This window comes from Triticum dicoccoides, chromosome 6A (genome assembly GCF_002162155.2).
Source record: "Triticum dicoccoides isolate Atlit2015 ecotype Zavitan chromosome 6A, WEW_v2.0, whole genome shotgun sequence".
NCBI classification, from domain to species: domain Eukaryota; kingdom Viridiplantae; phylum Streptophyta; class Magnoliopsida; order Poales; family Poaceae; genus Triticum; species Triticum dicoccoides.
This window is the reverse complement of record NC_041390.1, coordinates 509,104,169-509,176,257: the sequence shown is the minus strand read 5'-3', so window position 1 is coordinate 509,176,257 and position 72,089 is coordinate 509,104,169. Positions and strand designations below refer to the sequence as shown.

General features: G+C 46.5%; 1 protein-coding gene and 1 long non-coding RNA gene across 2 annotated transcripts; one reads left to right on the top strand and one right to left on the bottom strand.

Annotated features, from left to right (window-relative positions):
• Window positions 1-39,808: 39,808 nt before the first annotated feature.
• LOC119317551 lies at window positions 39,809-47,991 on the bottom strand. Its single transcript, XR_005153668.1, has 2 exons — window positions 47,211-47,991; window positions 39,809-40,032 (listed from the first exon to the last, which is right to left on the bottom strand). It is a non-coding gene; the product is annotated as an uncharacterized LOC119317551 (long non-coding RNA).
• A 1,383-nt stretch (window positions 47,992-49,374) lies between these two features.
• On the top strand, window positions 49,375-50,929 carry LOC119314980 (putative receptor-like protein kinase At4g00960). Its single transcript, XM_037589658.1, has 4 exons — window positions 49,375-49,522; window positions 49,695-49,956; window positions 50,371-50,587; window positions 50,678-50,929. Exons 1-4 carry the CDS (start codon window positions 49,382-49,384, stop codon window positions 50,877-50,879), a joined length of 822 nt encoding a protein of 273 aa, XP_037445555.1. The 5' UTR covers window positions 49,375-49,381; the 3' UTR covers window positions 50,880-50,929.
• Window positions 50,930-72,089: the final 21,160 nt, after the last annotated feature.

Below are 72,089 nucleotides of genomic sequence, written 5' to 3'. Positions count from 1 at the left end.
GCTCGTTTATCGGAATCAGGCGATTCAAGCGCCTAGAGTTTCGTCTCGAAACCCTTTATTCGTTTAACCAACTTAAACAAGTTTTTGTTACTGTAAAATTTTCCCTAGATCCAGATTACTAGAACGAAGTTGTTTTCTTTCGCAGTTTGTTTTTCGTTGCTTCGTTCGATTTGATTCTTTTTGCCAACCGGAGTTCTTAAGTTGAACCTTCTGGTTAGATCTCTTATTTGAGTTTTATCTATGCATTAGATGAGTACTTATTGTATGCTTGTTTGTTTGTTTGCGATAGAATACCCGGAGTGCGCCGCCTGTTACTTCGAATCGTTAGGTTTCGCGGATCATCAGCAAGGCAAGTAACACTTTGATCATACCTTTTCTACTACCCAGTTTTATTGCATTAGATCAATCCTCACACATTGCACGATTAGGATCTAATTAAATTGTGGGATGGGAAGTAGATGAGGTAGTACCTATTACCTGTTTATTTTCAAACCTTTGGGAGTTACTTCTACGTTTGCTTATTATGCCATGCTATGCTAGTAGACGTGGATTGGGTGAGTGAAATCCATGACAGATGTGAGATTGTTAATTAATGGTTTATCTAAGGTGGCAACTTAAACACACATCTGGGTGGATTGAGGCACCTGGGTATTCCAGGACTTGCCTGTTTTCTTTTGGACCGCCACCCAGGCTCAAAGGATCATGAGACTATTCATACTAGAAACTTCCGTGTGCAGCCACAAGCTATTATGGGCTCTAGCATAGTTGACTAAGTTGTGCGAACTCTTACAGTGGTAGACTAGCAGATGTAGGGGATGTAGGTGGTACAGTCTACCCGATCGTAAGGTGCTAGCGCTTCTGAAAGACTATGTCTCGGTCATCCGTCTTCTCAAACACCATGTAGTGCGAGAAACCAAACAGAGGCGATCGAGTCTTGTGGGGAAAAGTGCGCAAACCTCTACAGAGTGTAATAAACTAATCATGGTTAGCCGTGTCCCCGGTTATGGACATCTTGAGTATCTAGTACCTGGATTTTCATGTGAATCTCAACATGTTACCCTAAATTAATTTTGTGGGCTTTGTTTAATGATGATGCTTAATTGGGATTGAGAATGCTGTCAACCATTCTCAATGTTTAACAACCACCATGATAGTAATTAAATTTTATTCCTTTGAAGTAGGGAAAAATTGGCTTTACGCAAAACTGTAACCATAGAGCTTTCCACCAGCCAAATATGCATATAGTATAGCTATTTCATTCCATTACTCTCTATGTGTTACATTGCCAGCATATTCCATGTGCTGACCCGTTTCGGGCTGCAACGTTAATGTTGCAGACTTTTCAGACAATGATTAAGGAGTTTTAGGTCATGGTTCTATACTCAGTGATGCCGTTGGAGTTGATGGACTCACCTATCTTCCAAGCCTTCCGCTGTTATCATTATTAGATGGCCTTAAGCCATATTTATTGTAATAAGTTCTCTTTTGAGACACTCGATGTAATAAGTGTGTGATTGCTACTTTGCTATAAATCCTCCGAGTACTGTGTGGTGTCAGCATTACTGATCCAGGGATGACACCGGAGCACAGATATCAGACTGTTTGAGGTCTGGTCGCTACAGAGATGGTATGAGAGCACACGCTGACTGTAGGCACGACCACTAAGCTAAAGACCTAGATCACTATTCACTCTCTTCTCTTCTGACCTCTCATCTTTTCTATTCTTTAGGATGGCGGATGCAAGGAACAAGTTCACACAACCGGATGAAGATACACCCTTTAGACGCCACTTGAAGGAAGTCACTAGATACCTGAATATAGGAGTACCAAGCTTCACGGGAACCTACAACGCCACTTTACCTGAAGAAGAGCGCTGGATGATTCAAGTTCAAGTTCCAGGAAGGACGTTCATACCAGTCACTGAGCCCATAGAGTTTTCTTTTGATGCACCAACTTGGAGTCTAGGAAAGAGCATGGCAGCTCACATCGCCATGGGACGCATTGGAGAAGTCTACCACAAGGATCTCAAGGATACTATCTACCAGATTTGTGGGCGCCGAGATGAACACTGGGAGATGATCAGCACCAGGAAGGATAGATCAATCACAGCTTTTATCCAGGAGTTAAACCAGCACATTCGACGACAGGAGAACCAGATGTGTGCCGACATGATAGATCTGAAGAAGGCTAAGACTAGAATCAAGGAACTGGAGGAAGAACTCAAGGCTACACGTGAAGATTATGAAGAAGAAATTGAAGTATTGGTGGAGAAGAATGACGACCTGATCAAGAAGATTGGAATATTTATGGGAGACCCTACGCTAGTAGATGAAGACGAAGAACCTCAAGAGATTAGCCTGAAAGACTACATCATCATCGACGGCACCGACTCGGAAGCAGATAGTAGTGATGATGACTATGTTGATGAAGCTGGAGCAGATATCATGGAGTCAACGACCGTAGAATATTTCTAGTAGACCACCTCATCAGTAGTAGTAGTCCGAGCACTTTTGTGATAGATAGATCGATTGTATGCCCTTGTTTGATTGAATGAAGTGAATTGTTTGTTTTTGCCTCATGTGCATATGGGTAGTGTTTTCTCTTTAGACCCCCTCTATTCTTATATCTCATCTTTTCTAAACCCTCAGATGCCTCCGAGACGTGACCCCGGATTTGCCTTTCCACCGGAGCTCACCCAGTTGATCCAGCAGCAGAACACATTGATGTAGTTGCTAGTCCAGAATCAGAATCAGGGGAACAATAACAACAACCCACCACCACCACCACCTGTTGACCACTTAGCCCGTTTTCTTAGGCTGAATCTGCCGGTGTTTTCCAGTAGCACCGAGCCGATAGTAGCAGATGATTGGCTCCGCAAGACAGCTAGGGAGTTGACCACAGCAGGATGCATAGATGCGGAGAAGGTGAAGTTTGCTGCACATCAGCTAGAAGGACCAGCAGCATCATGGTGGGAGAATTTCACAGCCACTTTCCCTATAGACATTGTCACATGGGACCAGTTTCAGCAGGCTTTTCATACTGCACACGTTTCAGCAGGAGCTATGGCCATGAAGAAGCGTGAGTTTCGCAACTTGCGCCAAGGAGGACGGACAGTTGGCCAGTATGTGGAGGAATTTAGTAAGCTAGCACGTTATGCCCCAGATGACGTCGCTACGGATGTAGCTAAGCAGGAGAAGTTTCTGGAAGGACTGAATGATGAGTTGAGCATGCAGTTGATGGTAGCAACCTTCAACAACTACCAGGAGTTGGTAGATCGTGCTCTTATGATTGAAGGGAAGCAGCAGCAAATTGAGAATTGCAAGAGGAAGTATGGACAAGGAAAGTACAATTCAGGAGCTCAGCAGAAGCCATGTTTTACCCCTAGACCGGGAGGACATTTTCAGCATACCCATGGAGGAGGTAGCTCGCACAACTACAATGGCACCAAGAATGGTAATGGCAATGGAGGAAGCAACAGCCAGAACCGCATCAACCCCTCAATCCCAGCCAAGAAGGACTTGAGCCAAGTCACTTTCTTTAAGTGTTCGAAGACAAGACATTATGCAAATGAATGTCCTGAATTGCAAAACGGAACTAGCAATGGAAGTTCTGGGAAGAAGCCGAACCCTTTTAACAGGGGATAGGTGAACCACGTTAGCGTGGAGGAGGTTGAAGCTCAGCCCGATGCAGTAATAGGTAAGTTTTTGGTTAAGTCATTCACTGCACTCGTTCTTTTTGATACTGGTGCATTACATTCATATATCTCAAGGGGATTTGTGGATAAGTATAACCTACCAACCCAAGCCCTTAGGTCACCCATGTTAGTAACCTCGCCTGGAGCAGAGTATGTGGCTAGTCTATGGTGTGATCGGTTACCATTAAGGATTGGTAACTATGTTTTTCCTTCAGACCTAATAGTATTGGAATCTCAAGGATTGGATGTGATATTAGGCATGGATTGGTTATCAAAGTATGAAGGGAATATAGAATGTGCTAGTAAGTCAATTTTGCTTACCACCCCAGAAGGGAGAAGGATCAAGTATGTATCCCGACATGTGCGAAAGAGGACTCAAGTAAATTGCCTAACAGGAGTTGTGTAGGAGGAAGTACCAGTGGTAAGGGATTTCCCTGATGTATTTCCAGAGGAGTTGCCAGGCATGCCACCGGATAGAGATATTGAGTTTTTGATTGAGCTATTGCCAGGCACAGGGCCAATATCAAAGAGACCATATAGGATGCGAGCAAAGGATTTGGTGGAAATTAAGAAGCAGATTAAGGAGTTACTGGATAAAGGATATATTCGCCCAAGTTCTTCACCTTGGGGATCGCCAGTACTTCTAGTGGAGAAGAAGGATGGATCATTAAGGATGGTTGTTGATTATCGAGGATTGAATGAAGTAACGATCAAGAACAAGTACCCACTACCTATGATCAACGATCTGTTTGATCGATTGCAAGGAGCTAAGGTATTTTCCAAGATCAATCTGCGATCAGGATACCACCAGTTGAAGATTCGAGAACAGGATATTCCTAAGACAGCTTTTACCACCAGGTATGGGCTGTATGAGTATACCGTTATGTCATTTGGTCTGACTAACGCACCTGCCTATTTTATGAACATGATGAACAAAGTGTTTATGGAGTTTTTGGATAAGTTTGTCGTAGTGTTCATTGATGATATCCTGGTTTATTCGAAGAATGAAGAGGAACATAAGGAGCATTTGCATTTGGTACTTGGAAAGCTCAGAGAACATCAATTATATGCCAAGTTCAGCAAATGTGAGTTTTGGTTGAAGGAAGTAGGATTCCTCGGACACGTTATATCTGGAGAAGGTATAGCAGTAGAACCCGCTAAAGTTGAAACTGTGACCAAGTGGGAAGCCCCAACAACAGTTGGAGAGATCCGGAGTTTTCTTGGACTCGCAGGATATTACCGGAGATTTATTGAGAATTTCTCAAAGATTGCGAAGCCTATGACTGAGTTGTTGAAGAAGGATACCAACTTAGCACTGGTGTAAGTTGTTTGAAGTACATTTTCACCCAGAAGGAGTTAAATCTCAGACAAAGGAGATGGTTGGAGCTTATCAAGGATTATGATATGAAATTGCATTATCACCCCGGAAAGGCTAATGTAGTAGCTGACGCATTAAGTCGCAAGAGCCATGTCAATACATTAATGACGGGAGGAATACCAAGGGAGTTAGCAGAAAATCTTCGTGAACTATGTTTGGAAATAGTTCCGAGAGGCTATGTAGCAGCAATGGAGATTCAGTCAACCTTGATGGATAAAATCGGGGAAGCTCAGAAAGCTGACAAAGAGATTGCCGCTATAAAGGATAAACTGAGCAAAGGAAAAGCTAAAGGATTTCGTGAGGATGAGCACGACACCTTATGGTTTGAATACCGTGTTTACGTGCCCAATGACCCGGAGATCAGGAAGTTGATACTACAAGAGGCACACGACTCACCGTATTCAATTCACCCAGGAAATACCAAGATGTATCTAGATTTGAGGGATATTTTCTGGTGGACCGGAATGAAGAAGGATATAGCGGAGTATGTAGCAGTTTGTGATGTATGTCAGAGAGTAAAGGCAGAGCATCAGAAGCCAGCAGGATTGTTACAACCATTGCCGATACCCGAATGGAAGTGGGATAAGCTAGGCATGGATTTTATCACGGGATTGCCCAGGACTCGTTCAGGCTATGACTCGATTTGGGTTGTAGTTGATCGATTGACGAAAGTAGCTCATTTCATCCCAGTAAAGACCACTTACACCAGTGCTAAGTTGGCAAAGATATACATGACCAGGATAGTATGTCTGCATGGAGTTCCAAGGAGTATCGTATCAGATAGAGGAACCCAGTTTACCTCAAAGTTCTGGAAGCAGTTGCACGAAACTTTGGGTACCAGGCTAGAATTCAGTACAGCTTTTCATCCATAGACAGATGGACAGACCGAGAGAGTAAACCAGATTCTGGAGGATATGCTGAGAGCTTGTGCGCTAGATTATGGATCTAGTTGGGACGATAATTTGCCATATGCAGAGTTTTCTTACAACAAAAGTTACCAAACAAGTTTAAAGATGGCCCCTTTCGAAGCTTTGTACGGAAGGAGGTGCAGGACACCGTTGTTGTGGGACGAAGTTGGAGACCGCCAGTTGTTTGGACCTGACTTGATTAAAGAGTCTGAACAGAAGGTGAAGTTGATTCGCGATAGGCTCAAGGTAGCCCAGTCCAGACAGAAAAGTTATGCAGATTCTAAATGCAAGGAGACAGTTTACGAAGTCGGAGACAGAGCTTATCTTCGAGTATCTCCACTTCGGGGAACAAAGCGTTTTGGAGTTAAAGGGAAGTTAGCGCCACGATTTGTAGGACCATATCGAGTTTTGGAGCGTATGGGAGAAGTGGCCTACAAGTTGGAATTGCCCGAAGGATTGTCAGGAGTTCATGATGTGTTCCACGTTTCCCAGTTAAAGAAATGTCACGCGGAGATGACTGACATACCGTTGAGAGACACAGTGCCTTTGGAAACTATTCAGTTCGATAACGATTTGACCTACGAGGAGAAACCAGTTAAGATCCTCGAGTTTGCCAGCCGAGTTACTCGCAGCAAGGTTATCAAGTTTTGCAAAGTTTAGTGGAGCCACCACACAGAGGATGAAGCCACCTGGGAGCGAGAGAAAGATTTGCTCAAAGACCACCCTCACGTATTTTCTAGCCAACCCGAATCTCGAGGGCAAGATTCATCTTAAGGGGGTAGGTTTGTAACATCCCCAATTTTCAATTTGGAATGTTATACATTAGATCATCATGCATATCATATTTTATTTTGCATTTTGGTTGATCCTAGAAATTCTACGCAACTCAATGACCCACGGAGAGAGTTGGGGATTTCGTTATTTTCATATTTGAGTTTTCTCAAATTTTGAGAATAGCATCGTTTGATTTTATTTATTTTATCATCAATTATTTCTATTACAAAAATATGAGAGAGGGAATAAAATGGCTTTCCCAAAATAAATAAATATTGAGGATTTAATAATAAAATCAAATAAGATTTTACTTTGGAGTTTTTCGGTGTTTTATTTGAACTAGCAAAAATGCCCGTGCGTTGCAACGGGAAAAAAACGCTATATGTTTGTGTGTGTGTGTATGGGGGGGGGAGGGTTATCACTTCTATATGGGTCAAGGATAGTCCTACCATTTTTAAATTGTGGCATGAGTGCTAGAGCTATTATCTCAGACATTTTTATGCCCAGATAAATCAAGTACTAATCATATCACTTAATTGTACCAATAATATACTTATGTTACATCACCCAGGAAAATATTATTGTAAAAAGGAAATGATTTAAAAAAATTTGGTTTGCAATCATATATGCATGCAGGGGATCAATATTTTGCTTCAAAGTTCTATGAAGAGTTTGTGGCTCATGCCTCATTACAATTAGAAGAAGAAAATCTTGTCATCTGTAGGAGCGCGCTAGCACTTTGCAGAAATTATACCTTCGAGATTCATTCTCAAATAAAATTCGGAAGTGCAAAACCAGATCTAACAGTAGTCACAGTACAACTCCAGCCTCCTCGTTTGTTAACTTGCCGTTGTTCTGATGTAGATTCAGCCTCTCTAGCAGAAGGAAAATCCATGTCAATAATAGACTTTTAAACTCAAAGTACAAACTAAATGAAATCCTTCTCAAGTGTGTTTCTGCTTCCACAATAATAATAAAGAATTCTACTTAAATGAGTGTCAAAAGGGATACCTATTGTAGATTACATGAGGAGCCAATAACTGTTTTTACCTAATAGAAAACAACAGGTAGAGAATCTTATGTCAATAAAATCAATCCTTGGTGATTCAGAAATGGACGATGAACTACACGTAGATTAAACTAAACACTAATTCGAATTTTGAACTGACCCTAGACTACCAGTGTGACACTTGATGTTGGTTGTGTTGCCAAAGTTACAACAGACTTGCTGCTACATTGGTACTCCACATAAACAAAGTCAATCATTGCTGCTAAACTGGTAATCCACACGAACAAAGTCAATCAGCCATGTACCAAATGTATCTCTGAATTGTAAGTGCGCGAAGGACACAGAACCTACTACGAAAACATAAGTGCCGAGTCATCTAATTCATACAACTTAGTCTAAGGTGATAAGAGTAATGGTAAGTAGCCATTGCTGGGAGATGTGATTTATTGTTGCATACTGCATTGTACATGAACATTTTACAAATGCTTATAATATATAAACATCAATTTATATATATCTACATGGGAGCATTTCAGAAAACACATGGTGAGCATGAGTGTCGCACAAACCTACAGCTTCCTAGATTTCCATGTCTCATACATGGTGGTGGGCAGAAGCTGCAGCATGTTACTCCTTAGCTTGGGGGCCCTGGTCATGGACGACCCTGCTGGCCAGGGGCAAGGGGGCAACGGCCAGCAACACCCACGTAAACTTGTAGCTTTGCATCAAGGCGGCCTCTCATGCCAACTACAGCAGCAAATTTTACAGAGTTGGAAGCGGGTAATGGAGGCTTACTCACATCAATCGGGAAAAAGGACAGAGGACGTCGGATCTTGATGATGGGTGGCTGGGACCGAGGACGAGCCTGGACGACCTGAGGCAGCAGCACAATAGCTCCGTCATGCTGGCGTCCGGCCGTTGGTCCCTGGCACCACGGTAAGAAGGCAGGAAGGAGAGGGAGCTCCCAAAGGGTGACGACAACCCGAGATCCCTTGCGTCGGCAGGGCCGTCGACCTTCACGAACCAGAAGTGATGGAGAAGCAGCATAGTAGTACAGGTCAATGTTTGAATGGATACTACTGAAATATGCCCCGGGAATCCAAAGAAAATAAGACATTGCCAAATAGCATATACAGGTTGACAGCACATAGGGACGTATTCAGGAAATCAAGCATGTGCTTTTATTAGAGCTAGTAAATTAGTGATGTTATTCTTCGTACCAAAATTCTGATTAGCAAAAGTATTGGGCTAGCTGAGAAAATGGAGATTGTTTAACAAATAGTAGCATTATACATGTAATTTAATAAACATATGTTGCAACATCATTGCTTCTCATAGCATCAGCAGATTGATGCATGCGCTTAGTTAGATAGTGGCGGTGTTTGTCTGCCTTTCAATCAATATACGGAAAATGCTTACAATTAGCATGAAGGGAAATACTCACGTCAAAATCCCATTCACTATAGAGGTCAGGATCATCTACATTCCCCCATATGTATGCATAGGCCATCATTGTATCCGCCGAATCCTGCAAATCCGAAGTACTCAATCCTCTTTCCGTGGAACAGTCTAGTGAAGAATTTCTCTCTTAAGTGCCAAACGAAAAGTGGTCTTTCATGATAGAACAAAACCAATTGATAGCAGTTCTATCTGTGTGCCCCAAAACAGAAGGCTCAATCATGAAAAGGGGTGTCAGGATAACTGATTTGAACTAAACATTTCATTGAATTTTGCAGGTCGTCATGAATCCGGCTACCCTGAGCTGAAGCAGAGACCTAGGCCAGCGAATGGACTTACAGTCAGTGAGATGCCAACAACTTCCCTCACATACTATTCATCTTCAAATGTGTCCAACACATCGAACTCCCCATCAGTGATCCCCTTCCAAACCTAGACACATGAACAGATTGTCACTCGTTCTGCACTTCAACCGTTCCATGCTGACAGTACTCCCTATTGTTCACATCTTAACTTGCAGTGGACAAACTAAGAAATTAACACCAAGTATACGGGATGTGTGTGCGTGGGATTGCACGCACCTTTCCGGGGACTTTGTTGCCGTCGACGGGGAGCATCGCTGGGTAGACGCGGCCCCTGATGTTGAGCCTCCGGCTGCGACAAAAGCAACGTGAGAATAGCGACATGGGGCGCAGAGGGAGAGGGAGAACACATGACGAACACCGGGAGCAGTGGACACTCACCTGGGTGAGAACCGCCGCGAAGGACATCCCCGGCGACAGTGCGAGGTCCTGTACGTCGTCATCGGCGTCCTTACCGTCGCCTTCGCCGCCCTCTCCTCTCCGAGCGAACAACAGTCGCCGGCGCCGCCGCAGGTGAATCCCCTTCCGCGGTTGGGAGCGCCGAGAGGCCGAGTCGGTCGAGGACGCGGAGGAGGAGGCCCTGTCGGCCTCCCAGGAGTCACCGGCGATGTGGGCGGCCCCGTCCATCGAAAGGGGGCCCGCTGGAGTTGAAGCCCTGCCGCTGGACCTCCTCCCGCGCCTTGTAGATCGCCTCCATGTCGTCCCCGGAACATAATCCGGCCCCTACCTCGCCTCCTCGACCGGATCTGGCCAGAGATTGCCGCCGCCGCGCCCAACATCGTCTGCAACGCAGCCCCATCTCGCTCGGAACCGGCGAGGAACACCGCTGCCATGTACTTGGAGTTGAAGCTCCGCCGCTGGACCTCCTCCCGCGCCTCCTAGATCGCCCCGGCCTCGCCTCCTCGACCGGTTCTCGCCGGAGATCGCAGCCCCCGCGCCGGGCATCGTCTGCATCGCGGCCAGCCTCAACCTCCAGCTCGTCTCGCTCGCCAGCAACCGAATAACAAAACGCAGGGTCCTTTTTGTAAGAACGACGTATATCATATATCCACTTAAAAAGGGACTGCGGGTTGAATACCAGAAACAATAGGACTATTTTGCAAAATCGCCGACGACGTACGGGCAGAAGCATTAGCTGCTTTATTAGTAGGTAAAGATTTTAGGAAAAATGTGCGTTTTTCAAAATTGCATTTAGGGCCCAAATAAATGTTCACCTTGTGCGGCTTGATTTTCGAAGCCCGTGAAAATTTATTTCGGAATCTTTGGAGTCCGTTTAGTATTTCTTTTTATTTTTCTTCCGAGCGGAATAATTAAAAAAACGAACCGACTTCGGGCCGTACCCGAGCGGGACACCGACCCGGGGCAGCCTTTAAATAGCGCCGCCCCAAGCCGCCCCAGCCCATCAGCCCCGCCTCGATCCGTGCGCGCCTCCGGAGCCGCCGCCTCCGCCGCCGACGATCCTGCCGCCCGAGGTTCGTTGCTCCTCGATGTCCGTGCTGGAAAAAAAAGAGAAAAAAAATCGGCGTTCGTCGTTTCTCTTTTTCTCGGATTAAATCCGCGATTTTTCTGATCGCGATTCCTAATCCGATTTTCGTTTTAGTTTAACTTTTTGCTCGTTTATCGGAATCAGGCGATTCAAGCGCCTAGAGTTTCGTCTCGAAACCCTTTATCCGTTTAACCAACTTAAACAAGTTTTTGTTACTGTAAAATTTTCCCTAGATCCAGATTACTAGAACGAAGTTGTTTTCTTTCGCTTTGTTTTTCGTTGCTTCGTTCGATTTGATTCTTTTTGCCAACCGGAGTTCTTAAGTTGAACCTTCTGGTTAGATCTCTTATTTGAGTTTTATCTATGCATTAGATGAGTACTTATTGTATGCTTGTTTGTTTGTTTGTGATAGAATACCCGGAGTGCGCCGCCTGTTACTTCGAATCGTTAGGTTTCGCGGATCATCAGCAAGGCAAGTAACACTTTGATCATACCTTTTCTACTACCCAGTTTTATTGCATTAGATCAATCCTCACACATTGCACGATTAGGATCTAATTAAATTGTGGGATGGGAAGTAGATGAGGTAGTACCTATTACCTGTTTATTTTCAAACCTTTGGGAGTTACTTCTACGTTTGCTTATTATGCCATGCTATGCTAGTAGACGTGGATTGGGTGAGTGAAATCCATGATAGATGTGAGATTGTTAATTAATGGTTTATCTAAGGTGGCAACTTAAACACACATCTGGGTGGATTGAGGCACCTGGGTATTCCAGGACTTGGCTGTTTTCTTTTGGACCGCCACCTAGGCTCAAAGGGATAATGAGACTATTCATACTAGAAACTTCCGTGTGCAGCCACAAGCTATTATGGGCTCTAGCATAGTTGACTAAGTTGTGCGAACTCTTACAGTGGTAGACTAGCAGATGTAGGGGATGTAGGTGGTACGGTCTACCCGATCGTAAGGTGCTAGCGCTTCTGAAAGACTATGTCTCGGTCATCCGTCTTCTCAAACACCATGTAGTGCGAGAAACCAAACGGAGGCAATCGAGTCTTGTGGGGAAAAGTGCGCAAACCTCTGCAGAGTGTAATAAACTAATCATGGTTAGCCGTGTCCCCAGTTATGGACATCTTGAGTATCTAGTACCTGGATTTTCATGTGAATCTCAACATGTTACCCTAAATTAATTTTGTGGGCTTTGTTTAATGATGATGCTTAATTGGGATTGAGAATGCTGTCAACCATTCTCAATGTTTAACAACCACCATGATAGTAATTAAATTTTATTCCTTTGAAGTAGGGAAAAATTGGCTTTACGCAAAACTGTAACCATAGAGCTTTCCACCAGCCAAATATGCATACAGTATAGCTATTTCATTCCATTACTCTCTATGTGTTACATTGCCAGCATATTCCATGTGCTGACCCGTTTCGGGCTGCAACGTTAATGTTGCAGACTTTTCAGACGATGATTAAGGAGTTTTTAGGTCGTGGTTCTATACTCAGTGGTGCCGTTGGAGTTGATGGACTCACCTATCTTCCAAGCCTTCCGCTGTTATCGTTATTAGATGGCCTTAAGCCATATTTATTGTAATAAGTTCTCTTTTGAGACACTCGATGTAATAAGTGTGTGATTGCTACTCTGCTATAAATCCTCCAAGTACTGTGTGGTGTCAGCATTACTGATCCAGGGATGACACCGGAGCACAGAGATCAGACTGTTTGAGGTCTGGTCGCTACAATGCACGTGCTTATGCCCGTACAAGGAAATACGCTTTTAAAAACAGGGTCTCTTGTATAGGCCATTCCGTGCCTCACAGAGTAAACGCCCGTGGCTGTGCGTAAGACTTAGGTTAGCGTGACTCTATGTAATACCACCGATCATGCCTTTACGCGCTTCATGCCCGTGCCTGTGATAATTGTGATCCCGCGTAAAACGCAAGCATGCCTCTCTGGGCCTCCATACCGTGCCTCTCCTGGTGTTAGAGTCAATGGAGTCATCTGGAACACAAAGAGACACAAATGTAGACACGAACGTCATCACTAGTATCCGTAGTAAGGATCCTCATAATTCTTCTCTGCCTCTTTTGCACTCTCCAGACCTTCTCTGATGTTTTCAATTCTCTTCCACGACTCGTAGGTTGCGTACGCATCTATCACTGCATACTCAATGAGGTAATTTGGCAGTGGGCTGACCCCCCACAGTTTATGGTGTTCAACTCTATCAATCTTATCCTTCATCTGTTTGTAGAATGGGTGGATCACGCTCCCTGCAACATCAGCCAAAGAGTGGTACCTCTTTCTTCCCTTGAAAGGAACTCTCCATTTGCGCTGGATGTCGATGTACTTGTCGGGGTTGATCTCCAAACCAGAACTTCGCAGCATCTCTTTGTCACCTTCAATACTGAAGCCGGCAAAGGTGTAGAACCTGTCCTCCTTCAGGAACGGGCGCAGGCTCTTGGGCCTGCAGGGGGATGGCACATTTAAGGTGGATTCATTAAGTATCGGTCAAGTACATGCTTATATAGTACGTATAATTCATGCACGAAAACATTTCAGAAACTGCTAAGCAGAGTTCAGAAATAAAATACAAGCATAGCATCTTATTTTTATTTTTGGAATTTACACTTGAACCAATTACCTATCTACTTCTTAGCCACGTTAACACATCAATTCAAGAAACTGAACTACACTAGAACATGAAATATAGAAAATACACTAGAACAGAAAGTACGCTAGAACATCGAGTTCAGAAAATAATCTCGTACATCAAACCCATAAATTAATCTAGTGCATCAAATACATAAACTGATCTGGTGAGTCAAGTTCAAAATCTATTGTGCTGCATCTACTTCAGAAACTTCACTGATACATCAAGTCAATAAACCAATTTAATCAAATTTCCGGGTGAAAAGATAATTAAACAGAAGCATGGAGAGGTTGAAACTGTAGGATGGTTCACCATTTTGTTGCCATGGTGATGTGATATACCAAACAGAGTTCCTCCACGCATAACTGTAGAACCGCTGCCCTCTGCGGAGGTTCGTCCTCCCTGGTATACTCGACATCAACGCCGATGTACTGAGGGTACAAGCCGCAGACCCTCTTCAGGATCCTGCTGATCATCTTGTCGGCTTCCTCAGGATTGCTGGTGCATACGACATCCAGCTTTTCCTTGCCGTGGATGTCAACCTCCTTGAGGTGCACTTTGTAGTCGTGCTTCTGACCGGGGACTTGAACATCGTCGACCTTCATGCTCTGGTCGGACGTCTCACCACGAGGACGCTTGGCAGATGGTTCCTCCGCCATTACGCTCCTCCAACGATGGCCGCCTTGACACAGAGATTGTGAGGAGATGCTAGTTGAGATGGAACATCAATAGTGTTTTTGGAATTGAGCGGCTATAGAAGCGCAGTTACCCTTTTGTGCCAAGGTCTGGGTCATGGAGGAGGCGGTTGGACGCGGCCTCGTCGTGGTAGAGAGGGCAGAATACATGTGCTCGTCGTTGCTGTGCGTCGAGGCAACCGCCGAGTGGCAATGCTCGCGGTTGGCAGGAAAAGGCAACCGTCAAATCATCTGATTAAGCATGTAACAAATGTTATTGCTCGCACCTTTCCCGACGCACGCCGCTACTACCACACGACCAATGCTGCACACACTTCACACATGTGGACCCACAACCGATACTCTCTGAGTACTATTCGCACCGATGCCTCTACTACCAAACTTCCCGACGCATCACTCTCACGTGCCCATGGTGACACACGCTCGTAACTCTAAAGACTTCACAACCGTGACTCTCTGAGTAAGTCTTCAGATGCATGCCCCTGCCACCACATATTTGTGCATCCATAGAGTTGATACCAGTGCCTCTAAAATTCCAACGTCGGTGCCTGTAGAGCCTGGTGTTCCGTGCCTCGCACTTCTATTAAGATGGTATAGCGGACAAAACCAGGCGACACGAATCTTGATACTAAAATCAGACCGTCGAAGATTATAGACGGTTCCATCATTTCCATTTTTCCCACCTCCACTACTCTCTTCCTTCCTCTCTTCCACAAAAAAATCTCGAAACATTCCACACTCACACAGGATCTCCTCAAAGGTTCATTACACGGACCCAAATTTCAAGTAGAGTTCCCCTCGCAAAACAACCGCCACCACGCTTCGCCAACCACCCTCCCACTTTGAGATACACACCGTCAAACGGTGCGCCCAACAACACAAAGTACCCACCCAACAACGACGAAGCAAGTACTTCAACGCCGCCAGCGGAGATCACAACAAAAAAACGAACAGACAAAATCGACCGATGGAAGCGAGAAGCCGAACACAAGCAATCGAATGTAAATAACAATCTATCCCATTACATTCCATTTTCCACGGACAACAATCTTAGCCACCACAAAAAGGCAAGTTTTGCACTATCTAAAATCAACTTGTCTAAAAAACTGAAGTACCGTACACACGACATTTAATAGAAACGCTACTGCTCCCCACTACGGAATTTTCACCACACGAAATGTGCTTAAAAGTACTACACCTGCCACATCACTAACTATAATACCTCAAACGATCCAAATACTTCGAGCATACTGAGAGCTCAAACTTGATAATTACACCAGATTTTCTCTGCCCGTTGTCCCTTGATTGTAACTATTTTCAAGTTAAGTGCCTCGTGTCCGTCACAACAGTGTTTTTACTTCAGTGCCTCCTATACCAGAATCCGTGCCTCTTGTACATTCTAAGCCCTGCCTCATGTGCGTACATCCACGTGCATCGCATGACACTTGCCGTGACTCCTACGAGGCCTATCGTGCCACACCCACGTCACTTCACAACCATGGTTCTCTAACCGATTAGTCGGACCCATGCCTCTGTCGACACACTTTTGTGCATCCATATATTGCACACCCGTGACTTGAGAAAACACACGTACGTGCCTGTTGTGGATTCAACTTTTCTGCCTTCCGTGACTGAACCAACGTGCCTCACGTGTCTAAAGAAACACGCGCCGTGACTCTTACATGGTCCCACCGCCACGCCCGCATCACTCCCGAGACTTCACAGCCATGCCTCTTTAACCGAGCATTCTAACACATGCCTCTCCCAATGAACTCTTATACTACATCCACAGGGTTGATACCCGTGCCTCGAGAAGCAGCATGTCCGTGCCTGTGTTGGCTTCATTTCCGTGCCTCCTATGCTTACATCCACATGCCTGTAGAACCTGCACTTCCGTGCCTCGTGTGACTGCATCCACATGCCTGAAGAGAGGCTCCACTTCAGCACTACCACGTGACTTCGCAAACGTGCTACCTTCATTTCTGTGCCTACACGTACATGCACCCACGTGCCTCACGTGTCACTCGCCCAGACTCTTAAGTGCCCCGTAAGGCCACACCCACGTGACTTCACGAACGTGGTTCTGTAACCGAGAAGTCAAACCCATGCCTCTGCCGCCATACGTTTGTGCATCCAGAGAGTGCACACCCGTGACTTGAGAAAACACACGCAAGTGCCCCGTAATGCCACACCCACGTGACTTCACGAATGTGGTTCTGTAACCGAGAAGTCAAACCCATGCCTCTGCCGCCATACGTTTGTGCATCCAGAGAGTGCACACCCGTGACTTGAGAAAACACACGTAAGTGCCTGTTTTGGATTTACCTTTTCCGCCTTCCGTGCCTGAACCAACGCGCCTCACATTCCTAACGAAACATGCGCCGTGACTCTTACATGGTCCCACTGGCACGCCCACGTCGCTCCCGAGACTTCACAACCATGCCTCTTTAACCGAGCATTCTAACACATGCCTCTCCCAATGCACTCTTGTACTACATCCACATGGTTGATACTCGTGCCTCGAGAAGCAGCATGTCCGTGCCTGTATTAGCTGCATTTCCGTGCCTCCGTTGCTTACATCCACGCGCCTCACACGACACTGGCCTCCTGTGCCTGCGTCAACATGCCTGTAGAACCTGCATTTCAGTGCCTCGTGTGCCTGCATCCACTTGCCTGTAGAAAGACTCCACTTCAGCACTACCACGTGACTTCACAAACGTGGTGCCTTCGTTTCTGTGCCTACACGTACATGCACCCACGTGCCTCACATGTCACTCGACCAGACTCTTTCATGCCCCGTAATGCCACACCCACATGACTTCACGAATGTGGTTCTGTAACCGAGAAGTCGAACCCATGCCTCTGCCGCCATACGTTTGTGCATCTAGAGAGTGCACACCCGTGACTTGAGAAAACACACATAAGTGCCTGTTTTGGATTCACCTTTTATGCCTTCCGTGCCTGAACCAACGTGCCTCACGTGCCTAACGAAACATGCGTCGTGACTCTTACATGGTCCCACTGCCACACCCGCGTAGCTCCCGAGAATTCACAACTATGCCTCTTTAATCGAGCATTCTAACACATGCCTCTCCCAACGCACTCTTGTACTACATCCACAGGGTTTATACCCGTGCCTCGAGAAGCAGCATGTCCGTGCCTGTATTAGCTGCATTTCCGTGCCTCCGCTGCTTAAATCCACGCGCCTCACACGACACTGGCCTCCTGTGCCTGCGTCAACATGCCTGTAGAACCTGCACTTCAGTGCCTCGTGTGCCTGCATCCACATGCCTGTAGAAAGGCTCCACTTCAGCACTACCATGTGACTTCACAAACGTGGTGCCTTCACTTCTTTGCCTACACGTACATGCACCCACGTGCCTCACGTGGAACTCGCCCAAACTCTTACGTGCCCCGTAATGCCACACCCACGTGACTTCACGAACGTGGTTCTGTAACCGAGTAGTCAGACCCATGCCTCTGCCGCCACATGTTTGTGCATCCATAGAGTGCACACCTGTGACTTGAGAAAACACATGTACGTGCCTGTTGTGAATTCACCTTTTCTGCCTTCCATGCCTGAACCAAGGTGCCTTTGTCGCTCCCAAGACTTCACAACCATGCCTCTTTAACCGAGCATTCTAACACATGCCTCTCCCAACGCACTCTTGTACTACATCCACAGGGTTGATACCCGTGCCTCGAGAAGCAGCATGTCCGTGCCTGTGTTGGCTTCATTTCCGTGCCTCCGCTGCTTACATCCACGTGCCTCACACGACACTGGCATGTCCCGTGGTTCTCTAACTGCCTGTAGAACCCACACTTCCGTGCCTCCTGTGCCTGCATCCATGTGCCTGTAGAACCTGCACTTATGTGCCTCGTGTGCTTGCATCCACATGCCTATAGAGAGGCTCCACTTCAGCACTAACAGTCTCAACACTATTTTTTTTTACTGTAGCACAGAAAAACCCAAGCCAAGCATAATGAATCTTGTTGCCCAAACGGACGGTTGAAGATTAGAGACGGTTCGATGGTTTCCATCTCTCCCTCCCTCTTCTATTAGCTTGCTTCCCCTTCCGCAAAGTAAATCTCGAAACCTTCATCACTCCCGCATGCTCTCCTCCTTCCTTCCGCACACAAACACAAACTCGAAATCGAGTTCGCGTCACCGGACAACCGCCACCGTGTTCGCCAACCACACTCAAATCCGATATACAAACAACCACACTCTGCCTGCGACAACACCAATAACCCCATCGGCTGCGGCGACCGACGCGGGGACTACAACAGCGGCGGCGGAAATCGCAACCAAAAAGGAGCAACGACACAATAAGCGGATGGAGGCGAAGAACACCACACAAGCAACTAAAGGTAATTATCATTCTATCCCACTCCATTCCACCGGGTAGATCGTAGTGATTTTTCCACTTCCAGGAACAGCAACCCTAGCCACCGCTACCAAGGAGTTTTCTAATAACCTAAATCAATTTGCCTAACAAATTGAACTAGCGCAGAGATAAGATTTAATAGAAATGCTACTGCTCTCCGCCCTGGGATTTTCGCCATACATCAGTAACTAGAATACGTCGATAGATCCAAACCCCGCAAGCATCCTGAGAGGCCTAAACTGATAACCGTACGAAATTTTATACATCCCTTGTCCCATCAATGTAACCATTTTTTAAATTAAGTGCCTCTGCTGTGAAATACCGTGAACAAAGAATAGGTGTACCCTGTGCTTCTAGGGTAAAACAACCTGTGCCTCTCTATCCATGCAAATTTGTTTTCACACCACGCAGGTTTTTTCCTATGACACTCGACTCTGCTTCTAACACCTGCCCATTTTTTATGCAGCAATGACAAATCCTCACGAAGAAGGTAAAACCCAACAAAATACCGACGAAGACCCTGCTGAAGAGCATGCAAATCAGCAAGCTCCTGTCAAAGGTTTGAGAAAAAAGTCTCCACTGTTCATCTACAAAAAACTATATTGAGAGTTATTAATAACTTAATTGCTACCCTTGACAACAATAACTTAAATATGTCTACAAATAAAACTACCTGGCACTTTTTATATATTTCTTTATAGAAAACATTTAAAATGTTCGCACACTATCTTATTTTTAATTCAAAAACAGTTTAACTTACCCAATAAATCTTGAACTATCATTGATGATATTCCTCCAATTATGAAATATCACCTGCAGAGTGCATTTTTTCTCTCAGAAAATACTTCACCCTAACTTCACTACCCCAGCTGCACTCATAACCATAATCATGGAAGACATATATTTTAAATGTGTATCAACTATTTTCGGACAAAAAGAACATCCTTTTTTGTTACCTGGTCATTATACATGACACGAAGACGGTGATATTCACAGCGCAGAAACAAGCAGCATGTCTCCTCATTCATCAGAAAAGGACACAGAACAAAACATGAGGAACAAACCACCTGCAGAAGAAATGATAAATTACACCAGGCTCAACAAGAATAAACATCTAGCAACAAGCAAAAAAGAAGAAGAGAAAATCAGATACAAGCACTGTTTTTACTCCCAGAGCAAAAAGGCAAAAGCAAAAGGACAATGCTGAAAACATCATCGACACTAGTACCTTGCATCATCAGCCATTACCTCTAATGGTACTCCCGCCAATAGCACCAACTGCCACGAAGAAACAAGCTGAACGCAAGAAGAAAAACAAACGACGAAGGGTAGAAAAAGAACAAGACGATACCAACAGCAAAGGTTCAGATACCAATGATGATGACGAAGACAGGGAAAATGATGCAGATTTCATTCCTACACACGACGATGATGCCGAAGAGCATGACACCGATGCAGAACATGACGACGATGTAAAAACACACTTATGTACTAATTTTGAATACCACTATTAAGGACTCAGGATCTAACATTCCTTTCTAACGAAACCCTTTCATTTTGTCTTCTGAAACAGAACAAATCAGGACAAAAGGACAGAAAGAGGAGAAAGACAAGCGGAAAAGAATTGGCAGCACCAAAAGTTGACGAAGAACAACAAGAAACAGACGAAGAGAAATGCCAAATCAAGGCAGGGGCAGAATTCGCTCATGTCAAGAAAGCATGAATTTACTTAAAGACCGTCACAGGCAAGATATTAGGACGGCAGGATTTGGCAGCATAGAGAACTGCAAAATAACGGGCTCCATCTGCAGACCACTTGCAGCACACATCTACGACAACCTGGACATAGAAAGCATGACAATAACCTTCGGTGATGGTACTGAAGACAAGAAACTCAAGATTACCAAGGAAGCTATACACAAGGTGTTTGGATACCCAAACAGCACGGAAAAGTCAGCACCAAGGCTAGCGAAGAGCCCAACTTCAATGAAAAAATTGATGTCAGACCTTGGCTTCAAAAATACAAATTTCAGGCCAAAAGAACTGTTCATGGAGCTAAATGAATTGGTGGAACTAGATGAAGAACAGTCAAACAGGAAATCAGTTAAAATATTTTTCCTTATTTTTTTCCACAACGTTGTCTGCGGGTCAAGCGCCGCTATCTTCGCCCGACAAGCTATAATGGTAGAGGACATGGACTATCCAGAGATGGCGAAGATGGATTTCTGCGAGGTAATCGTCGAATGTATTAAGGAAGGAGCCAAGATATGGCAGAAACATAGAAATTTGCCTCAGGAAGAAAAGAACAAAAAGCATGTCAATGGTTTGGCACAGGGGCCGGTAATCATGTACCTCGACTCCCTACTGCTGCCAACCAACACAAAAGAAATGCGGAAGATTGCAAAGACAATGGACAAGACCTCATTACCACGAGCAAACCATCTCAAAGAGAGTGACCTAGCGAAAATAGCTAGAGCAGACATGAAAAGCGAAGGAAAAGCACGACCAGATGACTATGAATTTGGCAAAATACAGGTATAACTATATTGTACATAAATCAGTCCTTCCCTTTTTGAAAACGGTTTCCATTCTAATTAACTACATTCCACCAAAACGATGCAGACATGGAAAGGAACAGCAGAGAGGATCTTCTATGCCAACACAACATCAACTTCGTCTTCAATTCGACAGATAGCAGGAGAACATCGCAAACAACAGCAACACCAGAACACGACCAAACTGCTACCACCTCCACCCAAACGCCAACGCGAACCACGTGTCGGCACCAGTGGAAGCAGGGAACCAAACAAAAGCATCAGCACATGAGCAGAAGAAAGATTCCAAAGGATAAACAAATTGTTGGAAAAAGTACTCCATGAAGCAGAACAGATACCCGCAGTAACCACCAGGGCTGAAAACTAATGCAACGAAAAGGGAAAAATATTGGATGAAAAAAAACAAGAACCTAGTCGTGCAACAAACAATTGCCCTGATGGATTCATTGGAACAACTCAGAAAATTTCAGGACATAGTTTGCACAAGGTACCTGACAGACAACGTGACCCTGCAGACACTAGAGCAAGCAGATCCAACAGCCTCAAGTAGACTAGCCAATGCCAACCGCACGAATGAAATTGTAGCCACAACAGAACCAAGAGAAAGGAGAAAAAAAAGAAAGAAGAAGACGAAGAGAGGAAGAGAAGAACAAAATCAAGGGACATAGGCATTGAAAAGAACAAGATAAAGCGGCAAAAACAGGTAAGTAAGTACTAATGCATGGTGCCATACACACCCTAAAGCAAACCCCTGTTTTCATACCTAAACTAAAAAGAACTGCCTCAATGCTTTCAGGAACGTACCAATAGCACGCCAGACTAAGATGAACTCCAACAGCAGGATGGTGTCAACAACCCCAAAAACATGAATGAACACAACAAACAAAGCAACTTCACAGCAGACAATGCTACAACTACAACTACCCCAACACAAGCACAAGATACGTTCGACGTCAGAACCTGTGAAGAGGTCAGTATGAACATCCATTTTTCCTTTCAAAACCGAATAGAGTTATAAGTGAACTGAGAAACCTCCAACAAAATTTAGGCTCAGTTGAAGAACAATCAAGTTAGCAGCCCCACCAACCAAATGCATGAGCCTAACCCACAATCAACCGTTAGCATAACAAATGACAAAGAAGAAGAAAACAACGAAGAGGAGGTAAACTTCCATACCCCACTATTACCCACACCGAAAACTCATAAATGGCAGGAAAGAAAGTGAACCACAAACTCATATTGTTTGATCTCCAGGTATCACAAGCACTGCAAGACCAAGAGACAACCCGTGATGAAATTGAACCCCATAGTGAACCTCAAACAGACGAAGGGGTCACACAACATGAACTTTGTGTCCAAGAGATTTCCAGCGCCACAACATTGCAGATCACCATCACGAGTACAAAGGAGAAAGCGCAAGACATCCCAGCAGATGAGAAACAAGAGACTGTTATACCTGACAAAGAAATAGTAGATGCAGGCACAAATAACCCAGTCATCAACACGGAGGTAAAAATTCAACAACAACAACCACTTTATAAAATATTTTTATGATGTCTGAACTACCTAGTTGTCACAGCCCTAGAATTTGATTGCAATTAGTTTCATAAGCATCCATGCATCATGTCTATGTTGTTTGAATTTTGAAATGGGGATGACAAACCCTAGCACTAAATGAAATGCAATTAGGATCAAAATAAAAATATTTTCAATGAACCCAGAATGCCCTTTAGAGAAGTTCATTATTTTCGATAAAGGTGAAAACCTCTGCCAAAAATGATGCACATATTTTTAGGCCATTCTGGATTTTTAAATTAACTCATATTGTATTTGAATTGGGGCCTTTAAATGCTATATATATTTTAGATGCTCCAAAGATGTTGGAAATTGTTAAGGGTCACTGAAATAATTCAGAAAGCACCCATAATTGTTTCCAGGATTTTATGAAATGGTTTGGTATTATTACTAAATCAAAACAAATAGCAAAAAATATAAAACATAAATAAAATAGAGAAAACCAGAGAGAGGAAAAACCCACCTGGCACTTACCTGGCGCAGCCCACCTAGCGCCCAACCGGCCCAGCCCTGTGACAGCCCAACCGGCCTGACTGGCCCAGTGGCCAGTCATCGTTCTCCTCTTGCCAGGAGGATGCAGCGCGCGTGGCCGCCGCTCGCGAGCACGCGCCTCGCCAGCTCCTGCTTGCCGCTGACGCCTGGACGCCTCCAACATAGCCACGCACCCACCCTGACCTCTCTCTCCCTCACCCGTGGCCTCTCCCCTCTGCTCTCTCACTCGCATGCACCCGAGCGGCCCCGTCGCCGCCGACGTGCACCACCGCGGCCACCGCCTCCCCCTCACCTCGCCGACATGCCCAGGAGCTCCGCCACAGACGTCTACGCCTCTCTGTCGAATCACGCGACGCCAAACGCCGCCGAACACCGTCTTCGCCTTCGTCTTCAACCTCGGGCACCCGAGCCCGTCTCCGGTCGATTCGGTGCCGCCAGGACCTCCCCGAGCTCGCTAACCTTCCCTACGTGATCGCCGTGAGCTTCTGCTCCCAACCCCTCTCTCCTCCCACTCGATTTCTTCCTCTAACCCCGCTGGCCACCGCGGACGAAGCTCGTCGCCGCCTGCCTTGTCGTGCGTCGCCACTGTAGCCAGCGCCCATCGTTGCTGGGCATGGCAATGAGCTCCTGGTTCCTCCAGGAGGCCGTCCAGCCCTTTTTCCTAGCTCGGCGTGCCCCGTAGCACCACTTCCCGCATGTGCCCGAGCGCCACCGCCGCCCAGCTCGACGCCAGCGATGATTCCGGCCACCCCGCGACCAACTGATGGCACCATTGGACGCAGCTCACTCCCATGACCCCGTAGAACCCACCCGCGTGACCAGCCGTGGCCGGAACTGGCCGGCCAGTGATCGCCATCGTGCACTGCTTAGCGCCGACGATTAGTCGCCGGTTAAACCCCCACTGTTAGCACTAATTAACCCCCAGCTCTCACTGACAAGTGGGCCCCAGTACCTAAGTTAATTAGTTTAACCTCTTTGTTAGATTAGTGCTAATCTCAGAGGGCCCCGCCTGTCACCTTTGACTTGGCCACGTCAGCTTTGACCGGGTCCCACATGTCAGCCTCTGTAGCTGACTGTGTGTCACTGACTAGTGGGCCCTACTGGTCAGGTTTGACCTAGAGGCGCCCAGTTGACCTGTTGAGGTCAGCATGACGCAGTGCTGACGCAATAAACCCTTTTCTGGATTTTAAATAAATCTAAACGATTTATTTATTTCAGAAATTAGCTAAAACTTCTAAAAATCATAGTAATTCAACCGTAGCTCCAAATCAAATAATTTGTATATGAAAAATGATCAAAAAAAATCCAATCTATCCATCCATACCATTTTCATGCATGTTTGAACAATGTTTGTCCTCTGTTTTGGACAAAACAAATTAAGGGCATTTAAATAATCATATATGGAGTTGGAATTTGAATCATGTATTCAAACCAACTTCATTTAAATCATAGCTAGATGCATTAGCTCAAATCACAACATATTGCCATGTCATGATCATGCATCATATTGTGGCATTGCATTGATCGTGTTCTTTCTCAGTTGCCGGTGTTTGTCCCCTCTCGATAGACGTGGTTCCGACGATGTGATCGATGACACCGATGAAGAACTATACTATCTTCAGAAGTGCCAGGCAAGCAAAACCCCCTTGTTCATTCCGATACAATCCCACTCTCTCGCTCCTGCTCTCTTTTACTGCATTAGGACAACAACGTTTCAACTGGTACATGATGCGGTAGCTGAACCCCTTTCCTCTGCATGACCTGTCATTGCCACGGTAAATAGATGAAACCCACTAGCATGAGTAGGAGTTGTTTGAGCCCTGATGTGCCTACTCATTCATGCTTGTTTGTCATGCCTGCTACTGCTTAGAGTTGAGTCGGGTCTGATTCATCGGGGATGAATTGGAATGTGGTGAACATGTCCTACTGTTGAGAGCTAAGTGTGTGAACACGATTTGGTAAAGGTAGTGGTGAGAGGCTATGTAGGAGTACATGGTGGGTTGTCTCATTGCAGCCGTTCTTAGGAACTGAGTTTTGTGTTTGTGATCCATGAACAGTTACTACCACACATTGGGTTCCGGTAACTCGACCCCTCTCGACTTATTAATCAACTCGATCTCTGTCCAGGAGTTGCAACTAGTTTCTGGTGTTTGTAGGTAGTGTTAGTAGTCTACCAAGTGGCACCCGGTACAGGTGGGCTTGGGACAGACTAGGCACAATGGCACGGTGTACCAAGAGGCACTCGGATGGTGGGCTTGGGAACCCTGCTCACATCGTTTGGGGCCGTGAGCGACACCTCGACCGGATCTCCTTGCGGATGGAACCCGAATAGGCGATAAACCTGGACGAGAGACTTGTGTGATTAGTCAGGTCGTGGCCGACTCCCTCACCAGGCTTCCGCTTGAAGGTTGCCGAGATACATGACGTGTACATGGTGGTAAGTGGCGAGAGCGTGTGTGAAGAAGTACACCCCTGCAGGGTTATCATTATCTATTCGAATAGCCAGATTCCTCGGATATGGAAACTTGGACCCCTTGCATAGTTCATAGACAAGTGAAAGTGGATACTCTAAAATGTGCAAGATAAGCGTGAGTGCCATGGATGGCGTTCTCGTAGGGAGACGGGAGCGGATCCATAGTGGTGTATTGAAATGGTGAATATGTGGACTCGTGTGCGCCACCTCAAAAGAGTTACTTGCAGTCATAGTTAGGATAGCCACTGAGTCAAAGCTGGCTTGCTGCAGTCCAACTCCACCACCCCCTTTATTATATTGATGCATATGTAGCTAGTTCTGATGTAAGTCTTGCTGGGTACATTTGTACTCACATTTGCCTATTTTATGTTTTGCAGAGAGATGCCAGTCTCACTAGTAGTTCCGCATGGACTTCGACGTTTAGCTTGTTATCTCAGCTACGATCTTGTACCCTTGGGAGGGTCTTGTAGATAGTCAGGCTTCTCAGCCTTCTTCATTTGTAGTTATCTGTACTCAGACAAGTTAAGCTTTCGCATGTGCTTGTTGTTTGTATGCTCTGTATGTTGGGGTCATGAGACCCATGTTTGTAATACTTGGATCCTCGGAGCCTAATGAATAAATACTTGAGTTGTAGAGTTATGTTGTGATGCCATGTTGCATTTACACATATCGAGCATATTGTGTGTATGATTGAAATGCTTGGTATGTGTGGGATCCGACAACCTAGTTGTTCATCCTTGGTAGCCTCTCTTATGGAGAAATGTACTCTTGTGCTTCCATGAGCCATATTAGTCCGCTATAGCTCGGTTCACCGGAGTCCTGCTAGCCCAGCACCACTGCTCCGGAACACTTGACTGGCCGGCATGTGATTCACTTCGTTCCTATGTCTGTCCCTTCGGGGAAATGTCACGTGGTGACATCCGGAGTCCTGCCTAGCCTGCTACAGCCCGGGTTCCCGGAGTCCTGTTAGCCCAGTGCTACAGCCCGGATTCGCAAGCTGCTGACCGACATGCTCGATGTTGATTCATGTATGCATGTCCCCGTAAGTTAGTGCCACTTTGGGTCCACGACTAGTCATGTCGGCCCGAGTTCTCTGTCATATGGATGCTAGCGACACTATCATATACATGAGCCAAAAGGCGCAAACAGTTCCGGGCCATGGTAAGGCGACACCCGTGGGAATACCGTGCGTGAGGCCGCAAAGTGATATGAGGTGTTACATGCTAGATCGGTGTGTGTCAGTGTCAAAACCGGCGGATCTCGGGTAGGGGGTCCCGAACTGTGCGTCTAGGCCGGATGGTAACAGGAGGCAAGGGACACGAAGTTTTACCCAGGTTCGGGCCCTCTTGATGGAGGTAAAACCCTATGTCCTCCTTGATTAATATTGATGATATGGGTAGTACAAGAGTAGATCTACCACGAGATCGGAGAGGCTAAACCCTAGAAGCTAGCCTATGGTATGATTGTTGTTCTGTATGTTGTCCTACGGACTAAAACCCTCCGGTTTATATAGACACCGGAGAGGGTTAGGGTTACACAAAGTCGGTTACAATGGTAGGAGATATATATATCCGTATCGCCAAGCTTGCCTTCCACGCCAAGGAAAGCCCCTTCCGGACATGGGACGAAGTCTTCAATCTTGTATCTTTATAGTCCAGGAGTCCGGCTGAAGGTATAGTCCGGCCATCCGGACACCCCCTAATCCAGGACTCCCTCAGTAGCCCCTGAACCAGGCTTCAATGACGACAAGTCCGGCGCGTAGATTGTCTTCAGCATTGCAAGGCGGGTTCCTCCTCCAAGTACTTCATAGAAGATTTTGAACACAAAGATATTGTCCGGCTCTGCAAAATAAGTTTCCACATATTGCCATAGAGAGAATAATATTTACACAAATCTAATCTGCTGACATATTCCGTAATGTGACATCACACCACGGCCAAGCCTTTATTCGAATCGTTTTATTGTCCCACCTCAGCGTGTTATGCGAGGTGGTTTCCTTGGCATGTCTCGTCGGAGCAGAGATCGTGTCCCCTTATTCCGGGATTCTCATAAATACGGGCGTGGGTAACCCAACCGTGCCATTGATTACGGCGCTTGGAGATAAGCGAGTTTTACCAGGCTAGTGGGGACACGTAGTTGCGTCCACCCATATAAGGGGATAAGGATCCACCTTTTCACCTACGCCTTCTTCCTCCTCTGCCTATCCATTTTCGTGCACTCGAGCTCCAGCGCCCAAGTCCGCACTCCCCACCTCAACCTTCTCCAGCCATGTCCGGAGCAGGAGGCAAGTGGATGGTCTCCTCCGTCACGGAGGGACACATCAAAAAACTGAGGAAGGTCGGATACTTGTCTAACGACATCGCGTACCGGCTTCCTGAAGAGGGGCAGCTCCTCCCCACCCCAAGGCCCCATGAGAGGGTAGTGTTCCTTCCCCACTTCCTCCGCGGACTGGGCTTTCCTATCCACCCATTCGTCCGGGGACTCATGTTCTACTACGGCCTGGATTTCCATGATCTGGCCCCGAACTTCATCCTCAACATCTTGGCATTTATCGTCGTTTGCGAGACTTTCCTCCGCATCCGCCCCCATTTCGGTCTATGGCTCAAGACTTTCAATGTCAAGTCGAATGTGGTGCGTGGCAACCAGGCGGAATGCGGAGGCGCCATGGTGGGCAAGATGCCCAACGTCTTATGGCTCGAGGGCTCCTTTGTGGAGACCCTGAAGGGGTGGCAATCGGGGTGGTTTTACATCACCGAGCCGCGCGACCCTGAGTGGGTCGCAGCCCCCGAGTTCCGGTCCGGACCCCCAACGCGGCTCACGTCCTGGAGAGAGACGGGCCTGTCGTGGGGCAGCAAAGAAGAGGTGACTGGACTGCAAACATGCATCCAAACCCTGGTGAACAAGCAGCTCAAGCTTGTCAACATAGTCCAGATTATGCTCATCCGTCGGATCCTCCCGTGTCAACAACGGGCCTTCAATCTGTGGGAGTTCAACCCGGTGCAGCACCGAACTCTGAGTAGGCTCTTTGACACGACGTACGAAGATGCCTGGAAGGTGCTTTTCAAGGGCGCCGAGGCTCCCGCGTCCGCTACCAAGGATCACAGATTCAGCCCGCAGCGTCACGCTAGCGCGGTAAGTTGTTTGTACCTTTTACAGGGTATTAGTTTTCATAGTTTAACTCTATGCGGGATCTAAGCTCCCTTACCTTTGACAGGATTGGCAGGCGAAGTCCGGACAGATCGACTGTCCGGCTCCTTTGCCCGAAGACCCAGCCGATGCCCGCTTGGCGAAGGTGCTGGTTCCGGCACCCTATGTGGTGCCGGAGAAGAAGGCCACGAAGAAGGCCACGGGGACTCAAAAAAGTGCCCGGCGCCAGGAGGTGTCGGGTTCATCATCCAATGGCTCCAAGGCGCATTCCTCCCGTGAAGACGAGGAGGAGGAAGAAGAGACCTCTCCCCCTCCAGCGGGAGGAGAGAAGAAAAGGAAGGCCGCCCTCACTGGGGAGGCTGAAGGGTCCAAGAAGGGGAAAACCCTTCCTCCGGACTACTCCACCGACACCGACGACGGGGGAGAGGAGTGGCCGCTCAGGGCCAAGCCCCTGGCGAAATCGTAAGTATCCGGATACCAGAGTAATTCATAGTATTCCTTTATTGCACAACTTTCCCTTATGTCGAATATGATTATGCAGCCCACCCAAAGACCGGCTCGACACGTCGTCGAGCGGTTCACTGGACTCGTCGGATGTGAATTCGCTTCCGACGGCTACCTCCCCCCGCCCTACGGACGACACCGAAGTGTTGTCCCAACAGGTTCCAAGGTGGTCCTGGAGGCACCGCAAGGCGACTTCCCGGACTCCAGGAGTAAAGGGGATAAAACCCCCCAGGGATCCAAGTCCGTCTCTAGGTCGGACACCGCTCCGGAACCTTCAAAGGTTCCAGAGTTCAGCGGGTGACCTCCTTCCAAGAGGAGCAAGCCCACCGTGCCAGTGACCCCCGTCCAACCGGAGACGCCGGACAATCTATTGGAGGTGCTCAAAGGCGCCTCCATCGACGAGGAGCACCGCACCATTATGAGTGCGGTGGTCCAGAAGGTTCAGTCCATCAAGAGTGGACTGACTGAAGCTTGTGCTAGCCTTTTAACAGGCTTTGAGGTAAGTAAAGAATGTGTAAATAATATTACCGCATAGACAGTAGCCCCTGATGCTCTGTTTGGCGTTCGGGAAGAAAAGCCGAATAGAGGATCAAATAAAATTCGCAGTAGTCTAACAAAAAGGAGTTAATATGCGTATGCAGGCTTCTCTGCCGGCGTCCACTGTACTGACTGCGGAAGTGGACACGCTAAAGCGGAACCTCGAGCAGTCCGAGCAAGAGCTCGGGCGTGCCAAGAAGCAGCTCGAGGACAAGGAAGGTAAGAAATACCTTGTTTGAATATATATAAAAAAGGTGCAATTGCAAAAAATGACAGGATTATCGTGGCTATTGTAGGGGCCACGTCTGAGGTGGCAACCCTTAAGCAAGCGCTGCTCGAGGTCGAGAAGAGGGAGGCCACGGAGCGCACCGAGCGGGAGAAGTATGAGGCCCAGGTTGGCAAGGTGCGGCAAGAGCTCCAGGCTCTCATGAAAAAACATGAGAGTTTGGAGCTTGACTCAAAGACGCGAGCGTCCGAGCTCGCGGTGGTTATTAAAAATGCCAAGTCTGCCAAGGCCGAATCCCAGAAGACCCTCCAGGAGTTGGATGCGGTGAAAAAGATAGCGGCGGGTAAGGCATTCTTTATGCAAAGAAAACACATAAGCGTGAGTTACTTGTTACTTACCCGAATCCGGAGCTCTCCAGGAGCGCTCGCAGATCTTCCCCATAGCATGTCCGATGCCGCCGCATTCTATCGAGCCGAGGAGGGCAGCTCGGCAGAGAAGGTGTTCTGGTCTCAGTATGCTGAGGCCGGACACCCCGTGCCCCTGAGCGACCAGCTGAAGCAACTGGTCGAGCTCAACAAGGCGGCCGAACAGGCCATGAAGGGCCTCATAGTTCGGCTGTGGCCTGGAGAGGCTCTGCCTGGGAGCTATTTCGGGCTGGTGCGGCGGCTGGTGGGGGCCTGTCCAAGGCTCGAAGTCATCAAGCACTCCGTCTGCATTGAAGGTGCCCGTAGGGCCCTTGCCCGTGCTAAGGTGCATTGGGGCAAGCTGGATGCTGAGAAGCTTGTGAAGGACGGGCCACCGCCTGGGAAAGAGCATCGCAAGCTCGAGAATTATTATAAGGATGTTCTGAAGGGTGCCTGCCTTATGGCGGATGAATGTTCCAGGGATGTAATTTTTGAGTAAAACTCGCTTGTTTTGACCTGTGCGCTGAAAACTTGTTCATATGCGCTAAGCAATGCTGTTGGAATTTAAAATATTACCTTCTGTGCGGCTGTTTATCAATTCTGAGAGATGGCGAGTCGTCGGCTTCTGCCCCCGTGCCGCTAGTGCTGGGGTGTTCGGGGATAAACCTAAGCGCTCTTTTCCCATGTCTGGGTCCTTCGAGGGAGGCGCTCAGCACAACGAACAAGACAATCGGACTATAATGCGTGAACACTCTCACTTAGCCATAGAATTCTATAATTTTAAATTTCGGTGAAGCCCCTGGTATTCAGAAGACCGAGTTCGGGGCGCTATCCACGCCTTGGCCGGACAGAGCCGACTCCTCGCTCTAAGCGGCATAAGTCTTTAGGGACTCGAAAAACCTCTCGAACAGCGGCCAGCTCTCGCTTCATCATGACAGTCAGTTTTAGCTTTCTCTACTGAGGTGCTCGACCCAGCTCAACTAGGGCACAATCGCAGTAGTTCTCCTAGTGCTACCTTAGCCGACATAGCGGAACGTAAGGCACCAAAACATAGGAGCCGAGCAAACCCAACTATTGACCCAAGACATGATTCAGAGCCGATGCATATAATGCTATAAGTTCGGGGTGCCGCACTTGTTAAAGTGTTCGGACTTCTCACACCATAATGAGGGGTACTAAAGCCCCTGACGTATTTTGGCCGTACCAAAGTGTACGGGTGCAACATGTCATTAATGAACATATATTTGTAAAAAAAGAGTAATGCAAAAATAGACAAAAGCTATGCATTGTTTATTAAAAAGGGCTGTGATCAAAGCAAAATGATACAAATAATGCGATAAGCAAAAGGTTGGACTATTTAACATGTCCGTTCCAGGGGCAGGCTGCGGAATGGTATGCGAAACAGGTATACTGCTCGTGATAGAGACCACCTGGGAGTTCCGTAATGCGGCATGGCTTGTCTTCTTCCCTGGTTCTTGCATCGTTTGTGTGGCAATTGAACTGCCGAACAGGCCTTCCGAAGAATGGAGTCCTGAAAGTAAGAGAAAGTTAAAAAATCGGCAGCCCTTGGTGCGGTTTAAGCCGTGTTTCGGGTGTGCCGTGATGGTGCCCCTCCTCGTGTACCCATGGTATTTCTAGAGCGTAGTTATGTACGCGAAGCACTGGTGTCACATTTTTGCGAGGGCTGGGGTTGGGACCGCATTGCTACGCCTGCTCGGAACGTGCCAGGCGGTCTTGTTGTAGGTTACTCTGGGCGCGCTTGAAGGTGTCCGGATGTTTAATGGCCGGACTGGAGAACTGCCTGGAGAGGCTGCTTTGTACTTCCGCTGCAAGGGCCGCAGTGTGCTCCTCCGTTCGGAGGGAGCGTTCCGTGTTTCCATTGACCGTCATTACTCCTCGAGGGCCTGGCATCTTGAGCTTAAGGTATGTGTAGTGAGGTACCGCGTTGAACTTGGCGAATGCGGTTCGCCCGAGCAGTGCATGATAGCCACTGCGGAATGGGACTATGTCGAAGATTAACTCCTCGCTTTGGAAATTATCCGGAGATCCGAAGACCACTTCAAGTGTGACTGAGCCTGTACAGTTGGCCTCTACACCCGGTATTACGCCTTTAAAGGTCGTTTTGGTGGGCTTAATCCTCGAGGGATCTATGCCCATTTTCCGCACTGTATCCTGGTAAAGCAGGTTTAGGCTGCTGCCGCCGTCCATAAGGACTCTAGTGAGATGAAATCCGTCAATAATTGGGTCTAGAACCAATGCGGAGAATCCGCCATGACGGGTGCTAGTGGGATGGTCCCTTTGATCAAAGGTGATCGGGCAGGAGGACCATGGGTTGAACTTTGGGGCGACTGGCTCTACCGCGTATACGTCCCTTAACGCGCGCTTCCACTCCCTCTTGGCGATGTGGGTTGCGTATATCATGTTCACCGTCCGCACTTGTGGGGGAAAACCCTTCTGTCCACTGTTGTTCGGCGGCCGGGGCTCTTCATCGTCATCGCTATGCAGCCCCTTGTCGATATTTTCAGCATTTAACTTGCCTGCCTGCTTGAACACCCAACAATCCCTGTTGGTGTGATTGACCGGCTTTTCGGGGGTGCCATGTATCTGGCATAAGCGATCGAGTATTTGGTCCAAACTGGACGGGCCCCTAGGATTTCTTTTGAATGGCTTTTTTCGCTTACCGGATTTATAGCCTCTGAATCCGGCATTAACTGTCGTATCCTCAGCATTGTCGCCGTTAATGTGGCGCTTCTGCTTGTTGCGACGTGACCTGCCACTACTGTCCCTGGTATCCGAATTACCAGGGTTCTTGGTCATATTGTTGCTACAAGCAAGCTAGCTGTCTTCTCCCACGCAAAAGCGGGTCATGAGTGTCATGAGTGCTGCCATAGATTTCGGCTTTTCCTGTCCAAGGTGCCGGGCAAGCCACTCGTCACGGATATTGTGCTTGAAGGCTGCTAGGGCCTCTGCGTCCGGACAGTCGACTATTTGATTTTTCTTTGTTACGAACCGTGTCCAGAATTGCCTGGCCGATTCCTCTGGCTGCTGAATTACGTGGCTTAGGTCATCGGCGTCGGGTGGTCGCACATAAGTGCCCTAGAAATTGTCGAGGAATGCGGCTTCTAGGTCCTCCCAACAACTGATTGATCCTGCCGGCAAGCTGTTAAGCCAATGCCAAGCTGGTCCTTTAAGCTTGAGTGGGAGGTATTTGATGGCGTGGAGATCATCGCCGCGGGCCATGTGGATATGAAGGAGATAATCCTCGATCCATACCGCAGGATCTGTTGTGCCATCATATGATTCGATGTTTACGGGTTTGAAACCCTCAGGGATTTGATGATCCATTACTTCGTCTGTGAAGCATAGTGGGTGTGCGGCGCCTCTGTACTGGGCTATATCACAACGTAGCTCCAATGAGCTTTGTCTACTGTGTTCGGCCCTACCAGATTTGTGTCCGGCGTGACGGTTACCGTCTCGAGTCGTGGGGCGCCCACGCGATCCGTAGATCGATCTTTTTTGCTTTGCCTTGTCCTCCAACATATCTTGCAGGTCAGGCGCTTTTTCTCGTGCCTTGGTACGGGGTGCGGCTTGAGTGGAGGGCCGAGAGGCCTCTCTGTCGCGGCCACGAGGTGGCCGGTCGGCCGTATCAAGTGCTGATGATGTAGGTTTAAGTGTTTCCTCCTGTAATCGGGGTAGCAACCTGCGCTTTGGGTAGCTCTTGGAGGGGCGTTCGAGTATATGCTCTTCGGCCGCAAGGACTTCAGTCCATCTGTCGACTAGCAAATCTTGATCAGCTCTAAGATGTTGCTGTTTTTTCTTGAGGCTTCTTGCCATGGCCATAAGCGTGCGTTGAAAACGCTCTTGCTCGACGGGATCCTCTGGCACGACGAATTCGTCATCGTCGAGGCTTGCCTCGTCTTCGGAGGCAGGCATATAATTATCGTCTTCGACCTCTCTGTCTGCCGCTCTCTCATGAGGGATGGCTTCTCCATCCTCCCGTGCTGAATCTTGCTGGAGGGGGTTTTCTTCGGCACTCTCCGGAGTATTATTATCTCCCATGCTGAAATCGCCGTATTTGCTTTGGCGGGATTTTGAGCGGCGCCGCTAACGCTGGCGCTTAGACTGTTTCTTGGAGGGGTCATCCTCTGTTGTTCCATCGCCATCTCCTTCTTTTGGGGTGTCCACCATGTATATGTCATATGACGAGGTGGCTCTCCAGGGCCCAATAGGCGCTGGTTCTTCATTGTCTCCTGCATCGGCGTCCATACCGTTGATGTCTTTGGAGTCGAAGTCGAGCATGTCGGTTAAATCGTCGATAGTGGCTACAAAGTGGGTGGTGAGTGGGCTTTGAATTTCTTCATCGTCCGTATCCCAACCTTGCTGACCGTAGTCCGGCCAGGGCTCTCCTGATAAACAAAGAGACTTTAGTGTCTTCAAAATATCGACGAAAGGCGAGTGCTAAAAGATGTCCGCGGCAGTAAATTCCATGATAGTCGCCCAATCGGATTCGATCGGCAGGGGCGCGGAGGGTTCGGAGTCCGGAGAGGAGTCCGGCTCCTTGGAGTCACGAGTCTCGCGGGGTGCGGGGCTGGTGTTCGGCTCGATCGTCGTTGGGATCACAGCCCCCGAGGCGGCGTCCAACCACCCATCCTCGATCGGCGCAGTTGGCTCCAAATTAAGGGTCGAAGCCGATGCGGGTGCGGCCTCCAGGGCACTGTTCGGCGGCAGAGCTAGATCATGCTCGTCGCGACAGTGCGGCGCGCTTGGCAGTGGCTCGAATCCGTCGAAGATCAAGTCCCCGCGGATGTCAGCCGTGTAGTTTAAACTTCCAAATCTGACCTGACGGCCAGGGGCATAGCTTTCGATCTGCTCTAGATGGCCAAGTGAATTGGCCCGCAGTGCGAAGCCGCCGAAGACGAAGATCTGTCCGGGGAGGAAGGTCTCACCCTGGACTGCATCGCTATTGATGATCATAGGAGCCATCAAGCCTAACGGCGACGACACAGAGGAACTCTCAATGAAAGCACCAATGTCGGTGTCAAAACCGGCGGATCTCGGGTAGGGGGTCCCGAACTGTGCGTCTAGGCCGGATGGTAACAGGAGGCAAGGGACACGAAGTTTTACCCAGGTTCGGGCCCTCTTGATGGAGGTAAAACCCTATGTCCTCCTTGATTAATATTGATGATATGGGTAGTACAAGAGTAGATCTACCACGAGATCGGAGAGGCTAAACCCTAGAAGCTAGCCTATGGTATGATTGTTGTTCTGTATGTTGTCCTACGGACTAAAACCCTCCGGTTTATATAGACACCGGAGAGGGTTAGGGTTACACAAAGTCGGTTACAATGGTAGGAGATCTATATATCCGTATCGCCAAGCTTGCCTTCCACGCCAAGGAAAGCCCCTTCCGGACACGGGACGAAGTCTTCAATCTTGTATCTTCATAGTCCAGGAGTCCGGCTGAAGGTATAGTCCGGCCATCCGGACACCCCCTAATCCAGGACTCCCTCAGTGTGACTTAGAATCGGGGTCCTAACACTAATACACCCCGCCACGTCAATACAAAAATTATAAGGGATGTCTCACCCTTTTCTTTGAACAAATGCAGGAAACAAACGAGTACGCTGATCTCAAAGATCAAGAACTTCAAACAACATCTGAAGAGGTGAGGTTACAAAGCTCAGACACAAATGAAGTTTAATCTATAATTTCAATATTTATTAAACAGGAAGAGGAAGCAAGCAAAAGCACTGGCATAGACATTGAACAAGAAAAACTAGAGGACAACACAAGACAAGGAGAAGCCGTAGTACAAGCAGTAGAGAGTCCCGCAACTCCAGAGATAGAGGTCTTATAAAAAATTGTAACTGAACAGTCAGAAATGCACCCATTTCTTAAATATTTATTGTGTTGGTGCAGACACAAGAAGATCAAGAAACCATCAACAATCAAGACCATCAAACACAACCAGAGGAGCCCAATGAAGAACCCAAACATGTTCTTCAAATGATAGACAATAATGCCACTGAAGACCAAGCCACAAAAAATTCACTCACCAAACAACAGGTACAAGAGACAGCGGCAGCGTCAACGACTGAAAAGGTAAACTTACGAAACCTGCAACTATGAAATTATAAAATTGATGCATGCACAATCAAATAAACTTCAACCTACCACATTTGTATTCACTCCAATGGACTCTCACTTTGCCGCCTCTATGTTTGAACAACTGCAAGAAAAAAACAAGGTCAGTGACGATGAACAACAAAATAAAGAGCAAGAGAAGGACCCAAAACCACCACTGAACGAAGAATTAGCAGTAACAACAACAAATACAGAGGTGAAAACACATAACACCTCTTCATGAACTTATAGTTGAAAAACACGCATTTGACATTTCACTACTTTCCTGCATAGCAGAGAGAGGAGACCAATGAGCAAAAGGAGGACACTGAAGAAGGGCAATATGTTCTTCAAAAGGCAGCCATCAATGTAACAGAAGACCAAGCCCAAAAATATTCACTCACCGAAAAACACGCAACAGAGACGACAGCAGCAACAACGACTGAAAAGGTAAAGTTACATACATTGGTCCTATCAAAGTATAAAATAGCTATGTGGAACCTCAAATGCACTGCCACTTAGCCACCTCTGTGTTTCAAAAGCTACAAGACAAAAACAACGACACCGGCGATGAACTACAAAAGAAAGAAGAAGAAGATGCCCAAAAACCTCCACTCAACGAAGAACAAGCACAACATTCAGCAGCAACGATTGAGGAGGTAAAGTTACATAAGCTGATTCTACGAAAATATAAAGTAGTTCCATGAGAACTAAAATGCACTCAAACATAGCAACATTTATGATTGAACAGCTGCAAGACAAAAAACATGACAGTGATGATGAACACCAAAACAAACAACAGGAGGATACCCAAGAAATTACACTCGACGAAGAATGGGTGGAACAGTCAGCATCACCAACGACAGCTCAACAGGTGAAGTTGCACAAAATATTTCCACAAAATTACACGACTTAATCACAATCAAAATAGCTCAAACAACGCACCAAACAATTCGTTGTTTTCCCATAACATCTGCTATAATTGAAATAAAGTAGCAAGTTAAATTATTTCAATGTTTTTTCAATGATAACGCAAAAACACGAAGAAGGCGACCACGGAGATACAAGCAATGAAGCAGACACACACATTGTTCCAGAGAAAGAAGAAGAAACCATCGAAGAAAACCCTACACCGTCATACGATGCCAATTCCCCTCGCAGAGAGGTCAGTGCCAACCAGGTCGAGACTAAAAAACAAGACGGAAAAGACCACCAGCAAGACACGACGGTTGACAAGGAAAAACATGATGCTAAGAAAGTCACAGACGACTCATATGAGGATGCAGAAAAAACTAAACAAAAGGGTACAATGCAAAAAGAAGAACATAATATGCCGCAACAAGCAAAAGGAGAACAAGAAAGGAACAACACTGGACAGGACATATCTTCTAGCATCGAAGCAGGCAAGACAATATAAACTTAATTGCTATCTTATGATCTTGTGACTTGGAGTTATTTATATTAAATTCAAAATCATCGCAGGCACAATGGAGAAAGGGGACAAAGATAGTGGTTCCGTCAACAAAGCCATCGAAGACCTGTACAACACTGTATGCAAGCCATGGACACAGAGAGAAATGTAAGTTCATGCAACTAACACAAAACACATTATTACACACGATCATTTTGACTGTATCATGTGTAAACTAAAACATTTTTCTAAATATACTTTGCAGGGATGAGCTTTTCATTACAACGAACAAGTTTGATGTCAATCTAGGCCATGTTGCCGAAAGTTTCAAGGTCGGTAATTCAGTATGCACCGAAGCAATCGAGCCCATGCTAACAATCTTGAGAAAACAACTAAATGGCACAGGGAGAAAGATTTTGTCGTTAAGCAACACTGTAAGTAAAGATCACGGCAAAATAATCACGTTTAAAACAATATATATGACTTTATAACTAAACTTACAAATTCCCTTTGTCTACATGTGACAAAACAAGCAGCACTCAATAAAGGAAGCCGATGACGAAGATCCAATGTGCTACAGAAATAATGATCAAGAACACATTAGAAAAAAAATTACTACTTGTCAGGCTTACATCATTTTTCAACATGCAAGAAGAAGAAAAACTGCAAGATTATAACATGGTAAGCAGATCAGCTTGCGTATATGTTATGAAAGGTTATTTTTTTATTTTATGTTTTTAAATATAAGAAGATTTCCAAATATTTTATTTTTATTTTTTGTTTTGCAGTTCCTTCTACCATGTTCGTTGCACGGGTTTGAGCAAGACGAAAATACAAGTCATTACTTCACCATTACAGTTAACATGCAAAAACAGCACTTTAAACTCCTTGACTCTTCAACTGCATATCCAGGCACAATAGAATTCTTCAACAATGTAACCAGCAAATTAATGAAAATATGGAAGCATGTAAGCACAGAGCTACAACTTTCACAAAAAAGCATCGACCATTTCAAAAGGGTCAAACTACAGGTGCCACTTCAAGGAGAAGACATGTAAGCACTTCCAACATTTCACTTCTTTCTTTTTTTCAATGCAAGATTCAATACTACAATTACTGAAATAATGTTGTTCTTTCGTGTTTTCAATGCAACAATTACCACTACCATTGCTCCAACACTTCTCTTCTTTCCGTTTCTTGAATGCAACAATCTTACTAGTACCATTCCTCTACATGCAGAATGGATTGCGCATTCTATATGTACATGAACCTGAAGCACTACTTCAATGATGGAACAGCAGCAAACTTAGAGCCAGAACAAGTACCAGAGTTGAGGAAAAAAATTCTATATCAACTAATCAATCAACACAGAGGGAATACCAAACTGTCATTAATCAAGTGTACAACAGGTTAGTCTTTTCAGAAACTAATCCTTACAATTTTGTCACACTAGATTAAGTAATATTCTTTTTTTAATTATTATTTTTTGATTCTAACAGATATGCTGAAGTATGAAGTTGATATGGGAGACAAGGAAATGTAACAGACAGAATGTTGCGTACTAGAAGAGTTTCCGCCAAATCCCAAGCCAAAAGAACATATTATGCATGCGACAACCACAAAAGAGCATGAAGTTATTGATATATCCAGTAAACACAAAAAGGTTATGGATGTCAGCAGACACGCCGTCGCCCAAGAATCTTGCACAGACCACGAAGAAAAGGATCCACCAATAGAACCAGATCAACCACCACCAGACGACAAGATACCACATCATTCTGAAGAGCAAACAAACGAGCAAAATATCAACAGCAATACCCCGAGCACAGATCAACTTGAACAAACAGGCACTGATTTAAAAGAGGATGGCACAAACAACGACGTACCAAATACACAAGAATAGGTTTCCGAGCAGAAGAAACAACATGTTCTTCTTCAAGAAGAAACAGGCTCGACAAGCAATCAGCAAGGCATCTACAACACCATCTCTCTAGATTTCCTAAAACCCAAAACAATGGAAAAGCATGACGAAGTTGATGAATTTCTTTCAAGCCTTAACCCGCTCCAACTACAGATCATTTATTTGTGTTCATGCATGTATTTAGCCTGAATATACACCTGATCAGAGATGGCTGCTATCGAAGTTTGTAGAGAGCTACTATAGATTGGCGGTGCCGATGGATGCATCTGATCAGAGATGGCTGCTATCCATGCATCTCTTAAACATGCTTGTTTAGCTGTCTGTATATATGCAGAAGCTCACAGTTTTGTGAATTGGATATACAGGAATGGGATGAATACATGAAGAGGTACTATTGTGAATACTTCCGTCGCTCTTTGTGTTGGAGCTCTCGACACCTGGTATAGTGACTAGTTGTGCCAGGGCATGGGGTGGTGAACCCAAAGGATTCTTTGCAGATTGGCTGATGCCATATCTTCCATCAGATTACAAGGATATCAACCTGAAGAAGTGACATGCTTCATTCTCAGGCACAGTAGTTTGTGTGTAATGTCAGAATTTCAATCAGTTCAGCCATTCTCGTAACATATGAGATCTGTCCCGACATCATTGCTCTTGTATGGAAGAGAAAAATACCATTCAAGAAATGTTGTGATGGTTATTGTACAGACTGAACTTACTGGAATAGCTTTTCAACTGAAACTAGACCTGGTCCCTGTTCATAAATATAGATGCAGCAAGTCAGCTGTGGACTCATACTTGTCGCCGTCCTCCCAGGACTGCTTCGAAAAAGTAAACCACTATCAGTATCAGTTTCAGATGATGAGATGCTTCGTGTCAATTTCCTCACATCAATCAGACACGTAGTCAAATTAAAAATTGAGCAAATTTGTCAACTGATTCCCGACACTATTCTGAAGTAAGGACTTGAAAACAACAAGGGTGCGCACTACGATCCTAGATCTCTAGCTACTCTACCACAGTATAACATAGTAGTATATAAATTGTCTCTTTCAAGGGATTCCCTCCTTGAACCAAGTGTGACCATCACCGCCGAATATGGTAATCGCCTATTAAAAAATGTCAAATGGTACAGATATTCAGGAATAAGGAGGAGTTAGCCAAATGTAGGGATCAGGCCAACTCGGCTCTATCACAGCACAATGCACAAGGCAGGGGAGATCGATGGCAGAGTATGAGTATACAACTACGGTCCGGAAGGGTACTAAAACCAGTGATTTTGTGTCAAATTTCGTTAGTGAAAACAACAACGAACATTTTTCTTTTTCATTATGGTCTTCATCAATAGTATACTAACAGATTATGCATGATTATATTATCAACTATCCCTAACATATATAACTAGTGGTCAGCGTTGTCTTTACCGTGGGCGGGAATGCTCTCACTACACTATGTGGCATATTTTGCCAAACTACGGAAAGGCTATCCTAAAAACATCTACAGAATGGCTCCGGTGTTCAGTACGTTGCAACCAGACCATAATAATCAACACTTGGAAACACCTGCTATGATCTCATAATTTAGGAGAATCTACAGCAGCAAAGCCTGGTTAGAACTTGTCGACCATAGCCTCCATTGGAGCAGCAAAGCTTGATTTTGTTCTTTAACGAGAAAGCAATGCAACTACAAATTACAGCTCAAGACACAGGATAAAGGTTCCAAACAGAGTCTGAAGTCAAAAGATAAAATGGGCTCCAATTACATCAATAAATTTTGAACTAAAACCACGACGAGTAATTTGGAACGGAGGGAGTAGACAACACCACAGGGACTTTCTTCAGAATCACCAATTTGAACTAAAACCAGGACGAGTAATTTGGAACGGAGGGAGTACACAATGCAACATCAGAAATGCAAGCAGCCTGAAGCACTAACCAGAAGAGAACCAACTCCTAAAGTGACAAATTATACTAGTAGAATAGAATGCTTTGCTCTGCCTCTTTATCTCCTGGGACGTTTCCCCTTGGAATACTTTGCTCTACCATTTTTTCAGAAATAAACTCTAACATGGTACGTACGTAGTTTACACAAACCATGCAAGCAATGATTTCATAGTCAGGAGACCGAAACAGGAGGGCGGGCAACCAGGGTGATAGCAACCCACTCTGATATTACTCTCGATCTAAGGCGAATTGTAGCGATGGAGGTACACAGCTAGAGGCGGAAGACGAGCTCTCCAGATACACACGCAACACACACACGCCGCCGCCGCCGGGTTCAGTCCTGATCCCCTGGATACCCTACTCACCAACTACAGGTGTGACTAAGTACTCACACAGCCTTGGGCTCGAACATATATGAGACCCACTGCGGCCCGCTGAACTTGTGGTTGGGCCGTCTCTCTCTTCTGGGCCGTATGGATCGTGTGCTTCCCGTCTCCGTGTCTTGGGTTGCTGCTGGTTCCCTCGTCAGGTCGTTGACACCCCGTCCTTCTTCAGAACCGACTTGACCCCAAGTCGGAGCCTGCGGAAATCGTCGCTTGAGATCTTCCACGTCTTCCCAAGTATCTTGCGTAGCCGCTTCGTCTTGCCAACGGACCAGACCTTGTTCCCTTATCTTGCGCGAGTTCCGGTGCCAGCGCCGGTCCAAAATCTTCACTGGAGTATTGAGATTGTCAGTAACTGCAGGGAGATGAGAGGAAGCGCTCGCACCTGGAAGCAGAGCGTGTCGCAACTGTGACACATGAAACACCGGAAAGATGGATGAATTGGCGAGCAGCTGGAGCTCGTAGGTGACGTCGTTGATGCGCCTGATCACCGTGAAAGGGCCATAGAACTTGAAACTAAGCTTGTGGTTGGCACGCCGAGCAACCGATGTCTGAATGTACGGTTGTAACTTCAAAAAGGCTTGGTCTCCCACTTGAAACTCACACCATGAACGATGCTTGTCTGCTTGACTCTTCATAATTTGCTTTGCCCTGACGAGGTGTTGCCTAAGGAGATCTTGCATCTGCTGTCGTTCATCTAACCACTGTTCCAGTTCTGGTGGTGGCGCTGCATGCTCTGATGTAATGCCCAACTGCCTCGGCTCCTGACCATAGACCACCATGAATGGTGTTTTACCCAGAGTCGAATGATACGCGGAGTTGTACCAAAAGTCAGCTAATGCCAGCCAACGGCTCCAAGTCTTGGGAGTGCTCTGAACAAAACATCGTAAGTATGTCTCAAGGCACTGATTCACCCGTTCTGTCTGCCCGTCCGTTTGTGGATGATGGGAAGAACTCATCTTCAGTTCAACACCCTACAGCTTGAAAATTGCTTGCCAGACCCGACTAGTGAACACTGCATCCCTGTCCGATATTAGTGCTTCTGGCATACCATGTATTTTGTACACGTTGTCCATATACAACTGCGCAATCTGGGTGGCAGTGTATGGATGTGTGACCGGCAGAAAATGCGCATACTTGGAAAATGTATCCACTACGACCAAGATGCAGTTTGCTCCGCCTGATGGTGGAAGACCCTCAATAAAATCCAAAGAAACCAAATCCCAACATCTTTTGGAGACTGGAAGTGGATGAAGCATCCCCGGATAGGGTGATCTATCTGGCTTGGCTTGTTGACATACCTGACAGGTTTGGACATGTGTTTTGATCTACAACTTCATCCCAGGCCACGCGAAGAGCTGCTTAATCCTGTTGTATGTTGCCGGGAACCCAGAGTGGCCGCCAATTGCACTGTCGTGTAGGGCACGCATAATCTGATTTTGGAGTTTCACATTGTTGCCAAGCCACACGCGCCCTCGGAAACGGATGACCCCTTGTTGAAATGTAAACTTGCCTCCTGCCACTGGTGCCACAACGAGTTGCGTGATTAATTGCTGAGCTTTAGGGTCCTGTGCATACCCTTGTGTTACTTCTTGTAGCCAAGCCGGCTGACACACAGAAATGGCATTGGCCTGTTGAGATGCTCCCAATGGGCGTCTGGACAGTGCGTCTGCGGCATCGTTTTCCGTCCCCTTGCGATAGCATATACGATATTGCAGACCAAGTAATTTTGTGAAGGCCTTTTGTTGCCACGGTGTATGCAAACGTTGTTCCTCTAAATGAACCAAGCTCTTCTGGTCCGTTTTGATGATAAATTCCGAGAATTGCAAATACGGTCTCCATTGCTCAACTGCAAGTACCATTGCTAGATACTCTTTTTCATAGGTAGACAGACCTTTAATTCTTGGTCCCAAGGCTTTGCTCAAATATGTGATGGGATGCCCCTCCTGCTGTAAGACTGCCCCAACTCCATACTCACATGCATCCGTCTCAATGACGAAGGGTTTGGTAAAATCTGGTAAAGCTAGTGTTGGTGTTGTTACTAAAGCAGTTTTTAATGCTTCAAAAGCTTCTCCTGTAGCGGATGTCCATTGGAAAGGAGTGCTTTTGCGAAGTAAATCTGTAAGAGGTCATGCAATAGTGCCAAATTGACGCACAAACCGTCTATAATATCCTGCCAGCCCTAGGAAGGAACGCACTTCTTTGACTGAAGTGGGAACATGCCATCCTTGAACTTGTTGGATCTTATCACTGTTAGTTGATACTGCAGCTGCTGAAATAGTGTGTCCCAAGTACTTCAGCTCCTGCTTGGCAAACTCACACTTGGATCTTTTTACATACCATTGATCTTTGCGCAATAGAGCAAACACTTCCCTGAGATGTTGCAAGTGCAGAGCAAAGGATGCACTGAAAACAACAATGTCATCAAAGAAAACCATGGCACACACCCTAAGTACTGGTGATAGGGTCGTGTTCATTGCTCCCAAGAATGTTGCTGGCCCCCCTGCCAATCCACATGGAACGACCTTGTACTCAAAGTACCCAGAATGTGTCTGAAACGCCGTTTTCTGCTCCTCCCCCGGTGCCAGCCGTATCTGCTGATACCCTGCTCGGAGGTCGAGCTTAGAGAACCAACGGGCACCAGCTAATTCATCCAAGATGTCCTCAATGATTGGCACTGGATATCGGCTCACAATAGTCATTGCGTTGAGTCGACGATAGTCTACGCACAGACGCCACGTCCCGTCTTTCTTCTTCACCAAGATGATAGGAGAAGAAAATGGGCTTGTGCTCTTCTGAATAATACCAGCTTTGAGCAGCTCCAACACTTGGCGTTCAATTTCTGTTTGACTTCTGGTTTGTGCCTGTACTGCCGCATGTTAACTGGTTGTGCTCCTTGCATTAAGGGAATTTTATGATCGCAGTCTCTTGACGGAGGTAGAAGGGGAGCCTTGGCGCAGTGGTAAAGCTGCTGCCTTGTGACCATGAGGTCATAGGTTCAAGTCCTGGAAACAGCCTCTTACAGAAATGTAGGGAAAGGCTGCGTACTATAGACCCAAAGTGGTCGGACCCTTCCCTGGACCCTGCGCAAGCGGGAGCTACATGCACCAGGTTGCCCTTTTAGTCTCTTGACGGAGGTAACTCTGTTGGTTCCAAGAAAATGTCCTCAAATTCCAGTAGTAACTGCACTATGTCAGGTGATAGTTCATGTGCTTGCACTGTCACCTCTGATTCAGCCCCTTCAAAATAGCATAACTGAACTACATATGCCACTGCTGCATTTTTGTTAATACTGCCGAGTTGTGTGCAGGACAGTAGAGCACAAGACCGATTCTTAGCAGCCACTCCTTGCAACACTATGGTGTAGCCACAATTTTCAATTTGCATGCACCTACATGGCCAATCAATCAACATAGGACTGTGGTACTCAAGCCAGTCCATGCCTAAGATCACATCATAAGATCCCAGAGGTATAACCTTGAAATTGGTGGAGAATGTTTGCCCTTGCGTGTACCACTGACAGTTGAGCACCTCCTGAGTACACTGCAGTTCTGCCCCATTGGCAACATAAACTTTGATAGTTCTTGGCATGTCCTGCACTCCCTGAAGTATGGGAAGCAAGTGTTGAGAGACAAATGAAGCTGAGCTTCCTGAATCCACTAGCATCAACACCTCTTGTCCTTGCAGCCAGCCATGAATTTGAAGGCAACTTGGTGCCTCTGTGCCTGCCACTGCATGAACGGACAAGTGCCACACTTGCTCTGGTTGTGTAGTATCCATTTCCATTGTTGCAGTATCCTCAGATAAGACATCTGTATCACTGGTAAACATGTCGATCAGCTCCTCAATCACATGCAGCTTAACTGTTGGGGGACAGACATGATCGTGCCCCCAACGCTCTCCACACTTGAAACAAAGCCCCTTGGCACGACGGTAATTGCGGAGTGCTGCCACTTTTGCTGCATCATTAGTAGCTCTCGTGCTTTCTGTACCCCGACGATCATCAGCTACAGGTGATGGAGCAGTTGATCTGGATGTAGGTGCTGGTAGCAGAGATGGGTTAGATGGCCGAGCACGCACAGCATAAGGTGAGAAGTCTGACTGCTCCATGCGCTTGTGCCGCTGCCCGTCAGACACCTCTTCCTGTAAAATTGCTAGAGCGCATGCTGTGTCCAGATCCGTTGGCCTTTGCACCATGACCACCGCACGGATGTCACTACGGAGCGACTCCACGAACCTCGTCGGGAAGTACAGAGGATGAGTAGCGTCAGAGTATGATATCAAATGGTTCATCAGAATTTCAAATTGCTCAATATATTCTGATACAGAAGATGTTTGCTTGAGTGCATAGAACTGTCGGATCAGCAATTGGTGCCGATCGCGACCGAAACGGGTGCACAGGAGGTCACAAAAGGCCTCCCAATCGAGGGGTCCTATTTTTGACTGCACAGACTGGAGCCAAATCGCTGCCGCGCCGGAAAAATGCAATGTGGGCATAGGGACAAAATAAGATGCATGGATTTGGCACATGGAGAAATACTGTTCACACATGGTCTTCCAAATTTTCGGGTTCTCACCCGAAAATTGGGGAAAATTGAGAGATGGAGGCGTCTGCCCCATCCCTGCAACGATTTGGCCCGCGGCCACCCCCGGGGTGGATGAAGAGCAGTGAGTGTGTTGAGATAAAGGAGTTCGGAAATCGACCATACCATTGGCCGGAGTGGCCGTCAGGGAAGAATTCCCCCCAACAGCCCGCTCCGTGGGTGTTGCAGGACGCCGTGGCCATCGGGCCCGTGGATCTCGTCCCGCGCGACCGGATCAGGGAGGTCCGGTGCCGCCAATCCACCAGAGATCGCGGACGCCGACGTGGGCGGCGCCGCTTGCAACAACGAAACAGCCTCCTGGAGCTTGGAGAACCGCGCCTCGAGGTCGGGTTTCCACGCCACGAGCTCCTCCACTTGCGCCGTCTGGACGCCAATCTGCGCCTTGAGTTCCTTGATGTCCGCACGCGTGTCGTCGCTGGCTTTGGTAAGCGTCTCCGTGAACTTGTCGAGGTACGATTTGAGAGCCGGATCCATGGTTGCGAAAAGTTGGACGCGAGCGCTCGCTTGCTGGCGCGTCTCCAGCGCGACGGCGGGGTGGTGTGTGGCCTCTGATACCACGTGATAGCAACCCACTCTGATACTACTCTCGATCTAAGGCGAATTGTAGCGATGGAGGTACACAGCTAGAGGCGGAAGACGGGCTCTCCAGATACACACGCAACACACACACGCTGCCGCCGCCGGGTTCAGTCCTGATCCCCTGGATACCCTACTCACCAACTACAGGTGTGACTAAGTACTCACACAGCCTTGGGCTCGAACATATATGAGACCCACTGCGGCCCGCTGAACTTGTGGTTGGGCCGTCTCTCTCTTCTCGGCCGTATGGATCGTGTGCTTCCCGTCTCCGTGTCTTGGGTTGCTGCTGGTTCCCTCGTCAGGTCGCTGACATAGGGCAGGAGGGGCGTGGACGGAGGAGGGGACGAGGAGCGGGGTTCGAGGATGGGAGGGGTTTGGTGGCTCGGTGTGCTAGGGTTTTCACCGTGCGCAAACCATGAACTGACCGAAGAAAAACTATCCAGCCCTCTGTAGAGCGGGGCCAGTAGCAGGCCGGGGCCGGATGTCAGCCGCAACATAGACGCAAGCGGAAGCGAAATTCGGATTGTGAAGATGAAACGGTTAATAAAAGACCAATTGGGTGAACTTGTCGATGAATCGGTCGGCCAACTCCGGTAATCGCCTCTATTAGGCTGGTCATAGCGGGGAGTAACTTAGACTAGTGTCATGCATATGACACTAGCCTAAGTTACTACCTTCATAATGCAAAGTAACATAATACTAGTATCTTAGATGGCTTCATTTATTATCTTATAGACTTATTTTGTCTTGGAAAACGTTATGTTACAGTAACATATTATGTTATCATATCTCATTAATTATTTGCCACATAAGCAATTTTTTTTTGAAATGCACTACGTTATTAGCTAAGTTACTCCCACTATGACTAGCCTTAGTAAGAAGAGTAATCCCCAGTCCCCACCTAACAATAGAGTAGATCTTTTCTCCCATCCTCCCTCACTCACTCACTCTTCTCCTTTGGTAGAGCTGGTTACTGACAGGTGATTCGCATTCTTTTGGGTAGTAGTAGTCGTAGTAGCTTGTGAAGAATCTTGGGGAAACACCACAGGGACTTTCTTCAGAATCGACAAAAGCAAAATGCAGAGGAGTTGGTGACAAGGAACCAGCCAGCTACTGACCGAGTGGTCAGATTGCAAATGCAGAGGAGTTCCTGTTGAGGAAAGATCCGTCCTCTCTGCTAACCTGGGCGCTAGATCCACTGCTAACTGCAGGTATGTGCAAGTGCAACCTACAGTGTTGACTCACATCACAAGTCGTTTTGCTCTGTTCTCTCTGTTCCTATCCAAGCATGCATTCAGATCTAGTACTACATGTCTATCTATTCTAGCTTGCATTCTGTCACTTATTTTCTACTACATCAATGCGTACTTATCTAGTCTTGGATTTGTTTCGCTGATTCCAACAAGGTATGTATGCTCAGCTCAGCTCTTCCTTTGGTATGCTACATCAATCCTACGACGAACTTTGCATCTCTTTTGCAGTTTCCAGTTCGTGCTACATCTCTAGATCAAGCACCTGCGAGGCGTACACGGATAAGTCGTTGACTCGGGAAGGCCGCAGGCATTCACTTCCTTCTCCATCGTTGCTCAAAGAAAATAGCACTTGCAGCCTTCGGACACGACCAGTTGCTATTGATTAGATTTCCTTTCTCGAATTACCATTTGATTGCACATCTACTTTGTGTAGATAACACAAGAATGGAACAAAATGTCCTGGAGCAAATACTTGAGGGCAGCATGGAGCCAACACATATTCCGCTAGTAACTTTATGGAAAATCACTGACGGGTTTTCCCCGGATAGAATAATCGGTGAAGGGGGATTCGCAACGGTTTATAAGGTATTATTATACTAATTTAGTGTTTTCTACTCTACTCCGTAACACGTAGAGATATAATACTTGAGTAACAGAGCTGAGTTATTTGGGTAACATGTGTTGTCCGTTGTGGATCCAAATTCATTTTAGTACGCTGCTAACTTTCATCATTTAATGAAATGCTCATGACAAACAGGGTGTTGTTGGGAATTGGAGTGTTGCTGTGAAGAAGATCAGGAGCGTCAAGACAATTGATGACAAGCTCTTTCGTCGTGAGGTTGGCAGCCTACTGGAGGTGAACCATCCAAACGTAGTTCGGTTTCTCGGCTTATGTTCTGATACAGTGGAGACACCAATGAAAAACCCAGATGGCAGAGGATATATTTACGCCGAGGAAAGAGAAAGATTAATGTGTTTTGAGTATATCACTAATGGGAGCCTTGACACAAAAATTACAGGTACACTATTGTTCCATGCAGATAAGAGAAAGATTAATGTCTATTTTGCGCTTTTACTTTTCAAGTCACGGCATTCAAGCTAAATTAACTAGGTGATTTCCCCGCGCGTTGCTGTTGGTTTTTAAAGATTAATTTTGGATAAAATTTGTACGAACGAAATGACCTGAATCAAAAGCTATCATTCTGTAAGCAATTGTGTGTGAACAAAGTGTATGCATATAAGCTGGACCATTGGAGATGGAATAATTAAATTTGGGGTACATGTGCTACAAAATAGTTGTAGTGGGTGATGACATGGCATATTTGGTGATGTGGAGGGTCGCATGTTGAGAGAATTAGAGTTAGCGGGGATAAAGTATTTAGGTATTATAGATGTATTGGAGATTGCATGCATCACTGCTTCTTCTTTTGCAGATGAATTAAGAGGCTTTGAGTGGGATAAGCGTTATAAGATAATTAGAGGAAGTTGTGCGGGTCTACATTATCTACACATGGAAAAACATATTCTTCATATGGATCTAAAGCCTGCCAACATACTACTAAATGATGGACTGGTGCCAAAGATTACGGACTTTGGTCTATCAAGACCAATAGAATGCTCACAAACTATGGCCGAAATGCATTTTTCACTGTAAGATAGTATCTTCACAACCATTCTACACATGTACCCTCTTATATATCGTTTATATCTTGATGCTTGATACTTTCATATTTCATGTAGAGGCTATTGCGCTCCGGAAATCCTGTTTGGTGGTAGGATGTCCCCCAAGTCAGACATGTATAGTTTGGGTGTCATAATCGTCGAACTGGTGACAGGACATAAGGGTACCCCTGATAAGGATAATGTAAGAGTGTTTTATCTCGTGACGGAAAATCACTTCTTTAAGAATCATGTTTCCGTTGCATGTTGTGGCTCCTACTGAACTTGAATACTAACGTAGATTGCAAGCCATATGTAGTTAAAATCTTACATTTACAACAACAAGAGCAATTCCAACTCTCTCTTTGAACCGCATTACATGAACCTTTTTATCTTCTTGATGTGTGGTGTTCCTTTCCCATTTGTCTTGATTGCTCCATCTAAGCAAGCTTTGTTGATACCCAAATTTTCATAGTCGTTGGGCCTAAAAAATTCTCCTTTAAGCTAACTCACATCCATCCTGAGGTTCCATGGAGTTTCTAGTGCTCGACTGGTAGCCAATTTAACATAGTGACAAAACGCTATCACTGCCCCCTCTCTTTAATGCATGCCCTACAATCATTAATTATCCTGAAATCAATAAAGCATTCTAAATGTTGGAAACATGCCAACATCTTCGAGCTTTGAATGGACCAGCTTATACATGTGTAAATCAATCAACAACAACAAATTACTATTGATCTAAATCAAGAATATTTCTTGGAGGCTATACCTTGTGACTAGTGGCGCTCCCAGGTCTTTGCATTTATTCTTAAAATGAAAATACAATTGCAATGAATTTTTAACCTAGCATCCTATTACATACCTTTTCAAGGTTGTATTCTCGCGGCTAGATATTCATAACTAGAACTTATTTGGATATATTTCAACCAATCTTTTATGTCATTTTTCTTGTGGATCCAATGCTTGTGCAACCAGCCGATAGCGGGAGCTATATGCTATCTTAGACGAATGTGTGTTTTACCTATGTCACTCTTTCATTATCTATGAAAGCAAACACACTGAAGATGTTGTGTCTCAGTGCAATAGGAGACGGGCGCTATGTCAAATGTTGTCTTGAAGCATTGTTTAATTGAATTGTTTAAAATTTACGAACAATCTTGTCTTACTTAATCATGACTGTAAGATCCATGAATAATCTAAGCCCCAAGAGTGAAAACGAAAATTACTAGAAGAAAAAGAAACAAGTGAATCCATAACCAGAGTGGGGTGAGCACATGAGCTGCCCGCAGAACCGCCATGGTGCTCAATCCGCAATGGGTATCCCTACACTAGGTGATCCCTCTATTTTGCTCCTTGCTAGCTTATCAAGTGCAGATGTCGATTCCTTAGATTTATATGCTTTACTTACGATTTTTACAATCAAAATATTGCTAATTTATAGATTTTAGATGAATACTTATGTTAAATTGTGATCCAAATTATACCATGTTGGACTAGACGTAGTACAACCGGTGTGGGCTTTTGCGTTGGTACCGACGCGTACGAGTACAACTCGTTTACTTGTCCTCCAAGGACTCTCATGTATTGCTCTCATATATACCCCATGTAGTCGCACCTCAGACGGTCTGTCGTCTCGTGTTTGTAATACTCCTCCTCATAGTGATTGTGCCTTCGTGCATCCGTGGTTTTCTCCCGCAAGGGTTTTCACGTAAAAATCTGTGTCTCTCGTGTCTCGCTTATTCTCGTTATTATCTAACAAGTGATATACAAAGCCAAGTTACAGATACGAGATTTGAGACGAGAGAATTAGGGTTATGGCGTCCTGTGCGCCGCAACCGACGCGACCTGGCGAACCGAAAACAGATCGATAAAGGAAGCCGAGTTCGACTAGATTTCCACAAGTTGCCGCTGCTGCGTATTTACGCTTGAAGCCCCGAGTACGTAGCATCGCCGAGTAGCTGCTGCTGTTTTGTTCAAGTCCCGAGGCTGGTGCTGTTGCTTCGCATCACGTCAAGCATTGATCGGCTCGTACTACTTCAACTAGTACTAGTAATTGATTCGCACGTCATCAACCGAAGCAAAAGCTAGTAGTACTACTGCTCGCCGGCCAGAAGCAAAGCAGTAGTTTAATTCACACCTGATCCACTACGTGATTTGACTACTAGTATTATTCGTCATGTCAAGCTACAGATCAAGCTTTTGGTCTTCGATTACCCGAGCTACCAGGTGCTACTGTTCCTAGTTCTTTGCTCCGCGTAATTTAAATTCTGTCAAGAATTTTTCTATCGACTTGTACTACTTTGTGCGCACAGATTTATCTACTCATGGCATTCATGAAGTACGTTTTTCCGCTGCTGGATCGTGACACAAGGTTTACCCTATGGCAAGTCAAGATGCGGGCGTTGTTGGCACAAGCCGACTATGATGTAGCACTGGATAGTTTTGGGAAGAACCGAATTAAGGACTGGACTGCTGAGGAGAAAAGAATTGATTGTAAGGCTTTGTCACAAACTCAACTCCATTTGCATAATAATATTTTACAGGAAGTTTTGAGCGAGAAAACTGCCGCCGCTCTATGGTTAAAGCTGGAAGGGATTTGCATGACTAAAGATCTCACCAGCAAGATGCATCTGAAGCAAAAATTATTCCTGCACGGGTTACCCGAGAGAGGTAATGTTTTGAATCATATTTTAGAATTTAAAGAGATTATATCTGATCTAGCTGCAATGGAGGTTAAGTATGAAGAGGAAGATACTGCTCTAATGTTACTTTGTTCACTGCCAAGTTCTTATACCAATTTTCGAGACACCATATTATACAGTCGTGATACTCTCACACTTAATGAAGTTTATGAAGCTTTGAACTCTAAGGAGAAGATGAAATTAATGGTGCCTCGTGATGGTTCAAGTTCATCCCAAGCCGAGGGATTATCTGTTCGTGGCAGGACAAAGGAGAAGAACTCACATAATGGAAACAGAGGCAAAAGTAAGAACGGCTACAGGGGCCGGTCACAATCCAGAGACAAGAAATATTGCAGATCTTGCAAGAGAGACGGGCATGACATCTCAGAGTGTTTCAAGTTGCAGAATAAAGAAAAGAGGAAAGGTAACAAACCAGGTGAAAATTCTGCTAACGTTGCTCGTGATGATAGTTCCGATGATGCTCTTGTCGTTATTGCTGGATGTGCTGAGACCAATGATGAGTGGGTACTTGACACCGCATGCTCTTTTCATATGTGTCCACATAGAGATTGGTTTAATACTTTTGATTCCACTACTTCTGCTGGTTCCGTTTTGGGTTTTGATAATTCACCATGCAAGATTGAAGACATAGGTTCTATTCGAATCAAGATGTTTGATGGCATAATCAGAACTTTGACAAATGTTCGGTACATTCCGAAGATGAAGAGAAATCTTATCTCTGTTAGTGCCCTTGATGCAAAGGGATACAAGTATTCAGGTGGAGATAGTGTTTTGAAGGTCACCAAAGGCTCCCTTGTTGTGATGAAAGGTGACTTAAGTTTGACCAATGGTCTTTATTACCTTCGAGGTTATACCGTTTCAGGTAACGCTACTCCAGTTATTTCAAAGAATTCTGATTGTGATGCTGCTAACCTTTGGTATATGCGTCTTGGACATATGAGTGAACTTGGTTTAGCAGAGTTAAATAAGAGAGGTCTTCTTGATAGATATGAGCCTGATAAATTGAAATTTTGTGAGCATTGTATCTTCGGCAAGCACAAGAGGGTGAAGTTCAACACTTCGACTCATACAACCGAAGGTATTCTTGATTATGTGCATTCTGATTTATGGGGACCATCTCGCAAGAAGTCACTAGGTGGTGCTAGTTACATGCTGACTATAATTGATGATTATTCGAGAAAAGTTTGGCCTTATTTCTTGAAGCATAAATATGAAGCATTCTCAGCATTTAAGGAGTGGAAGATTATGATTGAAAGACAAACTGAAAAGAAGGTAAAGATACTTCGCACTGATAATGGTATGGAATTCTGTTCTAAGCAATTTAAGAATTATTGCAAGTCTGAAGGCATTGTCAGACACTACACCATTCCTTATACTCCTCAACAAAACGGTGTTGCTGAGCGTATGAACATGACCATTATTTCCAGAGCCCGTTGCATGTTGTCCAATGCAGGTTTGCATAGGTGTTTTTGGGCTGAGGCCGCTTCCACTGCTTGTTATCTCATTAATCGTTCACCATATATTGCTCTTAATAAGAAAAATCCAATTGAGGTATGGTCTGGTTCACCTGCTGATTATTCATAGTTGAGAGTTTTTGGTTGCACTGCTTATGCTCATGTTGATAATAGAAAATTGGAGCCTAGGGCTGTTAAATGCATCTTTCTTGGTTATAAGTCTGGTGTTAAAGGTTTTAAATTGTGGAATCCTGAAACCTAGAAGATTATTATTAGCAGAAATGTTATCTTTAATGAATCTGCTATGTTACATGATGTTTCATCTACTAATGTTCCCGTTGAGAGTGAACAGCAGCCTACTATTCAGCAGCCTACTATTCAGGTGGAGCATGTTATTGATTCAGGTGTTTCATCTGGTAATAAAATTATTGATGCACATGATGAACCCGCCGTTAATGATGATCATGTCACTCCCACTCCAAATCAGCCTATTGTTCCACCCAGTTGGAATCTCGCACGTGACAGAGTCAGACGGGGTATTAATAAACCTGACAGGTTAATTGAAGAGTGCAATATTGTTTATTTTGCTTTATCTGTTGCAGAAGAAATTGAAGGTAATGCTGAACCTTCTTCATATTCCGAGGCTATTATTTCTGGTGATAGTAATAAGTGGATGACTGCTATGCATGATGAGATGGAATCACTTGAAAAGAATGGCACTTGGGATTTAGTAAGATTACCTAGAGAGAAGAAACCTATTCGTTTCAAGTGGGGTTTCAAGAGGAAAGAAGATGTTTCTCCTAATGATGAGACAAGATATAAAGCAAGGTTAGTTGCTAAAGGTTATAGTCAGATTCCAGGTATTGACTATAACGAAGTCTTTTCTCCTGTTGTGAAGCATAGCTCTATTAGCACTTTACTCAGTATTTTTGTCATGTATGATCTTGAGCTTGAACAATTGGATGTTAAAACTGCATTCTTACATGGAGAATTAGAAGAGGATATTTATATGGAACAACCTGAAGGTTTTGTTATTCCTGGAAAAGAAAAGCTTGTCTGTAAGTTAAAGAAATCTTTTTATGGATTGAAGCAATCCCCTAGACAGTGGTACAAGAGATTTGACACATTTATGCTCTCTCAAGGTTTCAAAAGGTCTAACTATGATAGTTGTGTTTATTTGAGAACTGTCAAAGGTTCAACTATTTATTTGCTCCTTTATGTTGATGATATGCTAATTGCTGCAAAGAGTATGTCAGATATTGATAAACTAAAAAAGCAATTGAGTAATGAATTTGAGATGAAGGATTTGGGTGCAGCAAAGAAAATACTTGGCATGGAAATATCCAGAGATAGACCGTCTGGAAAAGTGTATCTAAGTCAGAAGGGATATATTGATAAAGTTCTTCGTCGTTTTAATATGCATAATGCCAAGCCAGTAAGTACTCCGTTAGCTGCACACTTCAAATTATCATCAGCTTTATGTCCTAAGTCAGATGCCGATATTGAGTACATGTCTAGACTTCCCTATTCAAGTGCAGTTGGTTCACTTATGTATGCCATGGTTTGTTCTCGTCTGGATTTATCATATGCATTGAGTGTTGTCAGTAGATACATGGCTAATCCTGGAAAGGAACATTGGAAAGCAGTTCAGTGGATTTTCAGATACCTGCGAGGTACTTCTAATGCTTATTTACAGTTTGGGAAAACTAGAGATGGACTTGTTGGTTTTGTTGATTCTGATTTTGCCGGTGATTTGGATAAGAGAAGATCACTCACAGGTTATGTTTTCCCCATTGGTGGTTGTGCTGCGAGTTGGAGAGCAACTTTGCAGTCTATTGTGGCTTGTTCCACTACTGATGCCGAGTATATGGCTATTTCTGAGGCATGCAAAGAAGTTATCTGGTTGAGAGGTTTGTACACTGAGCTTTGTGGAGACTCATCTTGCCCTACCGTATTTAGTGACAGTCAAAGTGCTATATATCTTACAAAGAATCCAATGTATCATGAGAGAACAAAGCACATTGATGTCAGATATCACTATATTCGAGATGTTGTTGCTGAAGGTGATTTGAAGGTATGCAAGATAAATACTCATGATAATCCTGCTGATATGATGACAAAACCAGTTTCGACCAATAAGTTTGAGCTTTGCTCAGGCTTAGTTGGTATTTCTCACTAGTCCTATGGACTTTGACGCACAAGGTGTTTATGCTGATTTGGATGGAGTTATTGACTTTCTTCGACTACTGGAGGAAATTTGGATCAAGGTGGAGATTGTTAAATTGTGATCCAAATTATACCGTGTTGGACTAGACGTAGTACAAGCGGTGTGGGCTTTTGCGTTGGTACCGACGCGTACGAGTACAACTCGTTTACTTGTCCTCCAAGGACTCATGTATTGCTCTCATATATACCCCATGTAGTCGCACCTCAGACGGTCTGTCGTCTCGTGCTTGTAATACTCCTCCTCATAGTGATTGTGCCTTCGTGCGTCCGTGATTTTCTCCCGCAAGAGTTTTCACGTAAAAATCTGTGTCTCTCGTGTCTCGGTTATTCTCGTTATTATCTAACAACTTATGTATCAACACTTAATCTCCTTTGTGAATTGCAGATACTTAGAAGATGGAGGCATAGATGGAATAAATCATGGAAGAAAATACCACGAGAATACCACCAGCAAGTAACTAAATGCATCGAAATAGGGTCACTCTGCCAGAAAATTGACCCCTCTGCACGGCCCTCTATATTAGAAGTAACGGAAAATTTTCTTGAAATTGTAAGTACGAATAATCACAGTGGGAATGATAACGAATTGGCAGGTGGCGAGGTATAATTAAATTTCATATTACACAAGCTTAATGTATAGAATTTAAGATAATGCGCCTTTATTAAATTTTCTGGCCCGTGTACACACAGATAAATCTACTGGCTCACTGGGAGGATGACATGCTTGGTGTTGAGCCGCTGGAGCTGCAGTTTGGGTATAACATGCAGAAGTAGTTATTATTATGTTCAGTTGAGCTAAGCAATGATACTGATGGCTTCATAGCCTACAAGATTCAAACGACGAGCCTATTGCCATGCTCCATAGAGCCAAATAGTGACATTGTGAAACCACAATCCAAACATTGGGTGGATATTTCATTACCTATAGCTAAGTCACATGATCATGAAGAAGCATGCAAATATAGTAATAAGCAATGCACAGTGTTCATCGTGCAAAGCATTAAAGTAAATGAAGGCTATACAACGCATGATATTGAAGATATGCTTGATAAACATTCGACGGGTCACCATGTTGATGAGATTCATTTGGAGGTTGTTTCTGAAAAACCGTGCAGTAAAGAGGTACTCCCCTTGTCCCTTTTTCTTTGGAGTAATTTTTCCTCCCTCCTTTTGACTTGTTGATCATCAACAATTGCTTGGACTTTTGTTGACTTGGCTTGAGTTTGAAATTCCAGTAGGTAAAGGCCACATAGGAATAGGCGAGACTCCAGATAGCCAATTCTTAGTTCCCCGACAATCTTAGTGTATATGATCATAACTTTTTATGAACCTGAAGTCAGTACATAGCATGGAAGATCTCATATTTCTATAGACTATAGGTAGAGTAGAAGATCCAGGAAGTTGTTCTGTTCTTGGGCGCATATGCACCCGAGATGAACAGTATATTTTAGAAAATAGTATACATGTAAAGTTTCGTGATGGAAAAACATTTCTGAAGGTCTGGACAAAAACATCAATGCTCCAAAGTTCTTTCAAATATTGCCCTTTTGGGAACATTGTCTTTGGGCTTCTCCTCAACAATGTTTCTCTAAGAAAAAACATTTAAAAAAAATATGGTTTCCTATTTTTTTCGAAATTTAATGTTCACACGGGTGCATATGCACCTAAGTGCAGAAACTCTAGGTTCTAGCTTTTCAATGACTGCATAGAGCTAATGCCAAGTGAATATTTTCACCGAGTCAAGCTAGATGTTAAAACAGAATAAAAGAAGTTCACTTTTCAGCCCTTAATTTATCATTGTTCAAATTTTCCCTAAGACCCTGCTAGTTTTAGCCTTTTAGGGTATGCTTGAGGTTTCGACCGACTTGACCGCCTCATCACCATTGACTCGTCACCTTAGAGCATCTACAGTCGGGCATCCCAAACCCTCCTCAAACATCCAGGCGGGCCGTCCTGTCACGAAATTTCGATCCAAACGGACGCCTCAAACGCCTAGGCCGACCGACACCTCTCATATCCAGCCCAAATATAAGGCATATATGGGGGCGCGTGAGCTGACCTACATTTATATATACATCTGTATGTAGTTTATATTGAAATCTCTAAAAAAAACTTTATATTCGTGAACGAAGGGAGTAAAAACCAAAGGTGCACACTACAAGTCTTGTGATTAACTCTGGCATGATCCATGCTGATACAGGAGATCCAAAGATTTGGCAAAGCCGAGCCCGACGACGTGGAGGCAGGGGCGAGCAGAAGCAGGGGAACTGAGATGAGTCCCGTGGAGCCCGCCGACGTGGAGGCAGTGCTGATCTCGAAGGTCCGTCCGCAGCTCCGTCGCGTGGATGAAGACGCATTCACGCCGCATGGCATGGTGATTGGTCTTTACAACCATGGTAAAGGTCTTTCTAAATGGACCGAAATGAAGGAGCAAGCCGTCCGCGATATTATGTCTCTCGATCAAGCGGGCGTGCTTATGGCGGAGCTGCGGAATCTGGAGGACAAAGCAAGGAGGTGCTATGACGATGCGCCCGACCGCTGTTTGTCGTCGATGCAGTTCTCCAATATGCTGCTGCACGATGGCTGCTATCTGCTCTCTCTCTTTTTGGATTATGGTGCACGATCTGAGCTGGACAACAACGCCCCGCAGTACAGATATAGATATCCCGAGAGCGCAGGCCGCAGACTCTCCCGGAGCGCGTTGGTGCGCGACACCGTGTTTCTCGTTGAGAATCAGATACCTTTCTTTGTGCTTCAGAAGATCCACGACGTCGTCACAGGAGGCATCACCCAGTTGACAGTCATCCAAGAACTAGCAGTTGGTGTCCAGGAGCTTCTGCAGGCACAGCGCTTCATCAGCGAGGAGCTGCGGCTGCGGCGGGTGCCTCCGTCGACGTCCCACTTACTGCACCTGGTGCACGCCCACTTTCAGCTAAATATGCCGCAGATAATGGTAAAGAACAGGACATGGATCAAAGGTCGGTGGCGCCGTGCGACGGAGTACAGCTGCTACGCCAACCTGCGGTTCAAGCGTAAGGACTTCATGGACGGCATGGAGTCTTCCATCCTGGACGTGAGGTATCAAGAAGGTACGCTGTGGATCCCTCCCCTGCGGATCGACGGCAACACTTTGACGATCCTACGTAACCTCATGGCGCTGGAGGAGGAGGAGCATATTCCACACCGGACCGTGACGGCCTACTGTGTCTTCCTGTCGCAGCTGGCCGGCACGGTGGAGGATGTCAAGCTCTTAGTTGCCGCCGGGATCATCGAACCATTCCTGTCAAGTGACGAGCAGGTGGCTCAAGGCATCGCCAACCTCCAGAACGGGGTATTGTTGGGCGACGTGGATGACATCTGGGAAAACTACCTCAATCCCGTTTGGCACGTCCTGGACACGCGCTGCAACAATTGGATGACCAGATTCGTGGGAAAGTGTAACAACATTTTCTAAATATTCCTATGGCCAATGTAATTTATTTTATGATGATTCTCATAAAAGATTTAGCATGATGGTTGCTAAATACAGTACTCCCTTTGTTCATTTTTATAAGGCCTATGTTGTCTGAAACGATTTATAAAAATGAACGGAGCGAGTAAAACAGATCAAAATATGGATTGTTATTCCCTATTTTCTCCGTGCATCAATATTTGGTGTGCCTATGTGATCTGTTACGTACAAATCTGGCTACCTGATCCAATGCCTGCATAAACTGAAGTTGTGTGTGCATGCATATGGGCGAGCCGGAGGTGCTTTTCTTCAATTTAGTAAAGTTATTATACACCCGTGCCTCTCTTAGTGTTCAGTTGTGCCTATAAAGAAGTCACACGATTGAATGATTCTGGAGACTGCTGTTTTACATTAAAAAGTTGCTTTTTTTCTTTACTTGAAAGGTGACATTTGATAGTGTTGGTAGTCCCCGCCTGTAACTACCCCATAAATCTCCATTACTCGAAAATATAATGGGAACAAAAGGGGAAACAGAGAACCAACCGTGCGAGCCAGTATATTTTTTTGTGTTTTCGCGCGGAAAGGGAAAACGGAAAATTCTGATAGTTCGAGGGTCAAACTGCAAAACGCACCAAACTACAAACCGGAAAGGGAAAACCAGGAACCAACCGCGTAACTGGTTTTCCCTTGCGGGAGCGCTTCGTGCGCGACACTTGTCACGCGCGGAGCGCTCCCGAACCGCTCATTACGAGCGCTCCGAAGGAGCGCTCGTTAACTAGTTGCTTCTCGCGTTGGCCGGTACAGTACGTGCGTTCGTGGCTTCGTGCGCTTCAGGTGAGCGAGCCCATCAGGCTTTGGGCGGGCTTTGCTACACCTACATGAGCTTGCTACGAAAAGTTAGGTACATGCTGACGTGGCCTCGTTTAAGTGGATAGCACGCATCCCATCCTGAATATCAGGGGGATTAGTTAGAATTTTTTTCCCGGGGTAATGAAGAGCTTTATTCATACGATGAGGCGCCGTCACTATCAGCCATGAGGCTGGTTACCAACAAACCCGGGAGAGAGTCCATCCAGCACTCCGACACCTCCAGCGTGCATGCATGTTTTGCACAAAGATGAGCTGGAACGTTGGCATGTCTCTTTACATGTAGAATATCAAAAGAAGTAAAACTAGCAGCTAGCTCCTCAATATCTAAAAGTAACGACACTATCAAAGAGCGCGAAGTCCGGCGCGAGTTCCAGAGGTTCACCACATCCAAACAATCTGTCTCAATCCGCACCCGCGCAAAGCCACGAAGCAAAGCCACCACCACGCCTTCACGAACCGCAGTAGCTTCTGCCACAAGTGGATCTGTAATGCCTAGTCTTGGTTTGCACCAAGCTGAAAATGAACGATGAAGCTGATCGAGCCACACCACCAATGCCTGCTCTGTGCTCCAACATAGAGATTCCAGCATCAGTGTTAATCTTGATCACCTCACCGTCTGGTGGTTGCCATCCATGATCTGGTAGTATGCTAGCATGCCTGGTTGGGAGCTCTAGCACCGCAAGAGCATCTCTGATCATTTTCATTGACTGCATCAGATCCATACTTGCGTTGTCATGAGTAATATTGTTCGGAGATGTCCAAATAGCCCACCGTGATGATCTTAGCTTGGTCTGAAGCATCGAAACGAGGGTCACATAGAATATCCCTGGACCAGGTCAAGTCATGCAACTCCGGTAGCTTGATGCTCAGCCACTCGCGGGCTTCTGCCCAGAACCGTCTTGCATGTGTGCATTGTATCAACGCATGATACATATATTCATCTGCTGATAGGCATACTTTACACCTGGCTAGAGTTGCAATGTGTCGGTACTTTAGGGTACTTTCAACCGGAAGAATCCCCCGAAGTACACGCCACCAGAACACACGCACTTTGGGCACAACATTCAACTTCCAAAGCTTCGTCCACAACTGTTTGTTCCTCTCTGCAGATTCTGTAACCAACCCTTCTTCTAGAGCAAGATACTCGTTGCGAATCATGAGAGTTCGATATGCCAATTTTATAGTGTAGATGCCTGCTTTCTCTGCCGACCATGCCCAACTATCATATCCTCCCATACGCCTTAGAGGAATGTTTAGTATAGCTTCTGCCTCAGGGAGAGATAAAATTGTTTCTCACAATGTCAATTTTCCACGTCCCAGTCTCTGCATCGATCAATTCTGAAACCGTATTCATATATGTCGTACCAATTTGTACCGACGGCTTCATGGAGATCAGCCCAGGTATCCACGGGTCCCTCCAGATCGAAATCGTCGTATCATCCCCAATTCTCTTGATCATACCAGACACCAATGCTTCCCTGCCTGCCAAAATAGCTCGCCAGGTAGCCGAAGCGTGCCGGTGCGCTCTTGCGCCTAGGAAGTCTGTATTCGGGAAGTACTTCCCTTTGAGCACTCGCGCACAAAGCGAATTCGGGCTTGTGATGAGCCTCCATCCATGCTTTCCTAGAAGAGATAGATTGAAGAGCTCCAGGTTTCTGAATCCCATCCCTCCTTTCACTTTCGCGGTTGCAAGTGTGTCCCAATCCAGCCAATGTAAAGATCTGCAGTCAAGAGAGCTACTCCACCAGTATCTCGCCATGCATGAGGTGATTCCTTTGTAAACTTTTTTAGACAATTTAAAATAGCTCATGGAAAAAGCCGGAATCGCCTGAGCCACTGACTTCAGGCGCACCTCCCTGCCCGCACATGAAATCATGCGCTCTGTTCTTCCCTGCAACTGACTTCGGATTCTCTCTCGAAGATGTTCAAAAGTACCACTTGGTATCTGCCCCGTTGCAGTAGGCAAACCAAGGTATCTCTCGTTGAAAGCCTCGGTAGAGATGCCGAGGATGGCTTTCAACCTTTGTCGAACCGGGTCGCTTGTGTTCGGACTGAAGAATATTGAACTCTTTTCTCGGTTCACACACTGGCCAGAACAGTCCTCATAGATCCGTAGGACACGATTCAACCTTTGAGCATTATCCTCTTTTGCATTCATAAAGATGAGGCTATCGTCTGTGAAAAGAAGATGATTGATCCAAGGTGAATTATTGCTTACTCTGATTCCTCTATCCACTTGAGCACCACCCAAGTGCTTTAGTAACATTGTAAACTCTTCAGCACAAAGCAAGAACAGATAAGGTGAATAAGGGTCACCCTGTCGTAGACCACTAGATTGGTGTGAAGTAAGGGATTAGTTCCCCATTCACCATGTACTGTAAACCTGACAGAGGTCACACATTTCATTGTCAGTCTAACAGAACTTGAGCTGAAACCCAACCTTAGCATGATAGCTTCGAGATAATGCCATTCAACCCGGTCATAAGCTTTCATCATGTCAAGTTGGACACCACACACATGATTTTTGCCCCTCTTCCTTTTTCTCATCGCATGCACGCTCTCATAAGCAATTAACACATTATCAGCGATAAGTCTATTAGGAATAAAGGCACTTTGCTCTTCTCTTATAGTATCTCCAAGAAACTCCCTCATTCTGTTAGAAATGTATTTGGATGCAATCTTATACAAAAGAGAACATAATGAAATTGGCCTGTATTGGGAAATACGTCGTGGGTACCTGACCTTGGGGATGAGTGTTATGGATGTGGCATTCATACCCAGTGGCAACTCCCCGCCACTCAAAAAGTCCAGCACAGCCGACACAATATCTTCTTTGAGAAGATCCCAGTGTCGCTGAAAAAAGCCCACCGTGAAGCCATCCACCCCTAGTGCTTTGGACGGGGCCATCTGGAAAAGGGTCGTCCTCACCTCATCAACTATAAAAGGTTTGTCGAGGTGCTCATTCATGAGCGGCGTCACCTTGGGCGGTACAAGATTGAGAAGCTCATCCATGGGCTTAAAACCCTGAGAGGTATATAGTGCTTCATAAAAACCTTGAACTTCTGCATGATTATCTTCAATCGTTTGACACGTTGAGCCATCTGCTCGCTCCAAACCCTCAATCTTATTCATACGTTTCCGTTGAGCTGCTTGAGCATGAAAGTATCCCGTGTTACGATCCCCCTTCCGTAGCCACAAGACTCTGGAGCGTTGCCGTACCCAGATCTCCTCCTATCGGAGGGCTTCACGCAATTGTTTTACCACCGCTCGCTCTTCTTCAGTTGGGCCGCGCCCCATAGAGCGCTCTCGTAGACGATCGATTTTGGCTTGCAGCTTCTTCACTTTGCGTGTTAAGTCCCCAAATTCCTTCGCCCCCAGCTCGACAGCACATGCTGCATATCGCCTAGGGCATTCACAACTCCGGCCAAACCGTGTTGTCTAGCTCCCTTTTGCCACTCTCGGAGCACAAGCTGGTCGTAATCAGCATGCGTTTGCCATACATCCTCATATCGGAACTGCCTAGCAGTTCTTGCACCTGCAGCGGCCAAGTTTTCCCTTAGATCTACCATCACAAAGCAATGATCAGACTCCATGGTACCAATATGCCGCACGCGTGTGTTAGGAAACATGTGTACAAACTGCAGGTTGCCAAGCCCTCTGTCAAGCCTAGCTTTCACGTTTGCATTGCCCCGCTGTCCATTATCACATGTATGCTCCGCTCCTGACCAGCCGAGATCACAAAGCGAGCAGTCATCAACAGCCTCTCGGAACGCCCTCATTTGATATTCAGGCCGATCCATTCTCGAGAAGTGCTCAGACGCAGTCAGAGTTTCATGAAATCACCAACACAAAGCCACACATCATGTTGTATTCCAAACAGAGTTCGAAGAAACCGCCAACTATGTGGTCGATCCTCCACTTTTGGAGCCCCATAAAGCCCCGTGACCCTCCACGCTTGCGAAGTTCGGGTCTTCTTTCTAACCACAACATCAATGGCATGAGCTATAGTTTTTCAGTTCCACGTCAAGCTCATCCTTCCAGAACAAACCAATACCACCGCTGAGGCCAGTACTGTTCACTGCAAAACATCCTGCAAAACCCAAAAGATTCTGCAAGCTTTCCACTCTATGTGCTGAAATTTTTGTCTCCATCAGAAACAAGAGACGGGGCCCTTCCTGCTTCACCATATTGTGAAGCTCTTGAACTATCGATGGGTTCCCAAGACCTCGATAGTTCCAGCTTAAGCAACTCATTGGTCCTGGCAGGGCTGACTCGCAGCCGCTGCTGAAGAATCCAAATTATTCGGAGTAGGTTTCTTTTTCTTTGCCTCCCTCTCAGTTTCCGGACCAACTGGTGAGTCTCCGAGAGAAGCATTCTCTTTGCTTGATCCACCTTCTGTCTGATGAGGGTTATTGGTTAGAAGGAGTGAATCCACCCTTCTATACATCTGTGTTTGAGGTCCCCCTTTCCTCTTCTGTTGGTATCATGGTTGCTTGACCGGGGATGTAACCTCAGCCGTGCTCTTTCCTGTCGTGCTTGAGTTGCGAGTTTCAGCCTTACTCTTTGGAGCAGCAGAGTTCTCCTTCGTCGAACTCGAGCTATCCCCTGTCCCAGACTTTCTCCACTCATCCTATGCACGCAGGCCATTCCCGAACGAAAGATCTCCATGTTCATCTCGTGTTCTAGGGGTAGTGCAAACGAGGTCCGAATGACCTAACTTGCCACATGAAAAGCAGAAGTGTGGTACATTCTCATAGACTATATCATATGGGTCCATGCACTACCTCCTCTTTGATTCTATTCGGATCCATCTTCTCAAGGGCTTATCCACATCCACTGTGACTCTCACCCTTAGGTAGCCTGCTGCATGATCGAACTAAATAGCTGTTGCCCTTTTGTCTATCTGATGTGCAATCGCAGTACTCCACGGTTCATCCCGAAGATTGAACGGGAGATTCAGCACTCGAGCCCACAGTTGTAGCTTATCAAATTTTTAACTCAGATGGTCGCATGCACTCATCAAATTCAGACAATATCACAGCATTCTTACTGACATGCCATGGTGACCCCTCCCACACACGATCCCGATCCCTCTGGCATGCAAATTCTGCCAGAAACATGTTTTCTCCTACAGGTTTGAAAGATAAACCCTTAGGGTTCCCCCACACCGGCCAAAGCGCGCTGGAGATCGTCTGGATGTGGAGCGTATGTCGATGAAGCACTTTTCCGGCCAGCATCCACTTCTCATGTGTTCCCTCCTCCAGATCGTCAAGCACCAACGGAGTCGCCTCCTCATCGGTTATCTCCATCTTGCCTAGCGCCTCCGCTAGTTTTGCCCTCGCCGTCCTGGGCGAGAGCGCCTCCTTCTCTTGCCTTGGTTAGAAGGAGTGAATCCACCCTTCTATACATCTGTGTCTGAGGTCCCCCTTTCCTCTTCTGTTGGTATCATGGTTGCTTGACCGGGGATGTAACCTCAGCCGTGCTCTTTCCTGTCGTGCTTGAGTTGCGAGTTTCAGCCTTACTCTTTGGAGCAGCAGAGTTCTCCTTCATCGAACTCGAGCTATCCCCTGTCCCAGACTTTCTCCACTCATCCTATGCACGCAGGCCATTCCCGAACGAAAGATCTCCATGTTCATCTCGTGTTCTAGGGGTAGTGCAAACGAGGTCCGAATGACCTAACTTGCCACATAAAAAGCAGAAGTGTGGTACATTCTCATAGACTATATCATATGGGTCCATGCACTACCTCCTCTTTGATTCTATTCGGATCCATCTTCTCAAGGGCTTATCCACATCCACTGTGACTCTCACCCTTAGGTAGCCTGCTGCATGATCGAACTAAACAGCTGTTGCCCTTTTGTCTATCTGATGTGCAATCGTAGTACTCCACGGTTCATCCCGAAGATTGAACGGGAGATTCAGCACTCGAGCCCACAGTTGTAGCTTATCAAATTTTTAACTCAAATGGTCGCATGCACTCATCAAATTCAGACAATATCACAGCATTCTTACTGACATGCCATGGTGACCCCTCCCACACACGATCCCGATCCCTCTGGCATGCAAATTCTGCCAGAAACATGTTTTCTCCTACAGGTTTGAAAGATAAACCCTTAGGGTTCCCCCACACCGGCCAAAGCGCACTGGAGATCGTCTGGATGTGGAGCGTATGTCGATGAAGCACTTTTTCGGCCATCATCCACTTCTCATGTATTCCCTCCTCCAGATCGTCAAGCACCAACGGAGTCGCCTCCTCATCGGTTATCTCCATCTTGCCTAGCGCCTCCGCTAGTTTTTCCCTCGCCGTCCTGGGCGAGAGCGCCTCCTTCTCTTGCCGTCGATCAGCAGGCGAGGCCATCGACCCTAGGTTCGTGCCCCGCCGATTAGATCGGCGCGCGCCGCCGCAGGTCCTTCCGAGAAACCCTAGTCGCCTCCTAGGGGGCTCCAGGTTTTTCGGAGGAAAAAAGAAATTCTCCTTGCTGTACGTGGGGATTAGTTAGAATTGGGGAAGAAGATAACGTTTTTAAGTAAGATTACGTAGTAATTTTCGTAGGTGTAGCATTTTTGGGCATTGGGCCTCCTTCGTTTGATTAGGCTGCACCCTGGACCTGTAGAAACACTTACTATATAATAGCCTGGTAAAATTTGCACGCCCCGGGCCTGGATCCCTGGTGTCCGGGGCCCAGCTCCACGGCATTCCCTAAACGGCGCTTGTTGCGCCCGTTACAGGCACGGGCGCAAACGGGCGCACACCCCCGTGTCAGGCTGGGCCGGCCCATCTAACGTGTCTTCGTTTGTGTCTTAATCCGCAAAAAAAGGCGCTGCTAGGATTTGAACCAAGTACCTCTATCGTCAAAGAACACAAGTGCAACCACGCAGCCGCCAGGAGGGATCTAGTTACCTTTTAATATTTCCATCTATTATTCGTTCTCCTCCCATTTTTTCGTTCTCTTTTTTTCTTTGTCTTGTTCCGATGAATTGGTTCGCAAGTAGATGAACGTTTTGTTCAAATTGATGAACTTTTTTCTAAAATTCATAATTTTTTTAAATTTTTTGATGAACTTTTTTAAATTCGATGAACTATTTTTCAAATTTGATGAACTATTTTCGAATTTCGATGAACTTTTTTCAATGTCGATGAACTTTTTTTCAAAATCGATGAACTTTAAAAAAAAATTGATGAACCTTTTTCAAAATCAACGAACCTTTTTTGAATTTTGATGAACGTTTTTCAAATCTGTGAACTTTTTCTCCAGATTCGTGAACTATTTTTTCAAACGATGAACCTATTTCAAAATCGATAGATTTTTTTCTCAAAATCGTGAACGTTTTTTCAAAATCGATTAATTTGTTTCAAAACGAATGAACTGTTCCGTAATTTATGAACTTTTTCCCAAATGTTTTGAAAAAACAATAAAAATCAAAACGCTACAGTATAGTGTACTTAAAGTCCTTTGCCTGTATTTGGTCAGTAGTGCAAAGAAGCTCAGGTGGTTAGCATTCTTGTTTGCTGTTCTAAGGGCATCTCGAGCCATTGGCCCCCCAGGGGGCGTCTAAAAGCGCCGCCTGGGGGTGAGCCGGCGCAAAAAATGGCCCTGGGGCGAGTCGGTCCCCAGCCATCGGCCCCCAGGACCGCCCCCAGGCGCGTATTAAAATAAAAAAGAAGGACCGTTTGGCGAAGTTATGATAAAAACTAGTTAAATTTCGGCCAAACATGGCAAATTTTGGTGAAATTCACGCATTTTCATTACATTAACCTAATCTAAAAAAGAAAGGGCCTGAAGTCGTCGCCGCCGTCACCGCCATCGTCGTCGTTGGCCTTCTCCTCCTTGACGCGGGCGCCCCTGCTGGACCCTTGCCCGGCGTCGCCATGGCGGACTGGCGGCGGCGCGTCGTCGTCGTCGTCGTCGTCGTCGCTGTCGCATAAGACCACGACCCCGTCTTCATCGCGGCCGCGTCGGCGCTCCTCGAAGCGGCGCAGGGCGGCGCGCTGGCGCTCCTTCTCCTTCTCCCGGCGCGCCCATTCTAGGGTCGCGTCATCGTCGTCGAACTCCGCCTTCACCGGCGCCAGCCCCGGCTCCGTCTTCACCGGCGCTAGCCCCGGCTCCATCTTTGGCTTGGCGAAGCGCGGAGGAGCCAACGAGGAGGAGGCGCGCCGGCCGCCCTCGTTGATGACGATGCCGACGCTGCGAGTGCGCCGACCGATTGGCGTCTCCGCCGCGGGCTCGGCCTTGACGCCGAGAAGCGCCGGAGAACCGGAGGAGTGGGAAGATGAGCGAGAGGAGGAAGACGAGGAGGAGGCGAACCTCCTTGGCGCCCATGCGCGTCGGTGTTGCGATGGGGCGGCCCCCGTCGCAGGATAGGTCAACGGCGGGTTGTTGCCGCCGTCGAGGTACGCCAGCACGCCATTCAGCGTGCGGCCGGGGACACCCCACCACAGGTGGCGCCCCTCGCTGTTCTTTGCGCCACCGACCACCTGCGTGTAATTGGTGGAGGCCATGCGCTGCTGCTGGCGGCGCTGGAAGTACGCCGCCCAAGCCGCGTGATTGCCGGCGGCGTATTGAGGGAGGGAGCGCTCGTCGTCGGTCAGGGAGGTGCGCGCGACCTCGACCTCCTCGGCGAAGTACCTGGGCTTCGCCACGGCGTCGGGTAATGGGGGAATGGGCACTCCCCCATCGCTGAGCCGCCACCCCGTCGGCCCGGCGCGCATGTCCGGCGGCACCGGGATGTTCGCCTGGAACAGGAGCCAGGACTCCTGTTCGCGGAGCGAACGGCGGTCGAAGCCGTTCGCCGCCGCCTCGTCTCCGGGGAAGCGCTCTGCCATGGCGACGGGCTCGGCGGTGGTAGAAAGGGAGAGAGAGGGGCTGCCGGTGGCGCTCGGGAGAGGAAGACGGAGACGGAGAGAGAGGGGCTGGGCGGCGGCGAGGGGCGAGTTGTTGGAAATATGCCCTAGAGGCAATAATAAAAGTATTATTATATTTCATTGTTCATGATAATTGTCTTTTATTCATGCAATAACTGTATTATCCGGAAATCGTAATACACGTGTGAATACATAGACCACAATATGTCCCTAGTGAGCCTCTAGTTGACTAGCTCGTTGTGATCAACAGATAGTCATGGTTTCCTGGCTATGGACATTGGATGTCGTTGATAACGGGATCACATCATTAGGAGAATGATGTGATGGACAAGACCCAATCCTAAGCATAGCACAAAGATCGTGTAGTTCGTTTGCTAGAGCTTTGCCAATGTCAAGTATCTCTTCCTTTGACCATGAGAGCGTGTAACTCCTGGATACCGTAGGAGTGCTTTGGGTGTATCAAACGTCACAACGTAACTGGGTGACTATAAAGGTGCACTACAGGTATCTCCGAAAGTATCTATTGTTTTATGCGGATCGAGACTGGGATTTGTCACTCCGTATGACGGAGAGGTATCTCTGGGCCCACTCGGTAATGCATCATCATAATGAGCTCAAGGTGACCAAGGTGTTGGCCACGGGATCATGCATTACGGTACGAGGAAAGTGACTTGCCGGTAACGAGACTGAACAAGGTATTGGGATACCGACGATCGAGTCTCGGGCAAGTAACGTACCGATTGACAAAGGGAATTGTATACAGGGTTTGATCGAATCCTCGACATCGTGGTTCAACCGATGAAATCATCGAGGAGCATGTGGGAGCCAACATGGGTATCCAGACCTCGCTGTTGGTTATTGCCCGAGAGTGGTCTCGGTCATGTCTGCATGTCTCCCGAGCCCGTAGGGTCTACACACTTAAGGTTCGGTGACGCTAGGGTTGTTAGGAAGACTAGTATGTGACTACCGAATGTTGTTCGGAGTCCCGGATGAGATCCCGGACGTCACGAGGAGTTCCGGAATGGTCCGGAGGTAAAGTTTTATATATGGGAAGTTGTTAAACGGGCACCGGAAAGTTTCGGGGTCATACCGGTATTGTACCGGGACCACCGGAAGGGTTCCGGGGGTCCACCGGGAGGGGCCACCCCTCCCGGGGGGGCACTTGGGCTGCGTGGGATAGCAGCCAGCCCCTAGTGGGCTTGGCGCCCCCCCCTTGGGCCCATGCGCCTAGGGTTGGGGGGAAACCCTAAAGGGGGCGCACCCCCTTGCTTGGGGGGCAAGCCCCCCACCCCTTGGCCGCCCCCCCCCCCTAGGGTTTTCCCTAGAGGGCCGGCCCCCCTTGCCCTTTCCCCTATATATAGAGGGGTGAGGGGAGGGCTGCAACACACCACAAGCCAAGGCGCAGCCCCTCCCCTCCCCAACACCTCTCCTCCTCCGTACGTGCTTGGCGAAGCCCTGTCGGAATACTGCCGCATCAACTGCACCACGCCGTCGTGCTGCCGTTGGAGCTGCCTTCCTCAACCTCTCCTTCCTCCTTGCTGGATCAAGACGGAGGAGATGTCTCCCGTCCCGTACGTGTGTTGAACGCGGAGGTGATGTCCGTTCAGCACTAGGACATCGGTGATCCGAATCACGTTCGAGTACGACTCCATCATCACCATCCCCTTGGCAAGCTTCCGCTCGTGATCTACAAGTGGTATGTAGATGCAAACTCTCTCCCTTGACTCGTTGCTTAGGTGAACTCATAGATGGATCTTGGTGCAACCGTAGAAATTTTTTTAATTTTCTGCAACGTTCCCCAACAGTGGCATCATGAGCTAGGTCTATGCGTAGTTCTCTTTGCACGAGTAGAACACAATTTTGTTGTGGGCGTGGATCTTGTCAACTTACTTGCCCCTACTAGTCTTTTTCTTGCTTCGGCGGT

Excerpts from the sequence above, each read along its gene's own strand:
- LOC119314980 (XM_037589658.1), top strand. The coding sequence starts at position 49,382 with ATGGAACAAAATGTCCTGGAGCAAATACTTGAGGGCAGCATGGAGCCA. Across the intron at positions 49,523-49,694 it reads GATTCGCAACGGTTTATAAG|GGTGTTGTTGGGAATTGGAG; the intron begins GTATTATTATAC and ends CATGACAAACAG. Across the intron at positions 50,588-50,677 it reads GCCGAAATGCATTTTTCACT|AGGCTATTGCGCTCCGGAAA; the intron begins GTAAGATAGTAT and ends TATTTCATGTAG.